This window comes from Bidens hawaiensis, unplaced genomic scaffold (genome assembly GCF_021521415.1).
Source record: "Bidens hawaiensis isolate Kalapana, Puna unplaced genomic scaffold, B.hawaiensis_p1.1 tig00025577_1, whole genome shotgun sequence".
NCBI lineage: Eukaryota > Viridiplantae > Streptophyta > Magnoliopsida > Asterales > Asteraceae > Bidens > Bidens hawaiensis.
Window position 1 is genome coordinate 44,028 of NW_027505056.1, and position 72,089 is coordinate 116,116.

At 34.1% G+C, this 72,089-nt stretch overlaps 3 protein-coding genes and 1 pseudogene across 4 annotated transcripts; 2 read left to right on the top strand and 2 right to left on the bottom strand.

Annotated features, from left to right (window-relative positions):
- Positions 1 to 1,610: 1,610 nt before the first annotated feature.
- On the top strand, positions 1,611 to 3,869 carry LOC143610285 (uncharacterized). Its single transcript, XM_077084806.1, has 9 exons — positions 1,611 to 1,950; positions 2,045 to 2,155; positions 2,502 to 2,592; positions 2,714 to 2,782; positions 2,886 to 2,963; positions 3,057 to 3,149; positions 3,219 to 3,269; positions 3,365 to 3,565; positions 3,720 to 3,869. The coding sequence occupies exons 1-9, from the start codon at positions 1,727 to 1,729 to the stop codon at positions 3,849 to 3,851; spliced, it is 1,050 nt and encodes a 349-aa protein (XP_076940921.1). The 5' UTR covers positions 1,611 to 1,726; the 3' UTR covers positions 3,852 to 3,869.
- Positions 3,870 to 7,199: 3,330 nt separating this feature from the next.
- Positions 7,200 to 12,840, top strand: LOC143610292 (uncharacterized). Its single transcript, XM_077084812.1, has 2 exons — positions 7,200 to 7,896; positions 12,546 to 12,840. The coding sequence occupies exons 1-2, from the start codon at positions 7,306 to 7,308 to the stop codon at positions 12,630 to 12,632; spliced, it is 678 nt and encodes a 225-aa protein (XP_076940927.1). The 5' UTR covers positions 7,200 to 7,305; the 3' UTR covers positions 12,633 to 12,840.
- Positions 12,841 to 22,578: 9,738 nt separating this feature from the next.
- LOC143610295 (uncharacterized) lies at positions 22,579 to 24,207 on the bottom strand. The gene is made up of 2 exons (XM_077084816.1): positions 23,695 to 24,207; positions 22,579 to 23,529 (listed from the first exon to the last, which is right to left on the bottom strand). The coding sequence occupies exons 1-2, from the start codon at positions 24,027 to 24,029 to the stop codon at positions 22,749 to 22,751; spliced, it is 1,116 nt and encodes a 371-aa protein (XP_076940931.1). The 5' UTR covers positions 24,030 to 24,207; the 3' UTR covers positions 22,579 to 22,748.
- Positions 24,208 to 35,844: 11,637 nt separating this feature from the next.
- On the bottom strand, positions 35,845 to 38,031 carry LOC143610284 (protein ROH1D pseudogene; annotated as a pseudogene). The gene is made up of 2 exons (XR_013149563.1): positions 37,957 to 38,031; positions 35,845 to 37,769 (listed from the first exon to the last, which is right to left on the bottom strand). The product of XR_013149563.1 is annotated as a protein ROH1D pseudogene (transcript).
- Between the last annotated feature and the right edge of the window lie 34,058 nt (positions 38,032 to 72,089).

A 72,089-nucleotide genomic window follows, 5' to 3' on the forward strand; every position in this document is an offset into this window, starting at 1 on the left:
TGTCGACCCATTTAAATTCATATCGTGTCCGGGACTCATTTTATATTCACATACGAATATGAGTAATATCTATTGATTTAGTAATAAATTAAAAAATATATTGCTCTTATTCATATAAAACTTGTTAATAATTTGTGATAAATTAAATTGTTTTTGTGTATTTATTTCTCAATCTTAGTTAACAAACTTATGTTAACATATTTGGCTCAAAATAAGAATAAATGGATAAAATAACCAAAGAATATACACTTAGAACTACTAAATGAAATTAGAAGTAAAAAGTAGATAAAAGTAGTGTAAAAAGAAATTAGTTTTACATTTTAAAGTTAATTGATATACGAAAAATTAAAAAAACTAATTACTTAATTTTAAAATTTAATACATCTTATCTATAAAATAAAAATATTAGCTTCTCTAAGATTGTTAAACGGGTTAACAGATCAATTCACTTTTTAACGAGTCGGGTTCGGGTTGACCTGTTTAAGAAAATGGGTTGTGTCAGCCGACCCAAAACCTATATTTTTTTCGTGTCGGGTTTCGGGTCGTGTCAAGAATTGACGCCCCTAGTTATTAACCGGGTTATGGGCCAAAATGCATAACCGGTCACTAACCGTCAGCTTTTTCTAGGTAGAAACTGGTTGGAAAGGGAGCGATCACTAACAGGTTAGAGAATCGGTTAGAAACCTATCACTAACCAGTTTTAATGTACACCTCTAGCTAACCCGATTTTAAAAACGTGAAACCAGTCATCATTTTGGCTTCACGGTAGGTTTTTCTTTTTAAATTTGATTGTAATAATAATAATAATAATAATAATAATAATAATAAACTGTTTGGTTTAGGGTTCTATTCTTCACTTCATCTTCATCTTCATCTAATCAAATCGATAGTGAAAAGATGAGCTCAGCAGCAGATGCAGATCCATCGTCTTGTTTACTCCATCAGTTACACTCTATTCTTGATTCTGATCCTTTAATGTAAGTCATCAATTCTCAATTAGGGCAAATTAATTGATTCAGTGGTTACTAAAAGTGTAATTCAATATGTAGAAACTGTAATTAGATTCATCAAGTACCAGTTACATATCGTACAAACAACTAGAGTAATTATTCTAGCTTAAAACCGTTAGGTTTAGTACTTATTTGTACGTTTAGCATGTTAATTTTATTTAGCTTTTAATTTTTTGATTATGCTTATATTTTAAAGTAGCTTATAGCTTATTTTCTATTATTTGATAAGCTCCTTTAAAGTGTTTGGATTAGCTTATATTCTACAAGTTGATTATGCGTCTTAATAAGTTGTTAAATCCACCATTGTTTAATTTGTTAGAGTAATAAGTTGCTTCAATAATTACTAATCCACCACCATTTGAGGACAAATGAGTAACTTACACTTTTACACAAATAAACTTCTTCAAATAAGCTTCTTCAAATTAGCTTATGTAAGCTAATAAGCATAAGCTTAAAAAGCTAAACCAAACACCACGTTAAGCTTATTTTGTAAAAAAAAAAAAGCTAAAAAAGCTATAAGCTTTGTTAAAAAAAAGCTAGGCCAAACACCCCCACGTAAACAAATAGAAAGAAAACATAAGTTGATCTAGTGATTTTTATTTGTAACCAGTGATGAAGTGGGATTCTTTCATCCGTGTCAGTTTGCTGCGATAAGTGACACATCAGATGATGGCATTAGGTCAATATCAGAATTGTCAGAAGCTAGTCATGCTGAGATGGCTTTTTTGTGTAAAGATCACAAACTGGGCATCTCGACGCACGTTATCCATTCGTTGTGTAATGCTGCTAAACATGTGTTTATGTATTCACTAAATCAGTATAAGTTGTTGACTGATTTACACGAGACGAAAGTGGTGTTGGATACCGAAAGTGAAGTAATGAAGCATAGCAGGATGCTTTTGCTGATGAGTTGTGATTTTGGAACCGCGTGGAATTGCAGGTAGTTCATGTTCTTTTTAATATTCAAGAAACTTTTTGAATCGAGATGGTCTGTAAATATGTTCTGTTACTAATGGGCTGATAATACTTTGCAGGAAGGAAGTTGTTTCAAAGAAGCAAGACGCTATGTTATATTTTGATGAGCTAAAGTTATCATCTTTGGTTCTTTCGTATTCACCAAAAAGTGAGCGAGCTTGGAGCCATAGGTGGGAAGGTAGCTCCTCTATTGGAAATAATATTTTCTGTTTCAAAATAATATTTTTTACTTCCAGTTATCTTTATCCAGTGAAATCTTCTTGTTAATGAAATTTTGAAATTAGTTTTTGTATTAGGATTCAATTTGTTGTTTTATTATTATTGTTGTAGGGTTATAGTATAATGCACTCATTATACTAGTGTAGAAAATATATTCATGGTGATTTGGAGTAATCAACACCTAAAGATCTAGTTTTTGTCTATATGAGAAATAGCTAATGCTTATAAAAGCTGAAAAATTCTTTGTATGTTTTCCGTATTTCTGTAATCTTTATAAATTTTGTGAGTTTGTAACAGGCGATGGGTGATTAAGATGATAGCTGACAAATGTATAAATCTTGAAGAAGTTTTAAAAAGCGAATCTGAATTAGCCAAAAGAATAGCAGAGGTTAAGTCTCACTTTGGAAAATATGATGATTTATATGTTGAACTTGTTTCGATTCATCTTATCTATCATGGACTAGATGGTCCAGTCATCACTCCCTGATCCTGTTGACTTTAATTTGCAGAAGTCAAAGATGAACTATCGTGCATGGAATCATCGTTGCTGGTTAGTTTCTTACATGACCAAAAGTCAGGTGTGAACTTAACACTTCTTTGTCTATTAATCTCTCTTTTTTATGTTTTCTGTTTATAATGATTTTGTGAGTGTTAATAGGTTTTTCTTGGTTCTTTTTTCAGATAGTTGATGAGTTAATTAACAATCGAGATTGGGCTGGATTACATGTTGCTGATAACTCTTGCTTTCACTATCGAACAGTAAGTTTAAGTTTCGACTATCGATGACTATTGATGTATTTATTTTAGATTGATTTTGGTTTTGAGTGACTGAAATTTTAACTGATTGGGCAGCGGTTGATGAGCAGGACGTTAGAAGATTCATGGTATAAACAAGAATTAAAAGAAAGCCCGTCACATAATACAGAAGTACATCAACTTTGGAAGGTGCTGTCATATTCATAATTCCATGAATCTATTGCATCTATATATCATTAACAATTTGTACAAAGACAGGAAGAGCTTATCTGGAGTGAAACACTAATCAAGCGTTACATAGGAAGAGAGGTATGTACATCTGTTTTCCATTCTTTTGTTATCATTTAACAAAGTTTGACTAATTTGACTTAAAATAATAAATGAGGTATATGTTTGTGTTTCAGGCACTATGGCTTTATCGTCGTTTTCTCTCAGTTTTCTGGATTAAACATTTTGCAGTTCGTATGGGTGGGACCCATGTTGATTTGTTTTTGGATAATGAATTACTACTCTTTCGCTCATGTACAGTTATTCCGGATAATGTTTTTGACGATTATGAATCACAAGCAATGTTTGCAGCTACTTATATGGTGTGGTTGATCAAGGTAACATCAACTTTCTTTAATTTCAATACGGGTAAAAAAATCAAATGGGTTCGTGTTGAAACGGGTCAAACCAAGTTTGGGTTTGGCTGACCTATTCGTATTGAACCATTTATAAAGGGGTTAAAGTCATATACTGTATATTTTTGTTTATTAGCAAATGGATGAACTTAAAAGTGTGGAGATTCAAGAAAAGGTGGGAGAAGAAATTGAAGAAGTTTTGAAGAAGGTATGCCCCGATAAGGCTTTTCTTTGGGATCTTGTGAGGATGAAAAGTCAAAGGCAGTAATTTGTTTTTGAAACTTTTAGCTTTGTTAAGTGTGACGTGAATTTGTTCATTATTTATCTCGGACTAAATGTAAAGTAAATTTATTTGACCCTTAAGTTATTATTAGACTCATTTGACCCGTTCGACCCATGTGTCATGTTTCTTTTTAGCTATTCAACCCATTTGACTTTGTTTAGCCCGTTCGTTTTTTTCGAGCTAAAGAGCTTATCTATTTGTGAAGTGAGTTTTTAAACAAAGCACTAAAGCAGCACAATAGCATCTGATTATTTATTTAATTCTTTTTTTTGTGTGTGTTATTAAGAGAAAGGTAAGTGGGTAACAAGCTACGTCTTGTATAACCTGTGTCATTAATTTACACAGGGCCTTGTGTAAATTAAAATTTTCTTTTATTAAGTAAGAGACCTGGCAATTTTAAAGTGAGCAAAAATGGAGCCAAAGTGCGGGTTTGACTACTAATCTCTCTTTTGAAAACGTGAAATTGCAACTCTCTAATTTGCTTCTAAACTAAATCATTTCTCTTTATAATCACAAAACTTGAATCCTCACTGTTTGAAACGATAAAACCTTGATTAACCGTTGAACTTGAACCCTCACTTAGATTTGCATAGTCGCACATGGATGGAGGATAAACAGTATATAAATTTGGCTGAGATGTAAAGATTGATGAGAAAAATGAGAAATTTTCTGAAAAGTAAGAAGTGCTTTTCATGAACTTTTTCTTTTGAATTATTCTTGCCTCTTTAGCTCTCAAGATGAGTCTGCTCTAGGTATTCAAAGCTCCCTTAGTCGTTAAGATAACATAAACAAGTTATAAAACTACTTAGTATATTGGCATTTTATCAAATGAACACAAAAGATGACTAGGTGTTTTGATGTCATGAACCTTTATGATTAAAGAAAGTTTGATCTGTACTTTCTGTTTCCAAATACACAAGGAGGTGTTGCATGTCAAATCAGTGGTCTTTCGAAGATTTTTTTTATTCGCTTATTAGTTATTATTGGATTTCTTGTATGTAAATCTAACTAATTAAGCATAATTTGGGTTGAAAGTGTAAATTAACAACATACTTAAACAAACCAACTATACAATTCAAGAGATTAGTTATTGGTCCACTTAATGTCATAGTAAATGACTTTAGAATCTATCAACCCCATATAAGATATTGAAATAACCTCCTTTCCTTTGAGTTTCTCGAAGACATGCTTGGCCACAACTGCGAAGATATCTCTATGGTAGTTCTGTCATACCAAAAATTGCCAAACGGCTATAATTATGAGAAATCGTGTTAAATTGCTTGAACTATTGTAATTATGCCAAATATCGCTTGAACGATTATGATTGAGAAATCTTCAAAAATTGCGTGAATCGACAAATTTTGTTATGCTAAATTTGATTGATTATAGAACTAATGCTTGGGTCGAGGGTTAGTCGATTGTGATTCTAATTATTGTAGATTCTGAATCAGTTGATTCGTCTCGCGATGCTTAATGGCGCCACGCCAAGTCAAGTCAACAATGAACTTCTTTATCTAAGGTGTCTTATTTGCTGCTTTAGATGTTGCAATACATTAAAACTCCATAGTGAACTAGACACTCACCCTTCATTGTTGTGATGATTGGGAAACCATGAATCAATTAATAAGTCCATATATTAAACTTTTCTCATATGACAATTTAAATCCCTAAAGTTTGGTACCGTCGATACTGAATCGCTACCAAATGTTTGAGTTTCTGGATCGGTACTGGTACGGTACTGGTATTTCCCGAAATTTGACATTCATTACCGGTACCAAGAATTGGTGATTTTCGGGATCGGTATTTTCGGTATCGGTATGGTACCATGCTCATCCCTAGTGTCATTCACTTGCGTTTTTGACATCAAAACCTTATTTTATAGAGTTTAACGCTCCTTCGAATAAATGTTTCAAATTTTCACATTAAATAAATTTAATTCAACAAAACTTTTGGTTAAAGTTATACTATCATCCCTGCTCATAACTAATGATAATATATATGAGAAAAGGGAGTAAAAGGCAATTCAATATTATGGAAGAAAAACATAGAAACGCAAAAGCTTAAAGAGGAAAAAACATAAACACAAAAGCTTAAAGAGGTAGGGTCACATTTGATATATGGGATGAAAAGAGAAATAGAAACACAAAAAGCGGTAGGGTCATATTTAATATATGGGGTGAATAGACTCAGAGAGTAGAAAAACAAAAGAATATGCATGTAGATTGTAGGGTCATATTTGTTTGTTTGTTTGTTTTAACATAGGGTCATATTCAAGAGAGACAAAATTATTGGGTGAAAATGCAATACAACGTCAAACAGATCAAACGATTTAAAACAAAGCATTTACCAGATGGTTTTGGTATCCCCTATGTGGTAAGAAACATGGATTCAATCCCACACTAAAATACTATGGGAATTTATCAATCGTTGAACAAAATTAAAAAATTTACTAAATATAAGATTAGCTTCTTAGTTTTGTGATTTTGAATCCAAAAATTAGTAGTATTCAAGCAGAAATATGTAAATAATCAAGAGCTGATATCACTGATAAGTGATGGCAATTTAGTTGACTAAAAGACCAAGATACGTATGAGACTATACGTAGCTGCCATTTAGTGGTGAGAATATTAAAAAATACTTAACTACACTTCTATTAACACAAATTTTAATCATATTTAAGGGTCGTCACCTATCAAAGGCAAGAGCTCTTTTCTTCACATCACCCGGCCACAAGCGGCCCTTCCTCTTCTCTCACATTTATTTGCTCATGTATACAGATTTCAACGCTTCTCTATTTTCACCACATAAACTCACCCGTCCCCCTTCCTACTTCTCTTTCCTAGTTTGGGTGTGTTCCACCAACGACAAATGGCCTAATCACTAATAATACACTAAATAAAATATATGTGCTTTTAGAGTAAACTATTTTTTTAACTAAAATTTGAAAATAATGATTTAAATAATGTTAAAAAAAACAAAGAGGTGGGCAAATAAACCGGTTTAAAACTTATTATGTAAAAACCGGTGTGGAACTGATTGAGACCAGATGCTCGGAACCGGTTTGTAATTTTATCCACCAAAACCGATTCCAAACCGGTTAATCGAAACCGGGCAAACCGTTTAAAACACGAAGCGTAACCGTTCGTAACCTGATAAAGAAACTTGTTTCAACCGTAATCGAAACCGATCATAAAATGATTTTGACTTTATTGACCTAACAATACAGGTTTCAACCCAAACTAGTTTTGAGTTTTAATCCGATATTTATGTACATACATTCTCCCAATTGAATATTAAAAAAAAGTTGTTTTTTGAGTTCCAAAATTTGATTACTTTCAAATATTCTTTCCACACTTCTCCATCTAATTAACCAAACCTTACTTTATATTAATCCCTTTCACTCCACTCCTCTCCGAGGAGTTTCTCACGGCAGCAAACAATGACCTCCGACCACCACCGCCACCCAATCCGTCCACCACCACCGTCAACCTACCACCCCCACAACCACCATTACTACCCTCACTCCTCCTCAGCCTCCATCAAAGGCTGCTGCTGCTGCCTCTTCCTCTTATTCTCCTTCCTCGCCCTCGTCCTCATCGCCGTCATCCTCGTCATCTTATTCGCCGTCAAACCCAAAAAACCCGACTTCAACCTCCAACAAGTCAGCGTCCAGTACATCAACCTGGCCACAAACCCAGCTCCTTCAGCCGCCTCATTATCCTTCGCCATCCGCATGCTCTTCACTGCCAAAAACGACAACAAAGTTGGCATCAAGTACGAAGCTTCCACGTTCAATATCATGTACCGTGGGATACCTTTAGGTCGAGGGACCGTACCCGGGTTTTACCAACCTGCCCATAGCGTCAGGCAGGTGCAGACCACGGTGACCGTGGACCGGGTTAACTTGATGCAAGCGGATGCTGCGGATTTGATCAAGGATGTTTCGCTTTATGATCGGGTTGAGCTTCGGATCATGGGGGATGTCCGGGCTAAGATTCGGATCGTTGGGTTATCTTCACCCGCTGTGCAGGTTAGCGTTACCTTTGTTGCTTTGTGGTAAAGTTAATCTAACTTACGCTTTTTGCTAATGTACGCAATTAGGATGATATGTTGGTTACATAATTGCTAATTTGACAAATAGCAATTGAAGTACCGTAACGTTTAGGGGTATATCTTAACGCTCACAGCGTTAAAGCTGAGTTGGTAAGGGTTAATGAGTGACATACCACTCCATGTAAGGTGAGTTAAAATGTTAGTGAGTTTTAGATTTCTCAACACACACCATCATAATTTAAGAATCAACTTACATTAAATAAAGAGTGGTAAAAGAGGTGGAGTGTAATGATGTAAAGTAAATAACGTGATGACTACGTGGAGATAAGGAGCATAAATGTATAGCCGATGGTTTAACTTAATAATTTTATTACCCTTCAAGGTCATTGTTTTAATGATTAATTAAAAAGAAGTATTAGTAATAATTACTTAATTGATAAGATTAGCATAAGATCCGAGACATATAAAATATAATATAAACTTATTTGTGTAATGTAGGTATATATTTTCTGTTTTCCTGGATAAAGGTAAAACTTAGCTGCCTTAGTGGTATTGGTGTTTTGTGTATATAAATAGGATCGGCTCGGGCATAGGGCAATGTGAGCGACCGTTCAGGATGCTTAATTTTTCGGAAACAAATTTATATATATATATATATGTATTTCTATGAAAAAGAAATATGTATGTATAATGTTTTACTCTAATTACAAAATAATTAGGTTGGTCTAGTGGTAAAGGGATATGAATTCCAATCAAAAGTTTGCAATTTTTACTCTCACTTGAGACATTTTTAAATTTATTTTTATGCACAATCTAAATCATAACCAAGTAAGTCCATTTAAAATTTAATTATTTAAACCAAACAAATAACCCATTTACATAAAGCCTAATTTTTTTTTTCTTATAATATTTCTTTACTCGTTAGAGTTTACAAGCCTTTTTATTTCGTTATTTTTTTTTTTGCTTATCAAATGAAAATAATGTCCTTGAAAATTGAGTTCATCAATATTGTTTATTAATGTTAGTTGTGAGTGTTTAAGTGTAAATTTAAAAATTGACTAATAAATTTTAAACATTAATTATTTGTAATGGAACAACTAAAAAGAAAGATAGTGATTTTAGTTTTTAGTTTGCTTAATTAGTGGCAAGTCTTCTTATAACTTTGAAAAATCCATTGATAAAAAATATACAAATAATAAAGCTACACTGGTGTGTTTCAACATTAAAACCGAACCAAGCTGCCAAAGATGTTATATTGTGATATGTATCTTATTTTTTATAATCTGGTCGACTTATTTTAGCTTAAACGGACCTAGTTTCACTAGATTTTAAACATCTATACTTTTGAGGCTGAGGGGTGTGGAGCGCGAGAGGGGGCGCGTGAGCCCATGCGCTCGCGCCCCGGGGCGCGAGCACCACACCACCGAGGCGCGAGAGGGGCGCGAAAGGGGCGCGAGCACGCAGACCAAGGCGGGCGCAAGGCCAGTCACGGCTGAAAATGGGCGTAAAGTGGGCTTGGGAATGCGTGCAGAGCCGTTGTGGCTTAGAAATAGAGCCGTTGGCTCTTTAAGTTTATTAAAAAAAAAAAATTTTTCTCTATATAAACCAATATCAACCCAATATCACATACCACAACCAAAATCACATAAAATACTTACCACAACCTCAAAAAAAACCCAAAATCACCCCATCTTCCAAACCTTTTTTTAAAAACATGGCTGGAAATTGGTACCCAAACCTAGATTCAGATTACAGTTACGACGATTTATGGTCGGCACCGGACCAACCGATGTTTTATTCGGGGTCGCAACAATCATCCGGCTTTCAACCATCCAACATACAACCGTCTCCTAACTTTGTTGTTCCGGAGACACAAGAACCAGAAGGTGAAGCTGCGGGACAAAGAAGACGCGTCCACCGGAAAAAACAAGTTGCAACGGACGGGTCGGGTTCGGCTTCGACTGGAAGGACGAAACGGAAAACCACTCCGTGGTCATCGGATGAGAAGGAAGCCCTGTGTCGGGCTTGAATAGTCATTTCTGAGGATCGGCGTTGCGGTAATTGTTTTAACGTTTTTAAAAATGATTTTTAATAAAAAAGTTAAATAAAAAAATTAAATGACTTACAAATTTATTTATGCATTTTGCAGCGGACTACCAAAAGAGCAAGGTCTTTTGGACAAAGGTTAGGGAGACGTTCTATTCGCTCGTTGGGAGTACAGAGCGGAACGCCGATATGATTTCGGGTCGGTGGACCGAAATCAGAAAATTTGTCGGCTTGTTTACTAATCTGTTCAACAGGAACGCCGGTCGTATGAGACCAAGTGGCAGTGACGATTTGGCGGTTTATAATTTCACTGTCGAAGAGTGGAAGCAGGAGTGCCTGCGGAGGTATGGGACGGTGAAGACGTGGGACGATGTAAAGGTGTGGGAGAGGTTGAGAAGGTGTTCTAAGTGGGTTGAGCTGGTGGCGCCGGACCTTGATGCGGAAGTAGGGCCAAAACGGAGTAAAACTAGTTCGTCTGGAGCGTATAGCACTTCCGCCGGGTCAGATTGCCGGGTTGGATTCGACCTAAACGTTGCGGGGGAGGAAACGTCTTCACCGCCGAGGAGGCGGCCATTGGGAAGGGACGCCAGAGGGAAAAAACCGGCTGAGGGGGAAGCCGTAAACATCACCGATCTTGTTGAATCCCTCAATAAATTCAACAAAACCATGGAGGCGGTCTCTAATGACAAAAAGGAAAAAAAAAGAATGAGAGATTTGGACTTCCTTACAAGAGACTTCAGTAACCTAAATCCGGTCGACCAAATGCTGATGGAAAAACAAAAGGAACGTATCCGGAAGAGGTTGATCGAAGAAGACCAAGCCGAAGAATAAGAATAATGTTTTTTTTAGTACTTTAATTTTTTTTTAGATATTAATGTGTTTTTTTAATTAATGTGTGTTTTTTAAATAATTTATGAGTTTTTTTGATAATACGTTTTTTAATACATTTATAAAAAAATAAAAAAAAAAACCGCTCGCGCCCCCTCTCGCGCCCCTCCACACCAGGGCCCGGGGCGCGAGCACCACTACCAACACCCATCTTATCAAGTTTCTCTCTCTGCCACACGTCACAATATTATTGGCTGGAGCCCCCACTCGCGCCCCCTCTCGCGCCCCCCACACCCCCCAGCCTGATGGACTTGATGTGTTTTTATCCTTAAATATAGGAAATCCAACTCTAAACCAATTCTTGAACAACACAACTTTTTTATTATTTTCTTTCGTTTTCTTAATTTCTAAATTAAAAAAATTAGAATATTTTTTTACTTCACGAGGAATGTTTCCTGAAATACGGATTACTGTGTTGGTGGGACCACTTTCACATGACGGTAAAATGTCACCGCAATCATTGGGAGTGGGTAGCGCGTATTCTTTGACTTCATTCATGCCATCTTTTACCTTTTTTTGGTTAAATCAAATCTACGCATATATATTATTTTCTCAATAATTGAGGTAACTTACTAGTATTATGCAAATATTTTTTTTCCTTGAGGTAACATGTTATTAGTTGGAAGAAGATATTTTCCGGAAAGATAGTCTAAGTTTCTGAAGTTAATTGGTTACGGATGTCATTGTTTTAAAATTATATTCAATGTAAAAGTCTTTTAAGTAAATAAGTTATTTAAAAAAACTTAACCTTTTATGCTCTTTATTCAAAAGTAGTACTTAAAAGAAAAAAAAAGCCTACCACTTTGTTGTAATCATTTTGTAGTAGCTGAATGTTAAACTTTTGGGGAAGTAAGTTTAATAAACAAAATAAATTTTTATATATATCAAAAACTTTAGTGTTTACACGAATTTTGAATGTATTTTAAGCAGAATTCAGCTTTGTAAACTGTAAGATGTCACCTTAGTTTTCTCTAACGTGCATAATATACAAAAGCTATAAAATGGTAATTGGTAAACTGGTTGAGAAGGTTAATCCGTTACCTATTATGTTTACTTAAAAATTTGTAGATGACCTTTTGACAAATTTAACAATAGTTATTGACACAAAAATATGCCTAATGATATGATAATAACACTTTTTTAAGTGAGTTGTTTTTATCTATTCATGATGATAAACGTTGTATATTTTATTGAGTTTGAAATATTGGTTATATATATATATATATATGTACCATACACAAACATATATAATAATAATATACATATATATACATACATACAATACACACACGGCACATATACATCGCCCCTTTCTCCAGGTGATAAGAACAATCCACCCCCGCCCAAATCGCCCCAAAAATCGCCCACGGGGACGGTGTTGTCGCCCCTTTCGCCCCTTTCTCACTCTAATCTGTCGCCCACTACATATGGCCTTAAAGATAGTGACTTCAAGACATGGATTGTTAAAAAGTAGAACATGCCATGTTCAACATGGCAACATCAGTATATTTAATTTTGTTTGAAATCAGTTTGTTATTCTCTTTTCAAAATTTTAAATTTAACACGTAATCCAGTTTTTCTATTACAGCATGTAATATCTAAGATTAAAATGAAAATTGAAGTATACAATTTTGTTTTCATTTCTATTTTCATTGTAAGTGAACGTAACACGTACATATGTGATATTTACAGGTATCGATTGATTGTACGATAGCGATAAGCCCAAGGAAGCAATCCCTCAGTTACAAACAGTGTGGATTTGATGGTTTGCAACTTTGACAGTCTCGAATCCAAATGTTTGCAACTAAGTGTAACCCCTAAAGGGACTGGAACACAAATTAGTGTAAGTCATCACCATTTGGAAGAAAAAAAGAGGTTTAAATTAATATTCTAATTCTTGATTTATGGAATATATTTCTTTTACATTTAAAGAAGTTGTATTATGGATCTTCTAATTTGACCCGCTATTCTTTCGTTATCAATTTTCAAGTTAAAATCAGCTATTCGTTTCTAGCATAATGTATAAGATTGTATGATTTTTTTTTTCCGAAAAGGCCAGTATTTAAAAAAAAAGGAAAAAAGGCAACTAATAAGAGGTAAGAAGTACAAAGAAACGTACAACCAACTATTTTTATTTCAACTAGCAGGAAACCCGCGCGTTGCAGCTGATGCAAAGGGTTGGTGCTCAAGTAAAAATACACTTTAAGAAAACCATCTATTATTGTGAGAGTAACCCATCCCTATTAATTCATAGGAAAATCGGGTTAATTCTTGCTCTCTAATAAAATCTTCTGACCCATTCTTGAAAAACACGGTTCGACACGTAACCCGTTAATAAAATGGTTCTCTTAATTCTTCTTTATTCATGTTGTAAAAAATGGATGGATTTATTTTGTATTTTGGTTTTTAATTTGGTTCTTACTAATAGTTGAAGGTCTTGTTTTGGTAATTTGAAAAAAAAAGTCAAAAGTTACTTAAAAAGTTGCATCTTTAACCTTTAAAAGACTTGTACCCGATGCAGCTATGATTTGTACATTATGCTATGCAACTCGATATTCAATAAAGTTAACATTGAAACATTGACAAAAATAAGCACGTCGTAATGGCATGTTTGATTTTTTTTTTTCAAAACGTAGTTTATTAAAAGATATATGAGGAAAACAAAATAAAATAGAAATTGAGGAATATATGGATAAACATTAGTGGGTGGAAAAGTAAATATTGTTTAAATTTACATAAATTGAGTAAAGTTGAGGGGTAAAAAATTTAAGTATGATATAAACAATAAACTCATTGAGTGATTGTATTTGGCTAAATACCATATTACCCTCTTAACCAACTTAAGACATGCAATAAGGCTAGTATAATGTAGGGCTGTTCACGAACCGAACCGAACGCGGGCATGCTCATACTTGGTTTGGTTTGAAAGCGAGCCGAACCGAGCGGATTGAATTTAAAGAAACGAGCGATATCTTTATGCTTGAACTTGGTTTGGTTTTGAAACGAGCGGCTTGGTTCGGTTTGGTTTTGCTTGATTTCGTACAAAGTTTCCAATTTTAAATTTCTAAAACTTCAAATATCATTAATTCAAGACTTTTAACTCTAAATTGTCTAAACTTTCACCTTTAAAATGTATAAAACTCATAGTTAACAACAAAACATATATAAAACGAGTGGTTATGGTTTAAATTTGAACTTTGAATTCAAAACAAAAGAGGAAAATTTTAAAAACTTTAAAAAATAGTATACTTATATATATATATATATACATAAAGATTATATATAAAACTAATAAATAAAAAATAATTCGAGCAAAACGAACCGAACCAAACCGAGCGAGGCTTTGCTCGTGCTTGGATTGCTTTTAAACCGAACCGATCCGAACGGCTTACTTCCAAACCGAGCCGAAATCGAACGAGCATTTTTCGAGCAAAATTCAAACGAACGACAAACGAACGACGAGCGGTTTAGATAGCCCTAGTACAATGAGCAACAATAATTGCTGCTCTTAACTTGTAGCTTTCAATTACTGTTAAAAGGTTTAATAAAATATCTTGTGAGTGGATTGATCAGTAAGATGAAAATCATGAAGCAGAGCCCATAATAATTATTCTTTAGCCCATGAAAAAAATTTAAGCCCAGGTACTCTAGGTTAAACAACTAACTCTTAACTTATCTATATCTATATCCATATATACTTTATATAATACATGGTATATTAGCAAATTAAGAAACTCATTTTTTAATATCTTTAAAAATGAATAAACATATGATACAATCTAATACCTATAATGTATCTAGGATAAGAGTAAACATGTCTAATAAAAAAAATCAAATATGGTTAACTTTAATTATTAAATAATAGTTATAACATTGCCTCTTTAATTTTACTCAACTTTTGTAATTCTAAAAAAATATTCGCATGTTTATCTCCTCATCTTTAATCCTTTACTTGATAACTTTATTTCTTTTCTAAATTTCTTCCATATTTTTAAATTTATTATGTTTTAAACAAAATACAAACATACTTTATAAGGGGATGTTTTCGAACCATGTGGCAATAATTTTGTGAGAACATCTAGATGTCTCGGGTCGATTCTAACAAGTGTATGCCACTTAATATAAAAGAAAACGTAATGTACTAAGATTCGAATTCGGGTAAGGAGAGGTTGGTAAGTATTATAACCATTTGATAGAGACATTGATGCTATCTAATGGCCGTTAAAAAAGAAAAAAAATTATGCACATAATATTGTTTTTCTGTTGTATAATTAATCATGTATTATTCATTGATTGCTCATATTTATTAAATGAGTTATTTTTAAAATAGAGTTAATCGGTTCGTAATGAAAGATCTTTTCCATCAAGATCATAAAAAAGAAAAATCAAACATATTTTCCATGACTAAGGGGCTGTTTGGGATTCCTTATTTTTGCTCCTTATAGCTTATAATTTATGGGTTATAAATTATAAGGTGTTTGAAAAAGTTAGGTTTTGTGAGTGTATAAAGTATAAGTTACAACATTGTAACTTATACATTATGCCTTAAATAAGGTATAAAGAGGTCAAATAATGAATCCCAAACACCCCCTAAGATAAGAATATATCACCAATGAATACACCTTAATTTTCAACATCAACTAGAAAGGTTTTGTCTTAATTTGTAATTTCTTATATTTTTAATGAACAACAAAGGGGGTGGATCCTCCTAACAATTAAACAGATCACTAATGTGATGATCTAGCTAGCACACCCGTTTAAAAGGAAACTCACAATCAGAAAACCTCATGTTTAATATGGAGCAAATTAATTCAAATGAGATTCAAACTCACATTCTTTTATAAAAAAATTCATGTGACCAGTCTACCATTGAAGATTTCAACTAATCAATCTTCGTAGTGTATCTTTGTTATTTTTATATTCATAAATTTTTTTTTGCGAAACTTTTATCCACTTATTAATAATAAATTATAAATAAGCAAATTAGTGATTACATCGAAACAAAAATTTTATACATCTAACTTTATATTCTTGTAAGTAAAACTTGATTTAAAGTTCATTAATTTGTGTCAAGTTTACTTAAAGTTGTCGATTTGGTTAGATACAAAAAAACTTTGGTCGCAAGATATTCCTAAATTCTAATTGCCCAAATATATCAACGAATTTTGGAATATAATCTTGATTTATCTGTTGTATCGTTTAATCTTTTAGATATTAATTTTTTGCTGATAAATATAAATATGGAAGTGGGAGTTGGAAGTCTTTTTAGCTTTGATCAAGCTTTGTTACAAACATGGAGATTGTGTTTCGTGTCTAGAAGTAATGAGTTATGGTCTTATGGATGCATCTAGAGGTGAAAAAAAAAACCGGTCCCGAAAAAAATATCCGGAACCGGTTTTTTTTATGCCCGGGTATTCTATACCCGAAACCGGAACCGACCCTACCCGTAGGGTATCGATAGGGTATGCATTTTGAGGTCAATACCCGTACCCGTAACCGTACCCGATTTATACCCGTAAATACCCGGACCCGGTCATACCCTATACCCGATACCCGGTTATACCCAATACCCGATACCAATTTTCTAATACCCGGAATTATACAAAAACAGTATATTTTTATGTTTACTTCACAACTTTTATGTTTAAGTTTTTGTAAAATGCATATTCCTAAGTAATTAATTTGTAATTAAGTGGATTTATGGTTTTTGTAATATCGTTTAATTATATTTATAAATTGCAAAACAAATTTAAATTTTAAACAAATTAAAAAATATATAAAAAAATTAAAAATTCAAAACCGGGCATCAATACCCGGTCGTACCCGGTTCCAATACCCGAACCCGATCATACCCTACCCGAGTACATAGGGTTGAGTTTTTCTCCTCAATACCCTACCCGAACCCTACCCGATTTCTCTCAATACCCGATTTTTCAATACCCGATCATACCCGAAAGCGGTTCCATACCCGAACCCGGGTATTAGAAAAAACCCGATTTATGCACCTCTAGATGCATCTCATTAAAATTTTCAATTGTGATAAAGTTGGGTTATTGATCGGGGGACGGGTAATTTGTGGGTCCAAAATAAGTGCATCCACAACACTAGAACTCTTCAAACCGTTACCTCATATTTCAATTTTTCTTAAAAACCCTCACTTTCTTTTATAGCTTCAAACCTCTACAAAACACATTAACACGTTATTGAGTATGTATGTACGCACACACATTCACGCACATGTGTGTGTGAGAGAGAGAGAAAGGAGGGGCGTGGAGACTCTCCCGTCCGTCTTCTAGTCCGGCCCATAGACTTTCCCCCACATCACTACCCCCGCAGACAAACGGCACCCATAACACAGTCACGTTGTGGATGCTCTAACAATCGTTTCAAACTGAACAGAGTGGAATCATATCGGAAACCCTCTTGAAATTTAAAATTTCTAACGGATCACATATGGCTTCATAAAACTTAACAAAAAATTCTAATAATAATAAAAAAGATTTGGCGTGGTCCGTTGGTAGGTTTAAGAAACCACTATATTAACCAATAACCATCTTATCCATGCTTTGATTATTTGTAAATTTACAAAGAATATGGATAGAATATATTGTTTTAATCGTTAATTAATACTTAAGACAGTATATTTATTTAATGCTTTAAAGAATATTTTTTGATAAACATGTGTATATTTATCAATATATGCACGATAAAATCAATAAAACCTTATAATATATGTACATACGGTTGAGTCATCTGCATTATACTTTCATTATCATGTTGTTAGATACATTTTCCTTAATATTTAATTAAGCAATTAGTTTTCAACTTCAAATACCATGTTCTTAACTCTTAAGCAAACTTATTAGACCAATATCACCTTGTTCCACACGCTATCATATTCAAACACTTGAACAAAAGCTTACACATATGTATCTCACATCTCAGTTAAGTCTTTGATAATTTACAAAACCTAATAACATAATATAACTTAAAGCACTTAATGCAACCGCGGACTTATCTCGTAGATTTCGACTATGGATCGAAACTTCTTCCTCTTATGTCTGCTGCTTCCTACCACATCCTTATGAAATCTTGAACCAGCCGGTGATGTAATATCAGATGTACTACAACTGATCCCTTGGCATGATGAAATACTGGATCTGTCACCGTGAATATCGATATCGGATTCACCGCTGAGTTGAATCAGCTGCAAGGCCGCCTCCATCTCCGGCTTTGTAAATCTAGATGTTTTTTCCATCAGGAGAGTGTGAGTGAAATGATATTTTGTTTTGGTTGGTTGAATAATAGAAATAGAATGTGAAGGAATATATGGTGGAGATTATTAAAGTATTTAAGTAACGGTATAACCCACCTTAGGTTAATGACGGTGGGCCCGAGTGGGTTACGTGTTTGGATTTGTATGCGCGTAACTTATATTTAAACCTTAAGAGCTAAGGCGGCTACTTTTTAGTTTTCTATATTGGATTTGGCATTAGCCCAATGGGAGTCACAATTTATCAAATGTCACGGCCCAATAGACTGGCTGGTAATTGTGATTTGTGGGATTGTTATTGAATTCTTTCTGGACATTGAAGGTAATTTTAGATAAATATTGTAAAGAACATATGGTAAGTTAAGCATATATATAATATATGTAAATGCTGTTTGTAGTTCTCTCCAAACTCTCATGTTAAGATGACCACGATGCAATTATGTTGTGTGTTGTGGGATAAACAAAAGATTCATAACGCCTTCCACATAGAAATTGAGCTTTAAGTCTTTAACTAACTCATTGTTTTGACTATCACGTTGTAAAGAAAGAGAAAAATAATAAATAAAATAGTAAAAAAATGAAAGAGAAAAATGATAATTGGTTGAGAATGAGCTAGGCCCACAATGATACCATATTATAGTGCTTGTTATCACCGTCCACCGGCTCCATAATACCTCGGTTTTTAAGCCCAGGCGTAGGTAGCCGGCTTTTTGGAGCCTGTATGGCACCCGAAACGCCCATGACGTTACACGCCAACATATGTTAAGATGAAAGCATATGTAATTAATGACTTCGTTCTTAAATTTTCGAAAAGAAAAAAAAAAGTAATAAACCTTTAGCTGCCAAAGGTAATATAAATATAAAAAACCATGTTTTTGCATGAACACCCTTATAAATGCATTTATTACAAGCACTAACTATAACTTGGGCAAATAACTTTTATTTAAAGAATTGCTAACAACTAAATCTTCTTGTTCACATGAATATTATCGTAGATGATGTAAATTTCAACATTTATATGCTTTCTCAATATCCGATCCGATGTATGGTATACCGTGATTTCCCGGGTCGTGGTCAATTACAAAGGAAGCATATTCAAGCAGTAATCCGGGTCATGATTTGGAGCATATGGAGAGCAAGAAACGACAAGATTTTTAGTAGAGTAGTGGCGGAAGTAAAGGTTTTAACTTTTTTGTTTTCGATTTTGAATCACTCAACTTCAGAAATCGAGTCACTCAACATTTTGTTTCTATTTTCTTTAGCTAGTTGCAAGCTCACTCGATCCACTTTGACAAAGCTTTTCTCTTTATGCATTACTAATGAGTAATGACCGTAGGGGCCTACTCGGGTACCCCCTTCTGGGTAGACTTTGCCGAGCGGCTACACCACGCCATGCCCTTGCAGGTAGGCATACGGGGTACTCCTTTTCGGGTTATAGTTACTTCGGGTAACAGCGCCGGAAAAAGGATGCCGGCTGGCAGCCTATTCTATGCATGGGATGTAAACCCTACATTTTGGGAATATTATCAACATTTGGGCATAATTGTCTGCATAATATAAGTTATTTAGAGACTAGAAACAGTCACAATCCATCATAAAGTTACTAACCAACAACCAACAGGCAAGCGATAGATAAATCGAGCAAAACCGTTATTATATCAATTTGGACACTATCTTGATCATAAAATTAGAAAACACAAAAGCAGAAAGATGCAATGAAATTAATTATCTAGATATATCATGTTAGATCAAAGTGGCCTGGTTACACTGTAGATATCAACTATGGATCTTGTTCTCAACCGCTGACGTCGACGGTGTCTTCTACATGTAATTAGTTCATCTTCCTCCATTGATATCTCAGATTTTATTGATTCAGAAGATGATGAAGATAAACTCAATGAATTTGCAATATCTTTGTTATTCACAATACCTTTGATCAGTATTCCATGATCGAGCTTCTTATTCATCCTGAAACTATAATCAGAGTTATAATCTTTTACGCAGCTATTATAAGATTGTTGAAATGGGTTGCTGAGTAGAATCAAATGGAAAGCAGCTGCTTCCAGTATCTCTTGTTCTTTTGATGATTCCATAATAATTACCATTGATCAGTAAATAATAATATTTCTTGGGCTTGGTTTCAATTATATTGGTTATTAACTTATTATATGTAGACAGAAACACAAGAAGAGACAGACAGAGATGAAATAATGTTGGTGGTGGGATGTTGAGTGGAAAGTAAGAGGAAGCTGCGTGTAATTGAGAACGAAAGAAAGACTTCCCATCAACTAAACTTGCAAGACGCGGATACTCAATGTCTACATGGATATTCAACTTTATTATAAATAACATTTTTATTTATTTTATACCAAATATATACTAATAATATTTCTTAGTAAATGTTACCTAACTTGCCATTATATACACGGTAAGTCGGTAACAAACTTGACTCATTCCTTAACAAAATAAACCTCGATCGTCTATAATAGCTTCTTAAGTAATTTGTTAATAACTTTTGTATATAAATATTGAAAATGAAAAATCATATCAAGATTTACATACTTTATGTTACTATTTTAATGATCTTTGTTGGTCTATTTGATAAATTTATATGTATAAAAGATAAAACATCCAAAAAGTAAGGCGCACACTACAATCAATCTAGTTTATACCATAACTATAGCTTGCAATATTCATGGCATACATATAGGGAAAATTTATAAAAGACACTCCTTGAACAAAACTCTAAACAAAACAGACATGAAAGTTTCGCTTTTCAAAACCAATCAATAAAAAAATAAGACAATCACATTAAGGTACATATAAGTTAGACTCCGCTAGAAACCATTTGACTAAACCTGGCACGTTAAATATAATATGTCGACGTTGCCCGGTAAAGTATCCACATTGCCCGGCAAACCTGGCCCGCTGTCCGGTAAAGTTAGCACGCTGTTCGACAAACCTGTTACGGTCCATCGGCTTTGATTAACCCGAAGACATATTTGAGCATACACTGAAAATTATGAAAAGCTGACGTATATAGATATTTGATTTTTTTTTTGGACATGTTTCAAAATTATGTCACATAGGAGCCCATAGAGATATATGATTGGGCTAAGGATTGAGCTGACATCGCCTTATTCAACCCAAAAAGACACTCTGCACCCACGGAGCCTAAGAGCATCCATAACAAACACCAATAAACTTTTACATCAGCGTCACATCAGATTTCAAACTTTTCTTAAAAACCTTCACTTTCTTCCACAACAATAAAACTTCACAAACCGTCACATTATCATCTAACTCTACAATTAATTTATATTTAATTAAATTACTTGTATTACAAATTCAGTTTTTATGTTTCATATATATTTAAATGATACATCCAACATTTAACAAATATAACTTTAACAAACATTTAAAAAATATATATTTAAAAATAAAGCATCTAAGAAATAATATTCTTTATTAAACATAAAAATGAAACATACATTAAACATAAAAATAAAGCATTTAATATATGTAGTGTGTGTTAATTTATAAAGTTTATAACATCTTTAATATTTTTTAGAAGTTAAAATATGCATTAAGTTGTCATTTATTAATTATTATTATTATTATTTTTATTATTCTTTGTAATTTATTTTTTTAATTTGTATTTGAGAGAAGCATTAAGATTTTCCAATTTATTTTCAACATTGTCTTGAGTGGAGGGCCCACTTTTAAGTCCTTTGCAGGGTTGAATGTACAAACCTTCATAAAAAACACAGTCTTCACATTGGTGGAGTCCTTACCTTGCACAGTCCATGTGGTCTTGGAGCCCATTGCGGGTGCTCTAAGCATTTTATCCTGCTGCTTTCCATGATTGTCAGAGTCGCCTCAAATGACGCCTAAGAGCATCCACAACAACAAACTCATGCAAACCGCCACATCACCGCCACCTCATATTTCAAACTTTTTTCAAAAACGTCACATTCCTTTTACAACAAAAACCTTTACAACCTATTAAAAAATGTTAAATATGTATACATATATGTATATTATATGATATGTGTGTATGAGAGAGAGGGGGGGGGGACACACACTCTAACTTTGCTACAAGTTTACATTGGCAAACCTTCAAGAATCCATAATCTTCTACAATGATAAAGTTTAGTTTCTTTCAAGTTTGTAAAATACCACATAGGATTGGACTTTGGGAAGTATAGCACATTATGATTGCTCTAACCATCTAAAAAGTAAAGTTTCTAATGCCTATTTTGGACTTTGGGGGCAAGATGCCTATTTTAAAATTTTTGTGTAACATGTAATTATACTTGACAAAACAAACCCAAATATCTACTTCTTGATCATATAGATAGATGATTACAATGTATGTTGGGTTCTTTTATGCTCAAGTTATTTATTCGTAGTTCAGAAACATCAAAACCAAAAAAATTTAATGAACACTATCAAATAATGTTTGAATGCCTGCTATAGTAAAAGAATGTAAAAGCAATCTACTAAATGATCAACCACAATATTTCTTCACTCTTATGCAAAAGTCAGCTAATTAATGAACATGAAATCAAAGGTTGACTGAAGATTCAACAATACCAAAACTTCCTATTGTATGTATTGATCTATTCTTGAACACAAATCATATTTCCAGGGGTATAGAGCTCCCCTGTATACAATCCGCCCTGGCCTACATTAGCACTCTTCAACGCTAAATCATTAACGGGGCAATGATCAATGATCTTAGCCCCAGCCGACGTAAATTCCTCTAAGGCATTACCATTCGCTCTCGTAGCCAATGAGACATCCGGTATTTTCTGAAAATCTGACTCAGATCTCGTAGATGTTGATATGTGTTCTTCTCTTGGTTGAGTAGTAGATTCGAAATAAGTCAATGGTTGACTAATTGACTCCAACTTAGTCAACGGATGACTAATTGACTCCGATATAGTCAACGGTTGACTAATTGACTCCGATTCCGCCTCCGGCTGAGTAACAGATTCCGATTTAGTATCCGGCTGCGAAACAGATTTCGACTCCAGTTTCTTCTCCGGCCGACGATACCGTTGCGCCACCGGAACAGAGATCAGGTGAGCCGCAGATACATCTGGATTCGCGATTACCGGAGCTAAATTGTCATCAGGCGATGGCGCATACGCTTCACGGTGAACGCTCATCGGATTGACATCCTGTGTGTAATTCGCTGTAACCTCTACCGTACTTGAATTAATCGTATCCTTCAAAGACCTAAAATCCATAATACCTTCCAATCCGTGAACCGCAGTATGCGCACCGTAGAACAATCCAGGAACCGCAATATCCACTCCTTCAATCATGATCGGTGACCGTAACGTCAAAGGATTCACCACGCGGATCTCGTGTCCAGGTACCAGTGACGGTACGGAACTCGATCTGATAAATATGATATCGAAATTAATCGTTAAAAAATGATATTAGAAACTCTTAAATGTCCAGTGAATCGAATATGATAATTATTACATTAAAAAGGATAATGAATAATAGAAGAATATTATAATAATTCAAATAATAATACACTGTAATTACGATGCTTACAGAAGCATACGGAGATTTGTAAGAGATAAACGGTGAGGAACGCAATGGAATCGGAGAACCGTGGTGTAATCGGCTGCTGAGAGTGTCATGTCGAGCGCGTAAAGAGCGGAATCTATCGGTGCGAAGAAGGTGAAGTTGTTGCCGTTGATGATGTCGTAGTGGAGGTCGGTGGTGGAGATGGCGTTGGCGAAGAGGTGGTAGCCTCCGAGCCTGAGAGCGGCGAGCATCGAGCGGTATTCGCGATCCGGTACCGCGGTTACGGTTACGGTTATGGTGGTGTTGATTACGGTGATTAGGAGGAGAAAGGTGAAGATGCTGAAACTGGACGCCATTGATGATGGTGAAAGAGTTTTGGCGGGAAATTGTATTTTTTAGAAGTAACTAACTGCTAACAAACTTTGGGAAGGAGGTTGTTTATATTGAGTTCAGTTTTAATTCCAAAAAGTATAGCACATTTTATATATAATTATTTTTTTAATTTAGATAAATTGAAGAAATTAGCATAAGTGAAAGAAGTAAGCTTAGTTGGTGAAATATTGATGATTGTTTGATTATAAGTAACCAAAAAGTTAAATAGGTCTATAGTTGGTGAGGTAACAATCCACGTTACTTGCAAATAAGTTATTAAGAATATAATCACATGAATAATGGAAATGGTAAGACAATATGTTAGGATTTGGTTAGTTGAAACGACACGTTACTACTACATAGACACTCATAAATCATGAGTAATGAAAGTGGTTATTTAACCAAATTATTATTATTATTATTTTAAATATAGCCGACTCAATCAATCACAATAGCTTTGGAAAATAGGAAATAGACAACAATATTCCTATGGTGCGGACCGCCACCCCAAATTTTTGGGATGAAATGGCGAGGTGGACAGGTGTGTCGACCTTGGTGTCTCCACAACACTTGGTCTAATGATAATGGTTTTGAAAATTTATCATAGAGAACAACAGTTTGTGTTTCCGTGGTTTGTGGACGGGACCACTTTGTGTTCCTCCTAAGAAAAATTAACTGGTTGGCTCTAAGTGGTTTTCAATATGTACAAAATGTGTCTATTTGTCTATTTTCCGTCTTAAAATCTTTAGAAAATACTTCTATCCTCTTTTAGCACGATTCAGTTGTGTCCATGTTCTTTAAATAAATGCAATATGTGTCGCTACATCACCTCCACCCCAACGCTACTACCACAACCACCATCATCTCCTTCATCACCTCAATCTCCAAAATGAAATTATTATTTGTCAAGACCATCATGTGAAAGAAACATGAGTCAAACCTCTTTTTAGACCTAAATTCACTATTTGGAACACGATTCGCACCTCAAATTAGACTTTTGAAATTATATAGCCCTAGACCTCTTTTGGTCCCACCTAAGAAACATAAGGACGCAAACCGAAGTTCTCTCAAATATATCATTGTAACTGTATCAGTGATTGTGAATATTAATCGAAATGGCCTATAAAACTTTCTAGTGCAATAATTAAATTGTAAAGTAGGACGTCCATCTCATTCGATTTTTGACATGTGAATTTGCTATTAAAAAAAAACTATTAAGAAAATGTTTGAAATAAAACATTTGCTAAATGCTGTTAAATGGGGTTACTCATGTAGATGAAAAACAGGTAAATTTTTTTGACCAAAATGATAATTAACCATCATGCTAAAACGTTTAGTTGGTGAAATATTGATGAATGTTTGATTCTATTCAATGTACGCTTTGAGTAAAGGTTGTTCAGACCATTGTTATGACGATCTTGGTCTTGGATTAACGAATATTGTATGCGGAAATATTATGAAAATCGGTTTTGAATAGTTAAATATTTTATGCGTGTCGCATTGTTGATTTTAGAATTGCAACCTTAATTATTCGAAGAGTCATATGATAACTTTTAGATTAAAAATTATTTCGATGATTCTTCAAATTACTTTAATTGGATAAACTCTGAATTTGAGACAAGAATTTAGTATGATTTTGTGAGGAAGATGAAGTCGAGCCTTGATCAATTGGATAAAGTGTTATGTATATCTGCGGGAACAATTAGATTTGGATAACTGCATTATCTAGTTATAATTCAAATTTTATTTTTAATTAATATATCTCTAAATTAAATACTTATGATTATGTATGACATAATCATAAATTAATTTTTCTAATGAATTATTAGTGAAGCAAATCCGTCCCATGGAGCCCCTAAGACCCCGCAACCGGGGGCAGGGGGTAGCGGACCCTGTTCCTTAGGAGTGTCGTCTCTAATATCATAATAAACTAAAACAAGCGTGCAATCCGTACTTCTTTGAACTTGCTTAATGTTTATCATGATTACACTAATCGGCCAGTTAATCCAATTGCACAAAAATACTAAAATGTTGGACTAATATAAATTGCACAACTATGTGATGATAAGCTCGTAGACGTCAATGAGAAATTGAAGTTTTTAAGAAAAAAATATGTTACATGGTTTTAGTTATATTTTTATATAGCATTGTCAAATGTGAATGGCACATGTTTGTAAATCAAAGCACACAACTGTTTTATTCTTCTAGATAATTGTCTTCTAATGTTACATGCGTATCAAGGATTTAAATTATAAAGTATACGATTGTAACATATATCTGTTTTCGGCAATAGTATATGTGTGTACGTGAAGCATTTAAATGCAGATGGTGTATAAACAAACCAATATGAAACCAACCAATATGACGTACTTGTCATCAAATGAAGAAAGAAATTATATGATTAACTCATCAAATCGTCAAACGATGAATTTTGATTAAAATACTCTCAGTTTCATTAACCATCATCATCATCATCATCATCATCATCATCATCGTACTCAGTATATCCCACTAATAGCAATGTATATATGTGTGAACCCTTGGGTGGGCAAAAGTAAAATTGCACTAATTTTGACATTATTTTACTAATCACGTGAAAATAACGTTAAAAGTGGCGGAAGGTTAATCAGGCATCATGTGGTGGCGTTGATAGCTGAAAGACAAGGGCACATGCACCAATCAGCCGGTGTCCCGATGATTGAGTGCTATGTGTCTTATGTCCAAGGCTTGATTCAGAGGACCCAGGATGGAGCACCCTCATGCGTGATGGGTTTTTGAACACCGTCGCCACTCCCCTATCAAGCTTGATGTAGGTCCTTTGAGTGATGGCCATCACGCATGGTGATGAGTGAAAACCAAGAAATCTATCCATTTGGGGGGGGGGGGGGGTGACCAAGAAATCTACCCTTCCTTTAATGTAATATTGTTTTATTTTTATTTTTCAATATTTATTAAAAAAATTTCATCACACCACACCACCACCCCTAGCAAAAAAACCATTACATGTGATGGATTTGAGGTTAGTGATGTGGCACCATTTAATTGGGTAGGGTGTGTGATGAGTGATGTCATCACATCCACCCCCCCCCCCCCCCTAGAACCTGATCTAACCATAATCATAACTTTGATTATGTTATATAGATCATGGTCGATACAATTAATAATTGACGTGACCTCTAATAAATAATAAATAAATCCTCCATGTTTATCTAATAATCTAATTAGCTATTATAAATTTAATACATCTCATTTAGTTTATCTTAATTCATTTAATTTGTTGACTCAACTAGCTTTAGAAACCCGCGTATTACACGGGATAAATTAATGTATAAATTATAATAAATAATTTAATACAAATAAAAAAAGATAATTAAGTCTCTTTATATTATGTAAAAAAATATATTACAAATATAATCGTTTTATATCATCAAATATATTCGAATTTTAAATCGAGAACGAGATGTTCTACCATCGGTATACATTAATGAAACAATGCCATTGAAAGCAACATTTTAAAAATGAGGCTTTTCGATGTGAAAGATGCAGCTAAAGTCTTTCACAAAAATATTATATGTTCCATACCCGGCCATAGACAAAAAAGACACCAATTTTTTCTTTTTAAACATCTTTCATGTTGTCCTTATAAACAGATTGTTATTCAACTATCACAATAATGTTATAATAAATAAATTAAATAAAAAAATTGTCTATGATTTTTAAGACTAAATATTTGTAACAAAATATTTAAAATTATTATAGCTTTCTTCAATATGAAGATGTTTAAAAAAGTTGAATGTTAATGTACTCTTTAAACATAAACTCTTTTACATTTCAATCATAAAGAAAATACATTTATGACACATAATTATTATATTAATATTTTGTTTATATAAAGTATGTTTAGAATATAATTTATGACATTAATAATTCAATCAATGGAGATTGACCAATTAATACTGTATGATGAATTTATAATCAATACTATATTTAGAACAAAATTTGTTTTTTCTTTTACATCAATAGAAGAGAAGTGTTTTTGGAAGGAATTTGATAGTAAGAATTAATTTCATGTGTCCAGAATTATTTTATTTTATTAGTATAGGTAGATTCTATAATTTGAAACCGGGCAACATGAACCGCCCCATCACTCGAGATCGGTCCATTGGCCCAACTCGTCTCATTGACTCTAGGACAGGAATTATGTCCAACATTGAATGCCGACTACAAGTTTCTGTCATTGTATGTCATTGAACTTGCCCGATTACTAGGATGAGATCTTATAATATTGTTGGTTTGAGTAATTGAATAACCATGTACATACATAATAAAGGAAAGTATATAATTACAGAATAATTACAAATGATAAATATATTTGTTGCCTCCCGCAAGATATGGAGGATCCGTTGTTGTTTACACAATCACATAAGGGTGGCAAACCCAACCCAAATGGATTGTTTTGGATCAAGATGGATAAACTTTAAAAGTAAAATGGGTTAGGATGGATCATAAAAATTCTACAAGTAGGTCAGGATGGGTTGGAAATATACAAGTGATTTTCATTTATAGGTTAAAATGAGTCAAAACAAAATATCCAAGTTATCCAAAATTATCTATTTCAAAATACCCAAACTATCATGTTCGAAACAAAACTCATCTGAAACCCAAAAAACGATCAAAACGAAACAAAAACCCCGAACTGACTAAAACGAAACTGAACCGAAATAGAAAAACGACCAAAACGAAAAAAACGAAATGAAACCGAGCAGATACCGAAACCGACCGAAATGAAAAAAAAAACCGAACCGAAAAACCCCGAAAAACTCGAAATTGAACCAGAACAAAAGTTTTTTTTTTTTTTTTTTATGAACGAGGAGGATGGGGGAAACATTTTTGTTATTTTACATTTTGCGTTTTTTATTTATATTTTGAGTTATTATTTTTTTAATAGTTTTTTTGAATATTTTTTTGAGAGGTTTTTAAAACCCTTTGTATGTCAACCTTCACTTGGGTCAAGATGTGTTAGTTTTATCCATCTTGACCTATATTCATCCTAACCCTCTATTTTAAAAATCCATCCTGACCCATACCATCCTGACCCATCACCCAAATTCAACCCAAAATCACACAAACCAATACCCCTTGTCTAGCTTCGATGGCTTCCCTCCTGCGCCATAGTGCTTCCAACCTCACCATATCCCTCGTGATGAAGTCTTGGATTCCAGCTTCCCGACCTCAACTATTCAACGCCAACCGAACTTATATTTCAAGTTATACGGTCGTTTTTTTTCTTATCTTTGCCTATCTTATTATTATATTTCTTGTCTGTGTGTTAATTAGTTTTATATATGCATGTATTTTTGGATTTCAGTTACAGAAGATCTAGGTTACTTGAAGAATCATTTGGTTGCTATGCCCGGAGCTCCTTCGGTGTTATTCACTAAAGTCGACGGCAAACAACTAGCTATGCAAGTTCCTGGGCTGGAGAAGGTGCAAAGTGAGGAAGGCCTATGTGTATCACTAAAGATGGATGGAATTGAAGATGTGATCGCAACAATTGATGGCAACCATTTGCTCGTTCAAGCCCACGCTGCAGATGGAGTTACAACCTACCTGGCTGGCATGAAGATGCCATTCACCTGTAACAATAAGAGGGGTTTAAAGGGGATGATGATCAAAGATGGAAGGTTGATCATAACCCTTCCCACAGTGAGGTTCAGAGTCACTAAAATGCTCTCTCATTTCCTTCTCATGAGGATCCTTAGACTCTTTGATGTTCATGAGTATTATGTTTTCGCTGTTATATCATCTGTTAATTATATACTATATGTTACTCATAGAAGATTACATATATATACTACTTCTTCATAATTGCAGAGACATGGTTTAGGTACTCATTTCTACAAAGCAAAATAATCCCGTTGATAACCGGCCCAAATGTGGTGATTAGGTCCTTCACAAATTATAAGAAGAAGACTGCTGAAGGCGTATACGTAAGATTGAGTAGAGGAGATTTGGAGCAGTTGGAGACAACTAGTGAAAGCCTATGCGTCTCCTTAAAGATACCCGGATTCAAGTTAGAGGACGTGAAGCTCTTTTTTGAAAACAACACTGCCCTTGTAATCGAAGGCAAAACAGAGGGCGTGCATATACCAGAGGGCTACGAGACCGAGATTGGTAACATCAAGACAGAGATGTACCAAGGAGTGTACAAGGCAACTCTTCCCCGCAAGCAAAAGGAGACTGTTGGAAACTAGTTCTATAAGGTTTATGTGCGTGTGTTGGTCTTTTGAACGGATATCTCTATGTATATAAGAAGTGGCTTTTCTGTTTTGATCTCGTTTATATTTGTAATAATTTGATACTTGTATGTTAGTGTGTGATGATCAAGCAGTTGAAAACTGTTTCTGGAACCAACAACTGGTGGGTTTGCATCATAACAAATTAACAATAGTTACTTGGCATACTATAGCTAGGAGCACTTGTGATAGCTAGCTCTTCTCATTCATTTTGAATATATAGTAATGAATCCTCTTGTCTGAAATATATATATATATATACACACACACACGATGGACAGGGCTTTCCAAACACTTATCGATTCGTCCATGGTGACTAAATGAGCTTTTACAAATGTTTTGCTAAACCAATACATTGTGTTGATTTTGACAACAGGGAAAGAAAGATCTAATGACACCTACATCATTTGGCAATTGGCATATCTTGGCAAGTTGCTTGCTTAATAACTAAATACCAATATTAGTTTTGCTTGATCAGAATTTATTCATTTTCTTCCTTGTAAATCTATAGGACTTACGTTGCAATGCCTCTAGGGTGTTGGAAGCCTAATGACAATTTGAGTTTACCAACATCGGGCTAATGCCGACCCAACGATAGTGCATTCTCAAATCATTTAAAACATGGTTTTTAAGTATAAAATGATATGTGAAAACACATGGAATGTTAATTGAATATCATCATATGAATCAGCAATCAAATGAACTCAGATGAAAAACACCTTTTAGAACCTAATAATAGCCAATTTTAATATTCATTGAAATGTAACAACACAAAAGTAACTACTATCCAATATTATTTCCAGTTTTCCAGTAAAAACAAAACAGAGTAACCAGATGTTCATTTCCATCTAGGCATCTGCACAGGTCATTTCATTAGCTGAATAAGGATCACCACGGCGTATGTTAGCAATACTCAACTGTTGACGCTCATCATCGGTAATCTGACAGTTAACCACCGTATTATCCACCGGAGTAAACTCCTCCACCTCATTACCACTCAATTTCTTAGCCAGTGAAACGTGATGTATCCTCTGAGGAGCAAACGGAGATCTCGTAGCCACCGTTGCGTGTTCTTCAAGCGGCTGAGTTATCGACTCGATATAAGTCTCCGGCGGCCTATGCGTCTGAATAATACTCTCCGATTTCGTCTCCGGCGGCTCAATCGATTGACTAACACCTCCTGATTTCATCTCCGGCAAATTAATCGATTGAATAGCAGGTTTCAATTTCGTTTCCGGCTGCGTCACCGGTACCGGCGCCGGAGATCCAACCACAACGGTGTCAATTCCGGTAACGACAGAAGTCTGAACAGCCTGAGGCGACGGCGCGTGTGCTTCACGGTGGACGTTCACCGGATTCACCGGAGTGTGCTCCGGCGTTAGGTTTACAGTTCCCGAACTATAATTAACAGTATCATTTCTAGATCTAAAATCAATAATACTCTCCAAACCGTGAACAACGATATTCGTATCGTAATACAGATCAGGCACAGCAATATACACTCCCTCAACAATAATCGGTAACGGCAACGGCATAGGATTCACAATACGCATCTCGTGATCATTCAACAGCGTAGGGAAAGAAGACAAACCGTACGGAAGGTTCCGGAGATCCGAGAACGAGAGGCGGTGAGGAACGACGTGGAAGCGCATCGTCGTGGTGTAGTCTCCAGCTGACATGCTCATGTCGAGAGTGTATAGTACGGAATCGACCGGTGCGAAGAACGTGAAGTTGTGGCCGCTGATGATGTCATAGTAGAGGTCGGTGGTGGTGATGGCGTTGGCGAAGACGTGGTAGCCTCGGTTACGGAGAGCGGAGAGAAGTGAGTTGTATTCGGTTTCGGGTACGGCGGTTACTGCGACGGTGTGGAGGATGGTGATGAGGAGGATGATGGTTGAGATGGTGGATTTGGACGCCATTGTTGGATGAAGGATTCTGTTAGGGTTTGAAATGGTGTTGGCGGGATGTGAGTTTTGGGTGTAACTAACTTGTAACAGAATCGTGAAGGATGGTAGGGATGGCAAAAAAAACCCAAACCCGATGGGGAAAACCGAAACCCGCCCCGAACGGGGCGGGTTCGGGGACACTTAATCGGGGACGGGTCCGGGTTCGGGTTTTCCCCGTTTAAGTTAATCGGGTTCGGGGCGGGTATGGTATAGCCTGTACCCGCCCCGTATACCCGCCCCGTATACCCGTTTAAAACCCGTTTAATTAAATATAATTTTTATATTTATATATAATATATTATTTATTATTTATTTTCCCAATATACCCGTTTAAAAATTAAAACCTTTTTCCTACTTTCCCAATCCATTGTAGCCGTAGCCGTCTTCATCCAAAAACATTGGAAGCGTTAATGTGCGCCCAAAGTTGGTTGTTGAATGAAATCAAAGGTAAACAAACATTTTATTTTTTATTTTTAACTTAGCTACTATATAAACTTTTGACTTTTGTGATATGAATATAGCAACTTGTTCAGAAGAATCCGAGGCATATTGCCAAACTATTGAATATGATTGTGACGATGGTATTGAGGTAATACATATATATATGGTTTATCGTTTACATTTTAATATGGTTTAACATTGATTCTTATATAGTTTCCAATTAATATGTTAATGTTTGATTATCATAGCAATCCGGCGTGACAAGTGTTTGAATGGTTGAATGGGTGCGGTATGGACGTGTAAGAAGGATCAATCATGAAGTTAATTTCCGTTGTGATGGGAGAAATAAACATTTTTATGTATTAATAATGTCTTTTGTATGTGTAATGTGTTTGGATATTGAACTTTTTGTGTATTAATATTGTATTGTAATTTTGTATCATTTTCTTACAATCGGGTTTTAAACGGTGAACCCGACGGTTAAATGGGGATCCCCACGGGGAATTTAGCCCGTTTAAAAACCATTTATGCTAGACGGGTTCCCCGAATACCCGCGGTTTTCCCCGAATCCCCGATGGGGATTCCCCGTTTAGTCCCCGCGGGTTTTTAGACGGTTTTGGTAATGAGTTTTATAAACCGGGGCGGGTATGGGATTGGCATTCCCCGCCCCGAAACCGCCCCGTTGCCATCCCTAAAGGATGGGGTTTATATAACAGGGTGAATTTCGTTAATCTGGAATTTGTGGTATGTTTTCTAATAAAAAAATAAAGAAATAGTAATAACTTGTATTTTTTTAACGACCAACTAAGTAACGCTGGGTACTCCGTACGCGGCCCACATTGTCTAAAGGTAGCCCGAGCCGGCCACGAGTCCGGACGGACGAAGCCCCTGGCGGTCCACCTATTGAGGGGTTCCTCGGATAAAACTCAACCCTCACGTCCGTCAAACGGCACGACAGCGAGGGGCCTGTAAAACCGGGTGAGTAGTGTATTGGAAATATGTTGAAAAAATGTTAAAGAAATTCCAACGGTCTTCTGAAACAAATTAAACTAATTAGAATTGATAATTCGATAAACATTTCATTAAAAACGGATTTGAGTAGTTTTGCATTCCAACCTGTTGCTTGAAAACCATAATAAAAGTGCAAAAAACATGTTAAAATATTGCCACATCATCTCCATATTTATAAATTAATTTAAAAAAGTAAACGTAACTTAATAAAAAGTAAAATAAAAGGTAAAAGCGAAAAATAAAAAGAAAGATCTTCTCATTTATTTTCTAGCGAAGTAGGGAAAAAAACCAAACTGACTGCACTTGCGTTGTTTGACCTGGTTCCTCCACTAAAATAACTCCCCAAAACAAGTGTAATAGGCACTTGAGCGTGATGTGATCCACAATAACAAGCTAAATCGCCTATCTACGATGCTCTATAAGGAAATATTCAAAACATTTTGTAAAACAAGGGTTCTCAAAATGGGCCACTTCAAGTCCTAATTTCAATTTTACACAATCTTGTTTTCACTTGGTTAACCATCCAAGTCACAAATTAAATGCAAAGGTGATTGTGATCAGTTATAAACTATAATTAGTATATGCAAAACATGATTCCATACAACACATAATTTATCAAAACTGAAAATTTTCCATCAGTCTCCTACAGCATATGTTGAAAACTTGAATAGGGTTAATTACCAAAATTAGATGTTTCAATTTTGAAGCATACAATAAAACTTCGATAAATATTTATAGATATCATATAGACTTAAAAAGATTTTGTAGTGTAGGTTAAAAAATGGGCTTTGGGGCCGTTATAAAAACCTGGGCTTTTAGAAGTTTGGGTTCAAACCCACCACCAGGAAAGGAAGGCACTAGTCACTAGGATATAAAAGTGAGATTAAGTTATTAACCTTCAACTTAAAAAGAGTTTATAGACATTAGTAAGAGTTTGCATTACATGTGTCGTAATCACAAAAGAAAATGAAATGTTACATATAAAATAGAATTTCCAGCTTCGTTTTCGTCTAAATATATTACAAAATGAAATGTTACATAGAAAATAGGCATTTGCTTTTTATTGGTAACTAATTTAAAATATATTGTGATGTATGGTTGACTGGTTCTTGCCTTGTTTTTGAGAAATTTATTTAAATAGCAGTGTTTTCATATTTTTGTTCAGTTTTAGTTCTTTTACTTATTCTTGTTACAAATCTAGTTTTCATTGTGCTTATTATTTATGTGTTATACTTATGGGATAAACATAACCAAGGCTATAACAAAAAAAGGGTGATGGAATGATTATAAACTACTATTAAATTTCTATTTCATAGCGAACAATGTTTCCCACTTGGATTGGAAATGAATTTAAAACATTAACTTAAGAAGCCATCAACTTGAATAAGATATTTTAACTTATAGCTATTTTTGAGAATGTTATGACGTGATTTGAAAGGTTTTGATGGATTGCAATTTGCAAATATTCTACAAGAAACTGAAACTTTAAGGAAAGCGATATACTAATGCTTATATAATAAATAAGATTATAAGTTCAGTGAAACTGATCCCTAAATTTTCATGCTTATGTTACAGTAAAAAGCTGGGTTTACTTAAACCTAGAATGTTATCATAAACTGTAATGTTGAGAAATTAAGTTATCCATTAGTACACAAGAATCAGATTAATAGAATAACAAGGTATAAAATCCAATCAGAAATCAGATGTCAAACATCAAAAGTGATTTATGGGGAACTCATACATCAAGGTCAGATATATCAACCAATATAATCAAAGCAATAATGCAAACATTAATATAACACTACAGAAAATGATAACACCATGTGTGGTAGATGATACAGAACCTTATTTGGACGCAATATTGATAGAACCAAAAAATATTGAAGATTACGAGAACCACATAAAACCCTCGTACCTAATGCATTAATGATTTAACAAGATAGTGATAGACGGTTATGTAACCGTCTTCTGATTAACGCTGCAGTTCTCAATATTCTTTTGATTCTCATTTGAATGACTTGGTTAGTAATGTGTAAACTGGGCTGGTCTGGTCTGGGCTGGGCTGGGCTGGGCTTCTTTCTGTTGAAGGATTGGGTTGAGGTCTGAGGGCCAACCCAGCCTGGTGCATGGTCTACCCTGATGGGTGGGTGGGTGGTGGACATCAAGTAGGGGACCAACTATATATACAATTATCAATTGGTGACATAAAAATGGGCTTGGCCCCAACCATTAATGTCTAACCAGAAATCATGTCAACCTGTTCCATTCATTTAATTCATTTCATATAAAATCAACCACTACATGAAAGCTGGCTCTGTATGTGACCTTCACCTAATGCTTACTCCCACACATACACATGATAATACATGTATTATATTAATTTGATCACACCCATATTTCCATTATTTACATTGAATCCACATCAACATACATACATACATACATACATACATGTATCACAATATTATACTAAATTCACCATGCCCATATGTCTATAGTTAGCATTTCACATCAATCACAATCCTCCAAACAAAACAAGACATGTTACATGACAGTTTCATGATTCAATATAACAGGGCCAAGTGTATATTATAACAAGATGATGAATATATAACAAAATCAACAAAATAATATGACAAATAAAGCATGAATAAAGATGTAACCACATATCACCTGTCCATAACCCATTATTACTGAGGGGTTTTCAAGATTGTGATCTGCCCAGAAGTTCAAGACCCTCTGTCCTACAAGACATGATTTTTCTAAACACGTCTCGCAACTGGCGCTCTAACGGGTCGACCCCGTTTTTAAGCCCGTTACAAACCCGACCCACTTCTTCAACGCATGATTGAATTTCCACCTTTTGTTCTTCAGTCAATGGAAACTTGTTGACCGAGTCAACCAAATCCGTCACCAAATGGATTGACTTTTCCATTTCATGAATCTCCTTCAACAACCCGACACAGTTCTTCCGCTCACGTTTCTTGGATTCATCCATAATCCGTATGTGAAGCAGGTTTAACGGTGTACCCCACGAGAACTGTCTCGGTACAGAAAAACTAACCTGAATGTTCCGGTCCTGACAGGGGATTGCAGCCACCAAAGCCCATAACACAAACATGAGAACAAAACCCATTGTGTAAACAACATTAGCCAGCCCGTTAGTGGCTGTAACTTCATGTGATTTAGGCGGGATTAACCCGTTAACAATCAGTTGCAGCTGTTTACTTGCTGACCATGAATTTGGTACACTCCAAGAAAGTGAGCGTGAGTGACCGGGCTTTTGCTGACTGTCTTTCCCCTTATTGGGTCGCCCGAATGATCGGTTTCTGTGTGAAAAGATTGATGCAGAGTCTTTACTATTATTATTGTTGTCATCAAGCATGATAATAGCTAAATCAGTTAACGCTTTTCTTGCTCTTCTAAACTGGCCTTCCACCATCACATTTCTTGATTTCGAATCGAAAGCACTCGACACAATTTCCAAATGTCGATGCCACACCCTAATCTTTTCAATCCCATCACGAACCGCGTTACATATGTCGAGTGCACGTATACTCCTATCAAAGAAGTCAGTCACAAACTTATCTAACGGCGGTTTCGCAAGACTCGACTCGTTCTTCAACAGAATCTCCTTAAAATCCTCTTGACAAGCAGTAAACGCATCTAACAACATCGAAACCCAATCAAGCGACAGCAGTTCATCCGCTGACGTTGCGGAAAGAGTCCGAAACTGCCTGAACACCAGGTGCTCAAACGATCCGAGCTCACAATGAAATCCGGAGCTCGAATCAGCATTAACATTAATGGAATGGATCTGGTTTTGATTATGATCGTTTCCGATTCTCATAATCGACCGGCGAAACGTCCCGAAGGGCATCGAGTAACCGCTAGTCACTGGCATATTAACCCAACTAAAAAATCACCTCTTTTCGATTATTATTATTAGAAACCCTAACTATCAATAATCAAAATATCATCACACCGAGCTCAAATCATCAAAATAACAGTACTTACAGATTCATTCCACCTGCAATTTAAACAAATTTGAATAAATTTAACCAATTTCAAAATCTGAATCAAAACCCTAGGATCAGAAAGCAAGCAGTTTAAGGCTAATTAAAGAAAACCCAGATGAAATTAGCAGCAGGAATTGAAGAATTTGAGGAAACAGAGATCAAAACAAGTGCATTAAAGCATGAATTAGATGAGAGTACCTTAAGAAGATGAAGTTAAGAAACCCTAATTTTGGGGTATTAATTTTAATTGAAGTATTTGAGAGTATGAGTATTGAAGAAGGAATTGAATGTTTTGCTTAAATGGAATACAAAACTGTAAACGTTTGAAACATGAATGGAATACCCAACAAAACAATTCAACTCGTTGTCAGATTTATTTAAATATATTTTTTTTTATCTGACATTAAATTAAAGTATAAAAAAAACATACCAACAAAGATATATTGCTGTTTTGAGAAGTTATTATAATAATTAAACTAGGTTATGTGATTAATTATAGATGATTGTTTCAAACTAATTAGGGTTTTAAGTTATATCAATATATATTAAATATTAACATTGAGATTGTGTAAGAACCATTTTGAAATTTAGAACTTTGATAATTATTTTGGACAAAAAAAAACTCTGTTTAGAAAAAAAAAATTATAAAACAATAAAAACGCAAAACTCAAAAAATCAAAAATCAACAATTTTTATTTTTCATTCCGGTTTTAATAAAAAATAAAAATATCAGTTTAACAAAATTATACATATATGTATAATACTTAATTTTTAATTGTGTACATTTTATTCTTTATACATATATGTATAATTAAGATAAATGATAATGTAAATATGTGTACGTTATGTAAATCGAGATTAAAAAAATACATATGTTTATAATTAGTTTTTTTATGAAACCGGGATGAAATTAAATTTTTTTTTTTTTTTTTAATTTTCATTTTTTTCATTTTATAATTTTTTTTAATATTGTTTTAAATGATTTTTTTGTGTCTTAAAATGGTTATCAAAGTTCTCAATTTCAAAAATTCTTTTAGGATTCTCGCCCTTAAACATTAAACTTAATATTGATGAAAGTGTAAACAAAAGTGTCCAAAACTACAAATTTAGAACGTAAAATGAATAAATGAAAAGTTAATCGTAATTGATTTACAACTATATGAAAAAAGTTATATGAACCTTATTAGTTTCTTGTTTTTGTGTTCATTATTGAATAGATATTCTTTGTGATATGAAGATTTATAAGAAATACGACATTAATATATTTTTATTCAAACTTTTTATAGTTTTAACATAAATACATAGATAACTAGTTTTTAAAAAAAAATAAAGATAATTATGAGTGTAAATAATAAGTTTTTATGTTAATCAGTATATCTTAAAAATGACGAAGTCGAGACTATTGTTAAATTTATTTTTCTTTTGTTTTATTATGCTTATACGTATTGTATATATAAAATATATATACACCACGTATGCATATAAAAGCTTCGATACATAAAATACGTATATTAATAATATGTAATCGGATAACTGTGTTACTTTCTCTCCCTACTAAACTCAGAATATTTATATAGTTTTTACGGCTTAGCTATTAACCGTACCCTATTTTATATAAATAGGTGGATTTGTATAATGATTTATAACAAATTCGTTATTCTTCCTCATACATTAGGTCTAACGCGGTGGATGGGTTGGAGTAATACATGGTTTTATACTTTTTTAGTTAACAAAAGTGGGTATATTGGTAAACTAAAAGAACGTTAATTGTTAAATATGCGACACTTGTCCATTCATCATTTCATCGTACTCTTTCAAGAATTATACAATTTTTATTTATTTTATTTTGGTGATCATTACCAAGTACCCAAACAATTTTAATAAATTAGACAATTTATTTGGTAAAAGAAAAGGATGGAACATTGAATTAAATACACGAAATAAAGCCTTAAAACTTTATGTTAGTCCCATTTGTTAATAACTAATTGTAAAACTTGTGGTGTAAGTATACCAAACATATTCTTGAAGTAACAAATATTTATCTCACAGGTCACAAACTCACAATGATTAACTTTAAACTCTTATAGACACATACGACTTGATACCTACATCTAGAGACGAGTAAAACCAGGGCCCTTCAATTTAATAAGTAAAAATCTTTTTGGTATTTGGCTTATGAATGTATAGTTTTTTGAGTTTTCCATGTTTCAAACGTTTACAGGTTTTTGTATTCCAATTAAGCAAAACAGTTCAAGACTAATTCAAAACTAGTGTTTTACCCGACGCGATACGCCGGAGCAATAGTAACGCAAAAGGAAACTAGATGGTTGGACCAAAAGGAAAGCAATTCTTACTTTAACTAAACAGTTATAAACGATTTCAAAATTTCAAGTTGAATTGACTAATCCGGTATATTTTCCACGTTTATAGGAGTGAAATAGAACATGAAACCGTAAGCTCCCAAGCAGTGGGAGGAGCCCGGGGCTCTGACCGCGTGCCTGTTGAAGAATGAGCCGGCGACTCATAGGCAGTGGAAGTTTGATAGTATTGTTCTAATTATGCCTCTGGTTGGATCATTGGCTAAATCGAAATTTTGTAACGCATTGGGGCATCCTATCGGTAAGGCGATTTGGGCCGATTTCCAAACCCAAACGTTGGCGGTCGCAAGTGTTGAGGCGGCAAGTCAACGCGAATTCGCTCGGTTCCGGTTACGTGTGCTATTGTACCGGAACAAAACCGAAAAAATAAGATTTGAGGTGGACCAATGGGGTGGCACCGGTAAAACTCGGAGGTTGGTAAAACTCAACCGTTATTGATCCCCGACGTTGAGGCAGTGTATCTACGCAAATTCGGTTAGTTTCTATCACATTTGTTACGGTACCGAAACTAAAACAAAAACAAAATCGGCATTCGGTCGGTTTTGCTACGTTTGTTACCGTATCGAAACTAAAACAAAACAAAAACAAAATTGACATTCGTTGGTTTTTGTTACGTTGTTACGGATCAAAACTAAAAAAAAATTATCAATAAGGTGCCGCAAAGTTGCTCAATTGGGGCTTTGCGGCACCAAACTTTGTAATTGTATTATATTATACATCACAAAATTATATGCTAATAGATAGTAATTTCAAAATGAGTAAAGTGTCATTTTCATTCTTATGGTTTGACAAATAATGTGAATTTAGTTCAAAAGGATTATTTTTTTCATATCGACCATCCACGCTTTCTAATTCTTGTCAATTACATACAAATCAGTAACCCCGTTAAATTTAATCGTTAAGTCATAGGTAAACAAGCATTTTCACTATTTATTTATTATAATACTTATTTCAGTAAACAGTTGTGTCACACGTCCTCGTGTTAGAGATTACGATTTGTCACCAATTGGTTAAGATCAAATGTTTATTTCAATGGGAAAGTGAAAGTGTTATAAGTCATCATCCGAAAAAAGGTATAATGTCATCATCTAGAAATCGGGCCCAATTAAATAACTTCACCAAGACTATTATTGACATGATAATATTTTGGAAATTATACTCATAAACTATTTAGCAAATTTAAAGAAATGGATAAAAACATCTGTCGGTACATTCTGATCCGTTACCTTCATTTTGACAACTCTAGTGATTTCATATTTTCAGTCAGCAATCTTTAAATGCTAAGCTACAAGACAACAAAAGCAACAAAATTGGGCCCAAAACGAAGCAGATACACAAGTTAAAGTCTTAAAAGAGTAGAGTTTTATTTATCCTCTTGATGAACGTGAAAACATAATTAAAAAAACAAATTGTTAGAAGCTAAATTCAAAAATTCGAGTAGACAATATATACGGAGAGAGAGAGGAACCACATAATTATAGAAATATATACTCTTTAATAAAAGAATACAAGTTTTGTCACTTGTCATTTTCATATTAAATATCACACTTTTAACAAATTTATAATAGTAAAATAATACTTACAATTTTTAAAATTTATGCTTCAAAATTTGTTAATTTAATATTTAACTCTTATTTGTTTTTTCAAATATTTGATATTTATAAATATCTTTGTTAATTTAATATTTACCATTTTAAAAATAATACTTACCGTTTTCTAAAATTTATGTTTCAAAAATTGTTTTAAAGACTATTGTGTAACAACTGTATTAATAGTTTATAACGGGTTTTATTGTTTCTTGTATATTGAATATTTATTAAATATTGTATTTTCAAGAATTACTCGTCTAATACACGAGCCTCAAACTAACAAAATGAAATAAAAAAAACGGAAACTAGGAAAAAAATTCACTTCCTTGCAATTTCTTTACACATACTTCATTAAAATTTACTAACTGCTGCTGCACAAGCAACCACATGTTTTCTTGCAGACAAAGTATTTCACTTGCTTCCAATTGGAGCTCATGAGGTAAATTGCCCCACCTCTGAGTTCTGACACACTTTTCTATTTTTTAAGTTTAAATTTAAAGGCAGCTCAATTTATTAAGGGAAAAAAATATGATTATTTCCAAACCCATTCTCACATGTCTTAAAGTGCTCTAGTAAGTACATGAATTTAAAAGTGAACAAGGATTTTGGAGATATAAAAGTCAAGGTTTCTCCACAAGGTATCTTGAAAAACTTTTCTTTTGTTGTTTATATAATGGAAATCAACCATGAGAAGAAGGAATTAAGAGAGTAAAAACGATGTGATGATTACGGTAGGCTTAACAGCTAATAAAAAACCCGGTTGTGACTTGTGAGCAGAAAGATTCCATTAAACAGTGAACAAAATAGAGTACAAAGATTAATTATATCATAGCTTAAGCGAATGGACTACATTTTTATAAACTTAGATATGTAAATATGTAAGTTGTGCGGGTCTATAGGAAAACATGCGTAATTGAATAAACAAATACGACATAATTACTCTTTTTATAGTTATCGCCGATCTACGAGAAAAAAACTATATATAAGAGCTCATATCTTACTTCTTAGTACACGCTGCTGGCACCCAAAAGCCCATAAACGGCCATGCTAAATTGTAACAAGCCTAAAATAAACTTAAATAAACATAAAATAACAAATACAAATGAACGTTCATGAACATAAATAAATGAATGAAACATGTATTTATGTTCTTTTGTGTTAAACGTGTCCAACACCAAATCAAATTGAAGTCTCCTAATAACTCGGAGAATATTTAATATAATAATAGTTCGTTTATTATTATAGATAAGTTAGTCTTATCCGATAAGTTAGTCTTATTTTATTTAATTCTATTTGTTTTGGATTCAAATTGTGTATTTGAGTTAGTATAGGATTGGAACCGTGGGCTTATATATACTCTAGGTTCAATGTATTAGTTAAGTATTAAGTTTTTCTCGTTTGTCGTTTTCTTAATAAAAGAGTCGATTGTGTGTTGATCAAATCTCGTGTTCGTGTTCTTGATTCACCCGCCTAAAGTTTAACATTTTGTTCAACTAAATGATCAAATTTTGATATTAATGAAGGTTAATTAGATAAATGAACATAAACAAACTTTCTGTTGAATAGTTACGATTTATGAAAGTTCAATGATCGTTCAGTTCATATACATGCCTAAAAAATGGTTGTATTCATCAAGGCAGACCATAATGACATTATGTAGCCGCTCAATTTCATTTATCTAGTTCCGATTCTAGTGATCCAATGGACTTCGCAGCTTTCTTTGGACCGAAGCGTAACATTGTTAAGCAGACTAATTTAATAGGTCTAATGGGTTGGGGCCTATGGGCCGAAGTAAAAATGCTCCCGAGGGCCGAAGTAAATTTGCAAATAATTTATATGAATAAATCACTGACTTATTAATGAAACTGATGTGTTATTTTGTTCATTTGTTTTCTTTTACATGATTCACTTTTTGCCCCCAACTAATAATCGATGGATTTAGTGTCAATTTCAAGGTGAGGTATAACTTGTGTAATGGTAGTCGGTGGTACTTGTCGTGAAAATCTCGGCAGTAGTGGAAACAAAAGATTCACTACCCAATTTTAGAGTGGAAGAGACAAGTGAGCATTTAGTTCGTGTTGATAACGTGGGATGAATTAGAGGAAGAACGTAAGAAACCCATGCATTTTATTCAACCATTACAATTTGCAATATGACTCATGCATCATATAATGTATACACCCAGTACACATGTATCATAATATTCATAAAATTGGGTCTGACCATAAAATAGTATTCAAACTAGGTTATTGACCCGTGAGCGTCACGGGTGGAAAAATATAAATCATGTAACATCCACACGTTTCTAACATCAACTGATATATAAATCATGTAAAAACATATCATTCAACTAAAATAACATCCATTTTACAATTATAAATTAGTAAATAGTTCCTTATAAACCACATTTGTAGTTTTATTTGTAACTTTACCTTCCTTGTCTAATATAAACATTTTAACACCGTCTCTATTCTTCACTGGTGATAAAACCACATATAGTTGACCATGTGTAGACACCGGTTCTCGCAGCTATATGTCAACTATTGCTATTGATTGGCCTTGACTTTTATTAATGGTCATTGCAAAACAAACCGCAACAGTAAACTGTCTTCGTTTCAATTTGAATGACAGTTTCTTATCTGAATGAGTTAGACCACTACGAGTTATATAAGTGCGAAACCCAATGTTAGTACCTGAAATATCATTTACTTCGATAAAACGTCTCCGCAAGTTAATTACTTGTAATCTGGTTCTGTTGCAAAAACCGTCCTTCTGATCAATATTCCTTAGTAACATTATTGGCACACCAACTTTTAGAACCAATATATGATTAGGCATACAAGACATCTTTAAACCATTTAGAAAATCCAGTGAGTAATGTTGGATCGAAACCAGGACCAACACTGTTAGACTTGTCTGTACTATCAGAACTAAGATATTCAATTACTTATCCGGAAAACAAAGACAAAAATATGTCATTAATGTCTTGGACAACCTCATTTATAGGTGCAAGTATGACCATTTTTTGAAAATATGAAATATCATTAAAATTTTCCTATAATGCTGGATATACAAAATCAATCAGATCAGAAATAAGTTCGGATGAATCACCAATCAAAAGATCATCTGGTATATCTATAATGACGTTGTTGTATTTATAAATAATGAAATGCAAATGTTGTATTTATAAATAAATGATAATTTCACATGAATAATAAGTCATCATAACTTATTGAATCAAATACAAAAACTAACAAATATAAATGAAAAATAAAAATATTTTATAACTTATATCATTAGCACAATAATAAGCAAACAAATAAATTAGTCTTCAAATCAACAAAACAATTTTATAATTTTGATTCAACAAAACTTCTATCTCAATGTTGATTCAAAAGATGAACTTTATCAAAGACATTTATTACACATCAATAACCGTAATGTTTATTACTCTAAAATAGTTCCTGTGTTTATTTACACATCAATTTAAGTGGGTGTTTGGGATTCCTTATTTTCATCAACTTATAACTTATAAACTTTTTAAAAAGTTAATAAGGTGTATAAGGTGTTTGGAAAACCATAAGGCCTTATGGGTTTTAACTTATGGGCAAAGCAAAATAAAGGGGTTTTGAAAAGTTAGGAATCTCTAACTTATTAACTTAATGAGTTTGATTTACCTATTACACCCTTCTAACCCTCAAAACCCATTATACTTCTTTTAAAAAAGAGTGTCTTTTTTGTCATTTTGGTTTTTCTTCAACACATAAGCTAATCCAAACATTTTTTTTTTAAACTACTTTAAAAAAATTCATAAATTAATAAGGTCTTTTAACAAGAAGTCTTTTTTCTCTTATATAAGGAATCCCAAACACACCATAAATATTTGTTGCACATCAATGTTAAAAGATAAACAATATCTAAGACGTTTCTTTTTATAAGTATATTTTAACTTTATGTTACAAAACAAACTGTTATAATAATCTAAAACCTAAATTTATTCTTTCATAATACTATAATTAATTGATCTTCAAAATAAAGTCTTAATCAGTATTCAATAGCATATTAATTTTTATTCAAGTACAGATGACATATAGTTGATTCATAATATTTATATATCAATTAGGAAATTAGGCAAAACTTTCTGATCCATATTTTTATAATTCCTTTGTGGATAATTTATGTTAAATAGTTATTGAATAATAAAAATAATAATAATAATAATATATTGTTTTAATAGATTATGCTTTGTAGCTGTATTGTTTTACTCATTTAAACAAATTGCATCTACTCGGGAGATTATCGCCATATTTCGTACATGCTAATTTGGTGGTGATGAAAATAGAAATTTAATTTTGTTAAAACTTAAACATTGAAATAATTAAAAATTGTTTTTTCATTATGGGAATAGTACGAATAAACTAAGAAACATTTCATGTTCACTAATGGTTATTTACGAAGAAAAATGTATAAATTAAGGAGAAAACATGTTTTATTTTTATCAACCACTATTTGTTTGACAATTATGTTAAAATCATTTTATGCATTATTTTTAGGTGTTTAAAAATATAAGATTTAACGTAAATTAATGCTTGTCAACTTAATAATTTGTTTGAAGTCAAAACTTATATTAGGTCAAAAAGGTATTATCATTTTGTACAATAAAAATAGTGACTAAAATACGAGTTAAAACATAAATTAGTAAATGATGTATATGAATATGGATAATGACTATTAAAGAAACTTTATAACTGATCTTATTTAAACGGATATTAGTTGAATGTTACAAATAATTTTTATTTCTAGTTAAGAATAAGGTATTGATATATATATATATATATATATATATATATATATATATATATATTGATACCATAATTAAAAGTGTAACAATTACTAAATAAATAATTAATTAATACGAATCAATTTTTTAAGTAATTGTATTTAATAAAACGATAATTTTGGTATTACGATTATTATTTATATAAAGCGAATATTGATTTTTGATTGTAACAATAACGGTTTTTTATTTTATAAAATATTGTAACAATAGAAAGTGGGTTAATTTGATAATAATTATGGGATAACAAAATGCTTAAGGTACAGAAATTCAGAAAGTCAATTGCTATTTTTAGGCATATGCATCTTGACATTTAAACATAATAATAAAATTGTCAAATAAAAAAATTTAAACTTTTCTAAGATTGGAAAGTATCAAAATCTTTTAAATGTCAATGAGAATTGGTCAAATAATGTTTGCTGAGTTTGAGATACGACTACAAATAGATTATATTGTTAGAATTTGACAAATTATAATTGTAGTGTTTGTTTATAAGATTTGGAATGAAGAAAAAATACATGCTTTGTATATGAGCAAAAACATATAATCATATAAAAACTGTAATTAATAAATATACAAATTGTTATAAAAGACTTTTAATTTTAACTTTTGTATCAGAAACATTCAATAACTTTTTTTGTTAGATCTATTAAATCCAATGCTAGAGTTCACTTTTATGAATAAAAAAATTATTAGTAAACTTCAAAAAAAATATTTATTACAGTTGTATTATAATAAATAAACTTCAAAAGAATGATTTTTTTTATTTTTGTAATATTAAAATAGGGTTTATTTTATGCATTAACTTTGACATTCAATTTGTAAAAGTTTGTGTTTAATTTGTAAATATCGTATTTAATCGGTTATAACAAAATATGGGGGTTTTACTAAAGGTATGAATCTTGAAATTTAGGCATAATTAAAAACGGGTCAAGTATAAAAAATAGAAATAAGTGTTTAAATATGTTATGAGTATTAACCATAAATTAAATGTATTATATAAAAACCGAATTAAATAAATGTACATTTTATTATATTTTGTAACATCCTAAATATTATAATGTTAAATAAAGAAAGTTACGTTTAGTGATTTCGCGTTATTAATTAAATTAATATCGAGTAAAGAACGGATCATGAACTTAGATTAATTAAGATGGGTTAAATGAGAATGGGCCTTAGGTCCATGGGCTTTAAGGGATATAAATATCCCCTAAACCACCATAAAACCCTAAACCTCATTTCATTCCATCTTAATCTCTACACACTCAAAAACACACACATACACTTACACCTATATACGGCCGAGAGCGAGAGTGAGATCCAAGGCCAAGTAAACGAGATTCTTGATAGATCCTTCATTTCGCAAGATAAACACAAGATCTATGGTCCGTGACTAAGCCAAACAAACACGAAAAGGTACATTTTGATCTTAAAGTTTACGTTTTTATAAACGTTTGGCATTGAAACTTAGAACGAGAGTGTATCGGGTATAAACGAAACATAAAGTTGTAAACTTGATGATAAATACGAGTGTAATGAACCCGAAAATGGAAACGGCTCGGTTAATGAACCCTTAACACTAGTATTGAACGTTTTTGAACTTAAAGGTCCAAACTTTACGTGTTTTCGGGTCAAACCATATCCAAAAACGACCATAGGATTGATCGCGAGTTGGTTAAATATCGTATCCAAGAGTTTCACGTTAAAACGATGATGATTTTAGGGATTAAGGATGAACAGCGGGGCTGCTGCACAACTTCGCCTACAATCGAACTTCGCCTGCAAGCAAGTTTGCTTGCAAGCAAGTTCGCCTAACCGGACAACTTCGCCTGGCATAAGTTCGCTTAAGGTGTAACTTCGCCAAGTTAACTTCGCCTTGCATAAGTTCGCCCTTGACAACTTCGCCTGGCATAAGTTCGCTTAAGGTGTAACTTCGCCAAGTTAACTTCGCCTAGTGTTAAGTTAGCTTAATGTTAAGTTCGCTTACAGTAAGTTCGCTTAATGTTAAGTTCGCTTATTGTTAAGTTCGCTTAATGTTAAGTTCGCTTAACACTAAGTTCGCTTACAGTAAGTTCGCTTAATGTTAAGTTCGCTTATTGTTAAGTTCGCTTAATGATAAGTTCGCTTGAGTTAGCAAATTAGAAAATAAATGAAAAACCTAATGAAAAATGTGTTAAGACAGTTAATGGAAATAAAATTTTTCCAAGCTGACCTGGCAGCTCGACCCCAGCCAGGGGCTCTGCCCCTTGGACCCTGCTAGGGGCTGCCGCCCCTAGACCCCGCTGCCAGGGGCGCTGCCCCCGGACCCCGTTCGTTGTGGGTTATATAAAGATAGAAATACAACATGAGTAGTAGTGGTTAACTGATACATGTAAATATTATACAGTTAGCCGTGCACAGCTCAAGAAGGGAATAACGATTAATAGAGAGCGTAACAGGATTCAGGTGAGTTTCTAGCCCCATTTATGTGTTATGTTTTCGGGGCTGTGTGCATACTCAATATGTTTGTTAATACGCTTATCCTAAGAGATAAGTGTATGCCTTATGTGAATAATGTGAAATGTATGAATGATTGCTTGATGGTACGTGAACGATCTTCGGATATTGCACGTACTGTCAGGTTGTAACGCTATATATAAGGTAAGTAAGATATGTATGCTTATGTGTATGATCGTGATAAGTTAATAAAAGAAGGAAAGGATGGTTGTATGGTTACGAAAAGGGTACCGAGCCCTAATAATACTCGAGGTATGATGTATGGTTGTATGGTAACGAAGAGGGAATCGAACCCTACAAATATTCGAGAACTAGGGAACCGAACCCTACTAATATTCGAGGAAAGAGGGTACCAAGCCCTAATAATACTCGAGGAAGGAGGGTACCGAGCCCTAATAATACTCGAGGAAGGAGGGTACCGAGCCCTAATAATACTCGAGGAATGTAGGGCGTAATGCTCTTTATAACATAAGATATGAAAGCAAGTTAGTACAAAAGAAAGTATGAAAGTATGAAAGTATGATTGAAAGAATATAAGTTTATGTGTATTGTATAATGTATGATTAACTATAACTCACTCAGCGTAGCTGACTTTTAGTATGCACGCAGGTGAGTAGGATGAGGCAGCTCGCTTGAGGAGACACGTGGCACTGAATAAGAGGCTGGCATCGGAAGACTCAAGACGTTTAAGTTTAATGTTTCGGTTATTTTGAAAGACAAGATGATGTTTTAAGACAAGATGTGTTTTGTTATGAAATGTTTTATGAAAGCTTTTATATTTCGCGAATGTTTTAATTAACTCTGATATCTAGAACTGCGTTTATGAGTAAATCCAACACGAAAGTAGGGCTACCGGTAACGGGGCCTTACATATTTTTATTTTTGATATTTAGGAATAATATTAATAGATTTAGTTGAAATTGACTTTAAAATCATAATAACCTGAAATATTTTGAAATGGTTATTAAAAATATATTTTTTTTAATTTAACGCGTTAATATTGAAAATTTATGAAATGGTCAAATTCTTTAAATTTTGATTTTTAATAGCTGGTGAAAGTCAAACTATATAACACATTTTTGTAAACTTCACATAAATAGTGAAAATCTAAATTTGAATGGTGAAAATCGGTTTCTAAAATGTCATATTAAATGTGTATTATTTTAAAATGTTAAATATGATAATATTGAGAAAAGTATGATAATGTTTTAAATTGCGTTGACATTAGTGATTTAAATCAGTTAACAATAATATAAGATTGATTATCTTACTATAACTAATTTATGTATTATAGAATGATCAATTAAATTTCATTTCCTGATTATATAATAATCAATTAAAGTACATGAATTGTGAAAAAAAAATACATAAATAATAATAAAAATATACAATAACATTATACAAAAAATAAGACATCTTGTCAACAAATCCTCAATCTGTTATATCAAGTTGGGGAGAATAACCTGAAATGATAAAATTAAATATTAATTTTAATATCACATAATAAATAAATTGCCAATTATTGAAGATTTGAATTATGTGAACAAATATAAAGCTTACCAGAAAATGATATAACCTTACCGGAAAAACATATAAATGTGTATTAGTGGAAAATCGGTGAAAACCTAACCAATAAATATAAAAACATTAACCATCAAATAATTAGTACATAATTGTGCGAATAATATACTAAAATTATTGAATGTGTAATTTGGAATAAAAGTAAAAGTACGGATTATGGTAAGCTATTTATTTTATGTAACAATACCATTTCTTCTTGCAAAATCATCTCTATCGACCAATCTTCTCTGAGCTTGTTATTGTCCTTGAGACGCCATAGTTTCAAAATATGAACCTTGAGGACACAGTTGTAACACCCCGACCAAAGGCGGATTATACATCGGGGCGCCACATATTGTTTCATTACTCGTGACACTATTGGGTGTCAATATTTAATAAATACATTCATTTGCGCACGCGCAGGGTAAACACAAGATAACATAAATCATCATAAATCAATATATTATAAATCATAATATTCGAACAGCAATAACTTGTCTTGATACATTTTAATCTAGGTCCAAAATAAAGAAAACTTCCTATGTGTCCACAAGCTCCAAAACAGCTACTGCAACCCTGAACATGTGTTAAAATAAACGTCAAACACTTGCGTGTTGGTGAGAAATCAAGTTTAATACAATACATAGATAACAATAAAATCTGCGCGCAACATGTGTATGTCTGGTTTTCAACAAGGGTGTAATCTGATCGGGACCAACTCTAAGATTCATAAGACTGCCAGTGCTCACAATTGAGCTCACAAACAAGACTAACTGTGCATGTGTAAACAAAAGAGAAAATCATAAACGATAGTTCTCCCGTGTTCATCTAATGGTACCATGAAAACTGCGGAATAGACCGACAAGACGGTTAATGATCCACACATACAAATAAACAGCCAAGTCTACGTCCTCAACACATGGGATACTGCGCGACTAAAGTTCATAAACAAGTTTAAGACTCTAAGTTTGTATGAACACATGAACATCCCAAAACATTAAAAGCAAAAAGGGATTAGGTACGAGATTACTCACTTGATAAACGATGCGGTGTAAGATAAAGCAAGAACCAACTTTAAACAAGCACAAGTTAACCTATAAATAAGATTATTGTTTTAATGATTTGTTTTAAGTCTTGATTATAAGTTAGCATAATTAATAAGTAAATTATTATATATAATATATATTACCGGAAAAGCAGGGCAGAACAGGGAGGAAGACGGAGGCAGAGAGGGAGGCGGCAGAGAGAGCAAGGAGAACAGGAGAGATTAAGTGTTTGTGTGTGTAGTGTTAAGAAAATAACATTATTATTTATAGAGAAACCCTAGGGAACACAATCCCTAGAAAAAGGGGAAAAGATCTCAAAAAGTAAAAGATTCCAAAAGCAAAAGATATGGAAAGATATGGCAGCTGCAGGGGGCAAAGGAAAAGCTGTCAGGGAACAGTAAAAAGCATGGGCGGGTAGATACAGGTACAGGTCAAGCATGGCAAAAGCAGATCTCAAAAGATTATGTCAGTCACTTTATCTGTCAACCAATGGGGTTGGTGCGCATGCTGCGCCGAAAGTAACTTTTCAGACATAAAGCAGATTAGGTCAACAGCTCAAAAGATAAGACAACTCAAAAGCAACGGCTAGCTTAAACAGAAGAAAACTCAAAGGGTTTGACGCGAGAAGGCTGACACAGAAGGTCAAGAGAGCGCGAGCGCGAAGGCAGACAGAACTAACCTTAACGCGTCGCGGAAAGAACTACAATTCCTAGCGCGCCGCGGGAAGAACTATAATTCTTCGCGCGTCGAGGGATGAACTACGATTCTTAGCGCGCTGCGAGAAGAACTACAAATCCTTAGCGCGTCGCGGGAAGAACTTCCGTCCTTCGCGCACTGCGAGAAGAATTACAATTCTTAACGCGCTGCGAGAAGAGTTCGTCTCGCGTATCGCTGAAACAGGTGGTCTTCACGCAGGATTCCTTGTAAGGGAGTCTGGCGCGTGGAGCTGCGCAGACAACCTTAGGCGGGAAGGAACAAAGGACAAGCAAAGAGTTAGAAGAAAAAGAGGGAAACAAGGCGTAAGGGCGGGACGGCGACAAGAGGGAAAAGAAGGCGGAAAGAGAGAAGGAGAGGGACAGGACGGGACGGCGGAAAGAGAGAGAGAAAGAGGCGGGAAGGAAAAGTATATTATTATTATTAAAAGTAAAATATAAGTATAAATAAATATTAAATCATAAAAGAAAGAGTTCGGGTCAGAGAAACGGGTACCTGGGTCGGGTCGGATCGGGGCAGATGTCACAGTCTACCCTACTTTAAGAAATTTCGTCCCGAAATTTATCTCGAAGTAGGTTGCGCAGAGAACAGGTGCGGGTACTTGATCTTCATTTGATCTTCCCTTTCCCATGTAAACTCGGCTCCGCGCTTGGACTCCCAACGAACTTTCACGATGGGGATACGACTGCGCTTGGTTTGCTTTACCTCGCGATCCATAATCTCAACAGGCTTCTCAACGAAATGCATAGTTTCATCAACTTGAACTTCATCAAGTGGAACGTGAAGGTTCTCGTCGGCTAAACACTTCTTGAGATTGGATACATGGAACGTTGGATGCACATTACTGAGCGCGGGCGGCAGGTCAAGTCTGTAGGCAACTTTTCCCACACGCGCGAGAATCTTGAATGGACCAACATAACGAGGAGCAAGCTTACCTTTCTTCCCAAAGCGGACAACACCCTTCCAGGGCGACACTTTGAGGAGAACAAGATCACTAACTTGAAATTCGAGAGGCTTTCGCCTACGATCTGCGTAACTCTTCTGTCGGCTTCTGGCAGTCAGCAGATGATCACGGATCTTGGCGATTTTATCGGTTGTCTCTTGAACAAGTTCGGGTCCTGTGAATTGAGTTTCACCCACTTCGCTCCAACAGATCGGGGAGCGGCACTTACGACCGTAAAGTGCTTCAAATGGGGCCATACCGATACTGGAATGATAGCTGTTATTATAAGAGAACTCAATCAAAGGCAGGTGTGAATCCCAATTACCTCCAAAATCAAGAACACAAGATCGGAGCATATCCTCAAGAGTTTGAATAGTTCGCTCAGAATGACCGTCAGTCTGAGGATGATATGCCGTACTCATGTCCAAGCGAGTTCCTAGCGCAGATTGGAGAGATTTCCAAAAGCGAGATATAAAACGGCCATCGCGATCGGATATGATGCTCAAAGGAGTACCATGACGGCAGACAATTTCCTTGACATAAAGCTGCGCGAGTTGCTCAACACGGTAGTTTTCACGAATGGGCAGGAAGTGAGCAGACTTAGTCAATCGATCCACTATTACCCAAATGCTATCATGTTTGCTTGCTGTCAAAGGTAACTTGGTAATAAAGTCCATCGCTACACATTCCCATTTCCACGTAGGAATTTCTGGTTGTTCGAGCAAACCAGATGGGCGTTGGTGTTCAACTTTCACTTTAGAACAAGTCAGACATTTAGCTACGAACACAGCAATATCCTTCTTCATACCGGGCCACCAATAAGTTATGCGCAAATCCTTGTACATCTTATCGGCGCCAGGATGAATAGAATATCGAGATTTGTGTGCTTCACTCAGGATATCAGCGCGAAGATTCTCATCAAAGGGAATCCAGATGCGATTGAGATAGCAGAGAATTCCACTCAGATTAGGCACAAAGAGTGCTTCCGCGCCACACGCTAGCTCGGCGCGAAGGTTACCATTACTGATGGATGCGCGCTGCGCGTCACGAATACGCGATTCAAGGTTGCTTTGAATCGGCGCGAAGTGAAGCTGGGTGCGCGGCAAGATACAGTTAAGTTGGCAGGGTTTTCGGCTGAGCGCATCGGCTACCACATTAGCCTTACCAGGATGATACCGGATCTCACAATCGTAATCGCTGATGAGTTCGTTCCATCGGCGTTGCCTCATGTTGAGTTCCTTTTGATCAAAGATATGCTGAAGGCTTTTATGGTCAGTGTAGAGGATACACTTAGTACCATAAAGGTAGTGTCTCCAGATCTTCAAGGCAAAAACAACTGCACCAAGTTCGAGGTCGTGAGTTGTATAATTCTTTTCATGAACCTTAAGTTGCCTTGATGCGTAAGCGATAACCTTGCCTCGTTGCATAAGAACACAACCGAGACCTTGGTTGGATGCATCGCAATACACGACAAAATCATCATTACCCTCAGGTAACGCAAGAACAGGAGCTTCACACAACAAACGCTTGAGCGTTAGAAAGGCTTCTTCTTGCTTCGAGCCCCAAATATACGGTTTACCTTTGTGCGTCAGAGCTGTTAAAGGCAAAGCGATCTTTGAGAAGTTCGAAATAAATCGCCGGTAGTAACCAGCTAAGCCCAGAAAGGAACGGATTTCGGAAGGAGAGGATGGCGTAATCCAGTTCTTGATTGCTTCAATCTTGGATGGGTCGACATGAATACCCATCTTGTTTACAACATGACCAAGAAACTGTACTTCATCAGACCAGAATTCACACTTGGTAAGCTTGGCAAAGAGCTGCTCGGCTCTAAGCTTTTGCAATACCAATCGGAGATGTTGCTCATGCTCGGCCTTGGTCTTAGAATACACCAGAACATCATCGATAAACACAATCACGAATTTATCCAAGAAAGGCCTACACACCCGATTCATTAGATCCATGAAAACGGCGGGTGCGTTGGTTAGACCGAAGGACATGACCAAGAATTCAAAATGGCCATAACGAGTTCGAAAAGCAGTCTTCGGAACATCTTCATCGCGGATGCGCAACTGGTGATAACCAGAACGGAGATCGATCTTCGAGAAACAGGAGGCACCTTGGAGTTGATCAAAGAGGTCGTCAATACGCGGTAAGGGATACCGGTTCTTAATGGTGAGTTTGTTCAACTCGCGGTAATCAATACACATGCGAAACGATCCATCTTTCTTTTTAACGAACAACACCGGAGCACCCCAGGGCGAAGAGCTAGGGCGAATGAATCCTTTAGCAGTCAACTCTTGAAGTTGGCTTGCCAATTCTTGCATCTCAGCGGGTGCAAGACGGTAAGGAGATTTAGCTACGGGGGAAGCACCAGGGACAAGATCAATACGGAACTCGACTTCACGAGCGGGAGGGATACCAGGAAGATCATCAGGAAAAACTTCAGGGAAATCACGCACAACAGGGATATCGCGAAGCTTCTCTTCTTCAGCAGGTTTAACCACATGAGCTAAGAATGCAATACACCTTTTCCGCATGAGTCTTTGGGCTTCGGCGCAAGACATAAGTTTAAGACCACTGGAGGGTTTTTCGCCGTAAATATGAAGATCACCATTTTCTCGAGGTATGCGAATCATCTTCTTGGCGCAAATAACTTCGGCGCGATTATGCGAGAGCCAGTCCATACCAATGATAACATCAAAGCTTCCAAGAGGCATAGGGATGAGGTCGATTAGAAAATCGTTTTCGTTAAGATTAAGCGTGCAATCTTTAATCACTGAGTTTATTAAAACAGTTTCACCATTAGCCAATTCAACTGAAAAATCTTCTTTTAAATCGTTGCGCGGTCGCGCAAGCTTCTGCTCGAAGGCGCGAGAAATAAAACTTCGATCGGCGCCAGTATCAAAAAGTACAGAAGCATAAAATCCGTTAAGCAAAAATGTACCATTAACTACGTCATTATTCGCTTGCGCTTGGTGCGCGGTTATGTTAAAAGCTCGTCCACGCGTCACTTGGTTTGAAATCTGGTTCACCGGATTCGCTTGCGTAATCTGAACTTGTAGCCTTGGGCACGCGTTCCGGAAATGACTGGGATCACCGCAGTTAAAGCACGATCTGGGTCGTGGGTTTTGGTAGGTTGGTTGTGGGTTCTGCGGGTAGACTGGTGGTGTTGGCGCAATTGGATTGGCGAGAAGGACTCTACAGTTCTCAGCAGTGTGACCAGTACGGCCACATCGGGTACAAAGTCGACACGGGGTTTGGGTTGGGTGGTGAAATCTACAGGTTGGGCAAAAGGGTTGATTTCCTGTGTAAGGTTTCTTAGTTGGCGGGGCAGGGAGTGCTGGATTGGTTAAGGCATAGTTATGGACTACAGGAGGTGTTGGGTAGGCTGACAGAGGGTTAGGCGCATAAACTGGAGGTTGGTATGCGGGTTGCTGGACTATGGGTGGGTTGGTAAGCGCATAGGCCTTGCGCCTGCGCTTGAGGTTGTTACGGTTTGAGGGTTCTGGTTTGGTTTCTGTTGGTTCAGGGGCAGTCTTGGTGAGTTTGGTCTTCTCAGTTCCCCGCAGGAGCAGGGTTCCTGCTCTGACATGGTTGTCGCTGAGCACAGCGGCCAACTCGATGGCGTCAGAGAGGGTAACTGGGTTTCTGGCCCATACAGAATCTTGAATTTCCATGGGGAGACCCCCAAGGAATTTCTCGATTGCTCGGCGTGAAGGGGTAACAAGGTGAGGGACCAGTAAGCTTAGCTCGTGGAAGCGCGTCGCGTACTCGCGCGCTTCGCCACTGTATTGCTTCAAGTTCCAGAATTCTTCCTCCAGGCGCTTAACTTCGTTGGGAGGGCAGAATTCTCGCGTAAGAATTTCCTTGAATTCCTCCCATGTCATGCTAGAAGCAGCCTCTGCGCCACGCGCATGAGCTACTCCATTCCACCATGTAAGCGCTCTGGATTCCAGGACACTGGAAGCATATAGGGTTCGTCTGTCTGAGGGGCATTGGGTGTGGAGGAAAGTGTTTTCTATCTTCTCGAGCCATTGGAGCATCACGGTGGCTCCTTCAAGACCTGTGAACTTTGGAGGGTTACCCGCGTTAAAGGACTTAATGTTATAACTGGAGGTGTTGGTATTGTTTTGGCTCAAAGCTTGGGCTATTGCGGCGGCCATTTCTTGGGAACGTTGCTGTCTACGCATGCGCGAGGCTTCTCTTCTCTGAAATTGGCGAGATAGCGGAGGCATTCTATAAAAGTTTTTAATTTTAGTTAATATCTTGGTTTTTATCGCAAAGTTTTAATCTTATAAAGCTTGGTTTCACGGAGTTAGATGCTATCAAAAGTTAAAGTAAAATAAATGACCCTAATTGCAGACTTAATAAAGGTAACAAATTCGAATCAGAAATCGACAATTCATGTATCACCATGACTTTCCGAATTCTCAATTTAAAATATACGAGTAAACGAGTATTGGAGATTGACGATTCATGTATCACCATGACTTTCCAATCTTCAATATAAAATATACAAGAAAATGAGTATTGGAGGTTGACAATTCATGTATCACCATGACTTTTCAAGTCTCCAACCTCAGAACATAATCGTAAATGGAAATTGAAAATCAACTATTCATGTATCACCATGACTTTTCGGATTTTCAAATCCAACAAACGAATATGTAAGTAAAATCAATAAAAATCGAAATTCAACAAAAATCGAAATATCGCGAAATAAAACATAAAATCATATACTGCGCAAGCGCGAGCATATTCACAAATAACGAGTAATTAACAATAAGCGCGCAAACATGAGATTTCTCTCATGCGCGAGAAGGGACTCTTAGGTATTCTAGGCCGTTACGTCTAACCACCTATCCTAAAGTCAACGAGCTCTGATACCAATCTGTAACACCCCGACCAAAGGCGGATTATACATCGGGGCGCCACATATTGTTTCATTACTCGTGACACTATTGGGTGTCAATATTTAATAAATACATTCATTTGCGCACGCGCAGGGTAAACACAAGATAACATAAATCATCATAAATCAATATATTATAAATCATAATATTCGAACAGCAATAACTTGTCTTGATACATTTTAATCTAGGTCCAAAATAAAGAAAACTTCCTATGTGTCCACAAGCTCCAAAACAGCTACTGCAACCCTGAACATGTGTTAAAATAAACGTCAAACACTTGCGTGTTGGTGAGAAATCAAGTTTAATACAATACATAGATAACAATAAAATCTGCGCGCAACATGTGTATGTCTGGTTTTCAACAAGGGTGTAATCTGATCGGGACCAACTCTAAGATTCATAAGACTGCCAGTGCTCACAATTGAGCTCACAAACAAGACTAACTGTGCATGTGTAAACAAAAGAGAAAATCATAAACGATAGTTCTCCCGTGTTCATCTAATGGTACCATGAAAACTGCGGAATAGACCGACAAGACGGTTAATGATCCACACATACAAATAAACAGCCAAGTCTACGTCCTCAACACATGGGATACTGCGCGACTAAAGTTCATAAACAAGTTTAAGACTCTAAGTTTGTATGAACACATGAACATCCCAAAACATTAAAAGCAAAAAGGGATTAGGTACGAGATTACTCACTTGATAAACGATGCGGTGTAAGATAAAGCAAGAACCAACTTTAAACAAGCACAAGTTAACCTATAAATAAGATTATTGTTTTAATGATTTGTTTTAAGTCTTGATTATAAGTTAGCATAATTAATAAGTAAATTATTATATATAATATATATTACCGGAAAAGCAGGGCAGAACAGGGAGGAAGACGGAGGCAGAGAGGGAGGCGGCAGAGAGAGCAAGGAGAACAGGAGAGATTAAGTGTTTGTGTGTGTAGTGTTAAGAAAATAACATTATTATTTATAGAGAAACCCTAGGGAACACAATCCCTAGAAAAAGGGGAAAAGATCTCAAAAAGTAAAAGATTCCAAAAGCAAAAGATATGGAAAGATATGGCAGCTGCAGGGGGCAAAGGAAAAGCTGTCAGGGAACAGTAAAAAGCATGGGCGGGTAGATACAGGTACAGGTCAAGCATGGCAAAAGCAGATCTCAAAAGATTATGTCAGTCACTTTATCTGTCAACCAATGGGGTTGGTGCGCATGCTGCGCCGAAAGTAACTTTTCAGACATAAAGCAGATTAGGTCAACAGCTCAAAAGATAAGACAACTCAAAAGCAACGGCTAGCTTAAACAGAAGAAAACTCAAAGGGTTTGACGCGAGAAGGCTGACACAGAAGGTCAAGAGAGCGCGAGCGCGAAGGCAGACAGAACTAACCTTAACGCGTCGCGGAAAGAACTACAATTCCTAGCGCGCCGCGGGAAGAACTATAATTCTTCGCGCGTCGAGGGATGAACTACGATTCTTAGCGCGCTGCGAGAAGAACTACAAATCCTTAGCGCGTCGCGGGAAGAACTTCCGTCCTTCGCGCACTGCGAGAAGAATTACAATTCTTAACGCGCTGCGAGAAGAGTTCGTCTCGCGTATCGCTGAAACAGGTGGTCTTCACGCAGGATTCCTTGTAAGGGAGTCTGGCGCGTGGAGCTGCGCAGACAACCTTAGGCGGGAAGGAACAAAGGACAAGCAAAGAGTTAGAAGAAAAAGAGGGAAACAAGGCGTAAGGGCGGGACGGCGACAAGAGGGAAAAGAAGGCGGAAAGAGAGAAGGAGAGGGACGGGACGGGACGGCGGAAAGAGAGAGAGAAAGAGGCGGGAAGGAAAAGTATATTATTATTATTAAAAGTAAAATATAAGTATAAATAAATATTAAATCATAAAAGAAAGAGTTCGGGTCAGAGAAACGGGTACCTGGGTCGGGTCGGGTCGGATCGGGGCAGATGTCACAACAGTCGTTGTTAAGCAAATCCAATTGTAATGTTTGTTGGCTCCATCTTCCTAGCGGTGAAAAATTTTAAATAAACAAACTATTAATTTTTGAACAATTATACTTTGAACCGAACAACAAAACAACAAAATGAATTATATAAGCACGACCAAACTATATACCTTACAAAGAAACAAATTCGTTTTTGCTAATTCCGGTGTGATGATATGAGAATTATTGTGTGAAGGTCAAAGTATCTATACATAAGTATTAGATGTTTGAATTTTTGGATATGTGAATAAAGAAGGAAGGTATAAATGTAATTAATTAAAAATCATAAAATTAGGGATTTTGAATTAGCTTGAAATAGTGATGAAAAATTAGGAGGTCTTTGATTACGGATTTTGAAATTTTGAAATATTTGAATTTAATGTAGTTAAATTATATTATTATATTATAATTACAATATAAATAAAATTAATATGTTTAAATACACACAATATTTCAATATACAACATAAATATAGTAATGTACAAAAATATGTAACTAATTTATTTTTTATTTACATTAATAAAATTAATCATCAATTGAATAATTGCATAATTGATATAAGTTGTAGATTTATGATAACTTTAGAATCCCTATGATAATTGTTTCTAGTATAATGAATTTTATCTTGTTATGTATTACAATCCCTAAAATTAGAATTTATTATGATAATATTAGATTCGTAATTATATGGTTGATTTGATGATTATGTTAAAATCATTCATACCATGTATATATCATAATTGATTATAATTTCGAAATTCCATAATTAAAGTAATCATTAATCATATGGTTGATTTGTTCCTAATATAGAGAAATTTACTTGAAATTGATTACGGATTTCAGTTTTACTTGCAATTAATCGGACAAATCTCATAAATCTAAAAATAAAATCATTATTTATAAATTAATAAATTAAACAGTTAAACATTAAACAATAATAATAAAAAATAACAAACTGACATTTGATCGAACACCTGGTGGGCAGCCTAAATTAGTGTATGAAATCACAATATATATATATAATTTTATGTGAATCAACAAACACAACATAATACCTGATGCTTTAAGTGACCGATAGAAACGTTGATGGTTTGTTAACGCAGTTATGGGTAGGCCGAATTGCTATAGATTAAACGTCCGACTGGTGAACAGCTTAATCGACGGTGGACGATCAATTTGCCGGATAAATGAAATGAAGGTAGAGATTCGTGGAAGAACAGGATGGATGCGTGAAAAAGGGGATAATCGATTTGGGTTTAGGGTAAAATACGTTATAATGAATAATGAAAAAGGAATAATATAAATGATATAAATTAATATTAATAATCAATAATCATTTAATAAAATTTATTGTCTAGTATTTTTTATTTATTTCAGAGCATTTTTATTCACATAAAAAAGACAGAATTACAGAAATCGTCTTTTATGTTTATACCAAATTTCAGTGGTTGTCATTTATCTTTAAAAGTAACATAAATTATACTTTACGTTTCTAAATATCACACCGTTTGTCCTTTAGCCATAACCCAGTTAGTTTTTATCGTTAAGTTTGGTCATGTGCCTTGCACATGAGGGTAAATTGGTCATTTTACCCGCTTATTAAAAAAACATTTTAAAAAATAAAAGAATACATCTCTTCCATTCATACACCATCACCACCACCCATCTTCTCCGGTGAGCCACCACAGCCACCAGCCAACCCACCGTTCTCTCTCTCCGAGACTCTCTCTCTCTCTACAAACATTAAACATACCACTTTCTCTCTCTTTGAAACTCTCTCTCTCTCTCTCTCTCTCTCTCTCTCTCTCCCTTTTTAATCCCTACCTACAAATCATCCTTCGCAGCAAAAGCAAACGAACCCTCGATCTCTTTTAGTTTTCTTTATGGAAATCGGAAGTTGGAAGCTTTAGGTTGTTGAAATTGGGTCGGGTAATCGAAGCTCCAATTGAATCGAAAACGAACCGTCTCCTCAATAAGGTGTTGATGTTGTTGTGAAGGTGGGTTATGTTACTGTTCCACTATGTGACCAGAGCCAACATATTATGCGAATTAGAGACGCGATTTGGTACCACCTGCCATGCCATCTGCTTCCCTTATGTGATCAGATCTGCCGCCACAAACCCTAGAATTTGGGGATTTGTTTAGAGGTTTACTAATCCGAGGCTCCGAGCCCAAACGTGCCGGAGCCGTGGAGTTGCGACTAGCTACAGTGTGGCGCCCGAGGTTGGTGGTGGCAGAGGTGGTGTGAGGGTGATAGGCGTGGTGGTGGTGGTGGTGGTGATAGGCGGTTATGGAGGTTGCTGGAGGTCGATGGTGGCCGGCGGTTATGGAGGTCGACGGTGGGTTTGTGTCTTTGTGGCACAGAGAGAAAGAGAGAGAGGGGGGGGGGGCTTGAGAGAGAGATATATATATATATATATATCTTTATATGATTTTTATTTATATATTATATTTTAGTTTATTTATTTATTTTATTAAGTAAATAGGTTGATTGACAAATTTGCCCTCATGTGCAAGGCATGTGCCTAGAGTTAACGAGAAATACTAACTGGGTTAGGGCTAAAAGACAAACGGTGTAACATTTGGAAACGTAAAGCACAATTTATGCTAATTTTAAAGATAAATGACAACCACTGAAAATTGGTGTAAACATAAAGAATAATTTCTGTAATTCTGTCCATGAAAAATAGAGAAATTGTAGATAAAAATGGAAAGTTTAAGAATTCATCAATTGAAAGAGGCCATGTTGAGTTAAACTCATTTGGTTTAATAGTATATTTAGATTTGTTTATATTTTTAGTTATTTTTTTAAAATAGAAGGATGAGAAGGTCATTTTATACACAACTTGACCATTCTAGGAATTTTTTTTGAAAAAAATATATTGGTAATATTATTTTCAACCACGCTATTTTGATATAAAAAAAGCCGTAACTAGTAATTATCTTATCTAATATAGAAACCCTTAAGAATTTTTTTTTTTTAAATCTAATGTTCACTAGTAGAATATGGAGTATTCAATAATGATTTAAGTTTTTTTTATATAGTAGTAGAATACATATAAAGGTCTTCTAATATAATTCAATTTTTCAAACCTTACCAGTTACCACTTACCACTAACCATGAAACAAAATCAAACAGTAACATGCAACCGAGTTTCAAAAGGAAAACAATAATAATAATAATAATAATAATAATATACTACAAGTCTACAACAAATCTGGAAGTTGGGTTGGGGCGTAGGCCTATTACTTAGTTTCTGAAATTTTGGGCCAAAGGGGGCTCTAGGCCTGCCTTCTCCTTGGCTGCTTGATCCGCCTATGGACAATTGGACATTTCCTTTTCTACAACGTTTATTGAGGATTTACAACTTACAAGATGACTCCTTGCTTGAAGTTTCTTATTTTATTTTTATAGTTTATCTAATAGCTTGATCCACCTATATTATGTTATGTTATGCAAGAATACAAGTTAATGTAAAAGAAGACTGTAGAGTGTAGATAAAGCTTTTAACGCATAGTTTACATTTTTTTTTTCATTTATTTCTTAATGAAATAAAGGACCTATAGCTTAAGACAGCCTTGAGTAGCACCATTACGAAATAACAAATAAATGATTAGTTTTTATCTACATAGTTTTCTTAATTATATTTTTAAGAATCACTCAAGAACATTGTAAAAGAGAGATTGGTGAAGCCCGAATCCAATCATATACCCCTAGCCTTGTTAATTGCTGCCCTTCAAATGGAATATAATTTACTCTTATTTGTTGGCAAACCAATTGAGCAGAATTAGACTTTTAGCATGTTACACAATTTCCAATTTGACTATTCATCGATTTGATTGGTAGATCAAGTAAATTATGGAATATGCTCGATGCTATCGTGTTATGGTACTTTAAGGTTTAATATTCTGTTAATTTATCTTCTCATCAAGTGTTAATGTTTCTCTTAGGGATTTTTGATAGCCTCTAATTGATTCTATTTAGAGGCTATATCTGAATCAGTTAGAAACTTAAATATAAGAGTATATTTGGTTCATTAAAAAGACACTTCTTAATGGTTCATGAAGGTTCTTAATTGATTTAACTTCTTAATGATGTAACACAAGATTGTTAAACAACCCCTATCGGAATGATTGTTAAAACTGACATATAATTGTAGAGTGAATCATGTTGTTTAATATATGAATTCTAACTCTTCACTACTTCAAATCACCTTTTAACTTTCTTGTGTACTTTCATTTTGCGTCATAAACAAATGATATAATCTCTCGTAAACTTACCTGCTCAACTCATTTTTGTTAAAAGTTTTGCTAATATTAAAGTTTTCTGTTGGCCGAGAAATATAAAAATTTGCTGGGGGTGTACGTAACTACATGAACACAATTGTTAGGTAGAGGGATGAACAAATGTTTTAAGATAAATCATTGATTTTAAAATTTAAACCAATCGACAATTAATTCTAAATTTTTAATGGAGTAGTTACTAGTTAATAATGATTGAGATTGACAATGATATCCCACCTCAACACTCTTACACTCTCGTTTTTGGATCAAGTAATCCAAAAGAAGAACTTGCTTAATTAGCTATCCTTAACTATCATTAATAATGTGACATCTCTAACTACTTTCTACAATATTATAAAGAATCACTTAGAAGCGGCTAAATTAAACACCCAACCTTTAACATATATTTTAACTTTAAAGGAAATTTTGATGTTTTATTGATACTTATCTTTGTCAAAGCTAGTTCTATTACAAACTATACTTTATAAGGTAAGGCGGGGCATCCAACAAGGGTTGTCCGATCTCGATAGGGTTTTTATAGGCACACAAGCTCTCTTCATGAGTTTGGCTTCCGGGTTCATTATTCGGGTTATGGAATTCATTGCAAGTAGATGAATTGAGTGGGTGTTTTGAGTTTTGACCATTGTAAAACAACAATATTGACATTAAATATTTTTATTTTCAAATTAAATACAAGTTTTTATATAAATACTCATTAAACTTAATTAAAAAAAAATAAATCGTTTTCTTTCTATCTCTCTATATCACCTCTTTCTCTATTTTAACCATTAATCCAAACAACCTGAAAAACAAAAAACAACAATGTTAATCATCATGCACCAAGTTGGAGACACAAACTTTGGATGCTCGAGGAGGCATGTGCATTGCCGACATTCGACGACATAGGTGGAGACCATCAATACTTAAACGAATGTTAGCTTTTGGTTAAGCGTTAGTGAAATTTTTGTATCCATATGGGTTGGGAAAATTACAATAATGTTGACCAGTTATTGGTGAAATGAATATCGATCCGTCATAAATGTGTAAAGTTTAACACGCTCTACCAAAGCAATATGAAGGATTGAGCTAATGAGTGTAACAAAGAAGTTATGAATTACGCGCATGCCGACTATTAGTTGTATAAGGGAAAGTTAACATACAAATGATGTTAACATGCTAATTGTGATAATCAAGTAGAAAAATTATGTAATTACATCATAGAGTAATTAATTATGTAATTACTCTATGATATAATTACATAATTACTCTATTTGTATATATAATAATCTATTTAATTTTCACAATTAAAACATTAATTTCATTAATAAATGATTCAGAAATGTTAATCGTTGGTTATTGTTTGACAATTTGTTAAATCATCTTGTAATTCTATGGTTAAGCTTTTGTGATAAAAATAATTAAATATTAGTTGTTATTTTTGTTTTATAAATTTTTAAATTATTTTTCTTGAGATCATAGAACCCCCGACTGTTCATAAGATTTTGAAAGTTTCATAAGATCATAGAACCCCTTTTTATCAATAGAATCGATAATAGTGCATTCTTTTTTTTTTTTATATATAAATGTCATATTATAAGATTGCTTAGCATAAAGTATGCTCTCTCACATTATATTTAAGCTACTAAACAACTTACCATATTTTTTTATATTGTTTAAATATAATGGAGTTTTAATTTTTACCAAACAACCTTGTTCCAATACAATTTGTAGTTTTTCATATAGAACTTAGTTTCCTACTATAAGTGTTTCTTTTACATCAAAATTTTATCATTACCTTACACTTTGCAAAGATTTAAATTCACAGTCTCATATTAATTTATAAGGGAGATACAATACCACTAGACCATTGAAAAAGATTTTCAAACCTACTTTTTAAAATGAATTATCTTAATAGACTTGTACAAAATTTTATAGTTGTTAAAAAGTAAACCTCCTAGTTGATCATACTTTTATCGTGGGTTTTCATGATATATTAATGATTCTTTGTTAGATAATCATGAAATGTTGTGGTTTTGTTGTCATACTTACAACGGATGATTATGAAGCCATTCTTACTCAAATTGAAAGCTACCAAATGGTTAGGCAAGAAGCAATTAAGAAAGCTTCAACCATGAAAACGTGCACACTCCACGTGGACCCACTTACATATATTATGCTTTTGATTATGATAATGTGTCAATTCTCATAACTAAATAATGTTACACCTTTTATTCGATAACGAACCAAACATAGTATGATAAGGCGAGAATGCCGTTTCTTTTTTAGTAAAGAAAGTTATTAAAAAATAATATGTTTTATTAGATTCAAAATTGCAAGAAATAAGTTTCACAAAAATGCCATTATTATATTATATATTTCCTTATAAAAATGAGTACGGTTTAATGTACGTAATAGTACTTATGATATTTATAAAACTGTAACATAATAAAACAATGCTAGTTGTAAATGATATAATGTAATTTTATTACACTCGTTATGTGCATTGTGTTGTAGCGTAATTACGTTATGCACGTAATTACCAGACTACCACACCATCGTTTTCATTAACTTTTGTACTTTAATTAATGTTTATCATTTAATTAGAACATCCTTTTATTTCGTGTTAGACATTCTAAAATTTTTAAAATTAGCCGGTGCTTATAGTGTAACCGTTTGAATTAATCTTACGTTATTAACAATGTTAGGCAATTGTCTTTCACTTGGGCATCTATTTCCAACAAAAGAACCTAAAGTAGGATCTTCCCATGATTGAGGTAAGTATCCAACCCGTACTTTTATTTTATCTTTTATCTTAAAAAAAATAATTATATATGGATATGGACCTAAAAACCAAGCATGTTGAATGTTTATAGCAAGTCATGTCACATAAAGCTAGCCGAGAGGATTGGTGGTTCCATATGAATCATAATGGAGAAATTTGTGGATTATATGACATGGGTATATGGCAGGGCTTGAGTTGCTCGTCACAAGTTGTTTAATGTAATTATATATATAACATGCATATACGTAGGATTGTTCAAAGGGTAATATCCGATCCTTTTATCTAACACCTTACTCGAACCATTTACCCTTTTAGGAAGAAACGTAGACCCGGGACCTTACCCTTTAAACAATAAAATGTTCGAGTATAAATAAGGTTTCAAGGGTCCACCCCTTTATCCCTTAAGACAGTAATCACATCTATTTTTCTGTATATACAAGTTGCATATCTCATAAATGATTTTAATATATAAATCCTAAAAAATATACTTTCATTTATTAACACAGTAAATTTAACTTCGAAAGTTTATCAATCATTTGAACTGATGCAAATAATATTTAAATTCACAAATTACATGTAGAGAACAATTCAATGATTCTCATATATATATATATATATATATAGGTATATATATATATATAAATATATATATATATATATATATATATATATATATATATGTTTCTAGGATTGGTGGTTCCATATGAATCATAATGGAGAAATTTGTGGATTATATGATATGGGTATGGGGTAGGGTTTGAGTTGCTTGTCACAAGGTGTTTAATGTAATTATATATATAACATGCATATACGTAGGATTGTTCAAAGGGTAATATCCGACCCTTTTATCTAACACCTTACTCGAACCATTTACCCTTTTAGGAAGAAACGTAGACCCGGGACCTTACCCTTTAAACAATAAAATGTTCGGGTATAAATAAGGTTTCAAGGGTCCACCCCTTTATCCCTTAAGACAGTAATCATATCTATTTTTCTGTATTTACAAGTTGCATATCTCATAAATGATTTTAATATATAAATCCTAAAAAATATACTTTCATTTATTAACACAGTAAATTTAACTTTGAAAGTTTATCAATCATTTGAACTGATGCAAATAATATTTAAATTCACAAATTACAAGTAGAAAACAATTCAATGATTCTCATATATATATATATATATAGGTATATATATATATAAATATATATATGTTTCTAGGATTGGTGGTTTCATATGAATCATAATGGAGAAATTTGTGGATTATATGATATGGGTATATGGTAGGGCTTGAGTTGCTCGTCACAAGGTGTTTAATGTAATTATATATATAACATGCATATACGTAGGATTGTTTAAAGGGTAATATCCGACCCTTTTATCTAACACCTTACTCGAACCATTTACCATTTTAGGAAGAAACGTAGACCCGGGACCTTAACCTTTAAATAATAAAATGTTCGGGTATAAATAAGGTTTCAAGGGTCCACCCCTTTATCCCTTAAGACAGTAATGACATCTATTTTTCTGTATTTACAAGTTGCATATCTCATAAATGATTTTAATATATATATCCTAAAAAAATATACTTTCATTTATTAACACAGTAAATTTAACTTCAAAAGTTTATCAATCATTTGAACTGATGCTAATAATATTTAAATTCACAAATTACATGTAGAGAACAATTCAATGATTCTCATATATATATATATATATATATATATATATATATGTTTCTAGGATTGGTGGTTCCATATGAATCATAATGGAGAAACTTGTGGATTATATGATATGGGTATATGGTAGGGCATGAGTTGCTCGTCACAAGTTGTTTAATGTAATTATATATATAACATGCATATACGTAGGATTGTTCAAAGGGTAATATCCGACCCTTTTATCTAACACCTTACTCGAACCATTTACCCTTTTAGGAAGAAACGTACACCCGGGACCTTACCCTTTAAACAATAAAATGTTCGGGTATAAATAAGGTTTCAAGGGTCCACCCCTTTATCCCTTAAGACAGCAATGACATCTGTATTTAGAAGTTGCATATCTCATAAATGATTTTAATATATAAATTCTAAAAAAATATACTTTCATTTATTAACACAGTAAATTTAACTTCGAAAGTTTATCAATCATTTGAACTGATGCAAATAGTATTTAAATTCACAAATTACATGTAGAGAACAATTCAATAATTCTCATATATATATATAAGTATATATATATATATATATATATATATATATTTGTTTCTAGGATTGGTGGTTCCATATGAATCATAATGGAGAAATTTGTGGATTATATGATATGGGTATATGTTAGGGCTTGAGTTGCTCGTCACAAGGTGTTTAATGTAATTATATATATAACATGCATATACGTAGGATTGTTCAAAGGGTAATATCCGACCCTTTAATTTAACACCTTACTCGAACCATTTACCCTTTTAGGAAGAAACGTAGACCCGAGACCTTACCCTTTAAACAATAAAATGTTCGGGTATAAATAAGGTTTCAAGGGTCCACCCCTTTATCCCTTAAGACAGTAATCACATCTATTTTTCTGTATTTACAAGTTGCATATCTCATAAATGATTTTAATATATAAATCCTAAAAAAAATATACTTTCATTTATTAACACAGTAAATTTAACTTCGAAAGTTTATCAATCATTTGAACTGATGCAAATAATATTTAAATTCACAAATTACATGTAGAGAACAATTCAATGATTCTCATATATGTATATATATATAGGTATATATATATATAAATATATATGTTTCTAGGCATTAGTATGACACTATATTTTTATTTTTCTTAGTAGTTGGAAAATTTCAAATGGATCATATATGAAGTACAAATCTCTCATAAATTTCAGATTAATTGCGAATCTGATGCATATCGATCTAGAACCTAGTAAACTAGTCAAGTGTTTGGAAAAGGGCCGAACCCTTAAAACCATTTTACCCTTTAAGATGAAATTTAAATACCCTTAACTCAACCTATATTATATATTCAGGTCTAATAATTAAGAATCTGTCGCAAGAATAAGAATCCGTAACTAAGCTAGGGTCCAACTGTCATCTTGCTCACCCCTACATATATGCAATATATGTTTCCGTCGCAAGAATAAGAATCCGTAACTAATTAATATTGTTGATGTACATATTGTTGGTTTGCATGATATTCAAATATAGTTTAACTTGTTTTTCATAAATAATCAATAACAACGGTTATCAGGGACTTGTTAGGTCATATGAAAATCGCCCAGGTTTTTTAAGTATTGGTCTCGGTGATTTTAGACTTGCTGAAACATTGTGATAGCTCATCAAACTATACAACTCTTAACAATGATTTAAGTTACCTTGAATCCAATACAAATATCTTGTTCAATGCCTAACTAACTACGAAATTAATCATACTCGAATCTTTATAACAATTCATAATTTCAATCCGAGACAATTATGATTCGAACCAACCTGGTCGTGAACAAGTTAAGTCGATACTTCTGTTTGGACTGGCCGGGTAAACTGATGTCTTATATTAACTATTAAGAGACTTATAATTTTTTTTTATTACTAATTTTTTTTTTCTCATTTGAAATAATTTACTATAAAACGATTACAATAAAGTGGCAGGCAAACGGGCAACAAGTTGCGCCGCAACCCCCTTATAATATGAAGGGCCATAGAAGTATTTCTAGTTCTGAAATTCTGAAGTCACGTAATGATGAATTTCAAAAAGTTAATTATTTTATGTTTTAAACTTGGAATTTTAAAAGGACAGCAATTATACACATATTAATGTTATATAGATTTATTTTAGGTTGATATTTTGTACTTAAATATCATTACTTAACACTTACCTTTATTCTAAATATCTCTATGGCATATATGATCACTTTAATCAATAGTTTTTTTTTTCAAAACTAATATTGCTTGAAAAATAGTTATAAGTAAATTCCATATATGGTCCCTATATATGATTTGAGTGAAGTTATGGATCCAGTCCCTGAAGTTTGAAAAATATGTGGGTATAGGCCTCAACAGGCTCAACTACCTATTTTGCTTTTACAACAATGCAAATAAACAGATATATAGTTACTCCGTATATATTAAACTGATAAAACAAATGCTACATTAGACGTAGCCAAAAGATCGAGAAAGGTATATCTATACTATATATAATACACCAAATAAGGACAAATTAAGACATCAATTTTTAAGTAATTTACAACACTTAAAGCATGAGGTAGATGTGTTAGTAAGGGTAAACATGTCTTTTAAACACAATTCATTCAACTTACAAGTTTGGTCTCTCATCTTTAACCATATTATGTTTTTAGTTTAACTTGTAAACTAACTTCTCACCCATGATTTTTAAACGACTATAGTATTTTCATACGTTAATATTTTTATAAACAAATTGCACCATAAAAACGAACATTTTATTCTCTTTAATTTGGATATGATATTGTTGATTTTTTTTTCATTTTAAATAAATTGATATGTTACGTATGGGTGTTCAGTGTCGGTTTTGATGGTTTTTAAGTTAAACTTGTGAGTCCAACCATTAGTACTGATTTTTTGTCATCCAAAACCAAACTCAAACATTGAAAGTTGAAACCTATTCGTTACTAACGGTCTGGTTCCAGTTTGGTTTCACAGTTTAAACTTTAATAATAAATTTAGTTTAAAATAATTAATAATTTAAATGTACCATCAATTTTAACTAAAAACCAACATAATATGATACTTGAGATAATCATAAATAAAAAAT

Coding starts and splice junctions, on each gene's coding strand:
- LOC143610292 (XM_077084812.1), top strand. CDS start 7,306: ATGACCTCCGACCACCACCGCCACCCAATCCGTCCACCACCACCGTCA. Junction 7,897..12,545: donor TATCTTCACCCGCTGTGCAG/GTTAGCGTTACC, acceptor TGATATTTACAG/GTATCGATTGATTGTACGAT.
- LOC143610285 (XM_077084806.1), top strand. CDS start 1,727: ATGGCTTTTTTGTGTAAAGATCACAAACTGGGCATCTCGACGCACGTT. Junction 2,156..2,501: donor GAGCGAGCTTGGAGCCATAG/GTGGGAAGGTAG, acceptor AGTTTGTAACAG/GCGATGGGTGATTAAGATGA. Junction 3,150..3,218: donor AAGTACATCAACTTTGGAAG/GTGCTGTCATAT, acceptor GTACAAAGACAG/GAAGAGCTTATCTGGAGTGA.
- LOC143610295 (XM_077084816.1), bottom strand. CDS start 24,029: ATGGCGTCCAGTTTCAGCATCTTCACCTTTCTCCTCCTAATCACCGTA. Junction 23,530..23,694: donor AATCTCCGTATGCTTCTGTA/AGCATCGTAATT, acceptor TATCAGATCGAG/TTCCGTACCGTCACTGGTAC.